At 39.5% G+C, this 57341-nt stretch overlaps 1 long non-coding RNA gene and 2 pseudogenes across 1 annotated transcript; all 3 read right to left on the reverse strand.

The window, feature by feature from the left end:
• Positions 11039-12688, reverse strand: TUBAP6 (tubulin alpha pseudogene 6; annotated as a pseudogene).
• Positions 37135-52644, reverse strand: LOC124905206 (uncharacterized). The gene is made up of 2 exons (XR_007068305.1): positions 52384-52644; positions 37135-42181 (listed from the first exon to the last, which is right to left on the reverse strand). It is a non-coding gene; the product is annotated as an uncharacterized LOC124905206 (long non-coding RNA).
• LOC105373314 (UDP-GlcNAc:betaGal beta-1,3-N-acetylglucosaminyltransferase-like protein 1) lies at positions 41721-42176 on the reverse strand (annotated as a pseudogene).
• Positions 52645-57341: the final 4697 nt, after the last annotated feature.

A 57341-nucleotide genomic window follows, 5' to 3' on the forward strand; every position in this document is an offset into this window, starting at 1 on the left:
GCTCAATATTTACCAACCTGAATCCTGATACTAACCCTTCTTCTTGTTGAATCTTAACTAGCAGTATTGGTAATATTCGCTTTTATTCTCTAGCAATTAATTATTAGAATTGGGTATATTTTGGGAGACAACATCCTTGCTGCCTGGGACTGAGGAGTTTCCTAGGATGTAGAATTTTGGTTTTTAAACTAGACTGTGCCAGAAAAACTGGGATGAATAGGCTACCCTAGATACATATGAGAAGAGGACATAAACCATACAGTTATTTGTGCAGTCACATTCTAAGGATTACAAATTGGGAGAATGTGCAACATGGAGGCAATGCTTTTTGCAGAAATCTACCACTTTCTATGGACAAGTGAAATCATTCAGTTTGATTTACTTGGCACAGTTCTACAAAGGAAAAGTTCGCAGTTACAATGGCTCATAAATAGCAAAAACAAACAAAACAGAACCACCAACGTTCCACATTCACTTCTTGACCTGGACTTGTGTAGCTTGGTTAGAGTTTGAGCTCCTGCCTAGTGATTATCGAGAGGCAATTGGGTAGTTTACATGATGAATGGTATCAGCACAGAAGTCCAATTGTGACCAAAAGCCCAAAAAGTATTCATCTTATTATGTGTATGTTGAATAGGATTTGAAAATGGATCTGCAACTCAACATCATATGGAAACATTTTTTTTTTCTAAATTGGAAAATGCCCACAAGTGGAAAACACATCATGTTGGAATGTACACATCGGATGTGCCTGACTCAAGTGTGTTTTCTTTTCCTTTTCCTTTCTTACTTTTTTTCTGAGACAGAGTCGCCCAGGCTGGAACGCAGTGGTGCAATGTCGGCTCACTGCAACCTCCACCTCCCAGGTTCAAGTGATTCTCCTGCCTCAGCCTCCCGAGTAGCTGGGATTACTGGCTCGTACCACACCACCGGGCTAATTTTTCTATTTTTTTTTTTTAAATAGAGACGGGGTTTTGCCATTTTGGACAGGCTGGTCTCAAACGCTTCACAAGTGGTCCGCCTGTCTCAGCCTCTCAAAGTCACTATGCCCAGCGTTTTTTTTTTTTTTGTTTTTGTTTTTTTAGACAGGGTCTTGCTCTGTTGCCTAGGCTGGAGTGCAGTGGCACCATCTCAGCTCACTGCAGCCTGAACCTCCCAGGCTCAAGCGATCCTCCCACCTCTCAGCCTCCAGAGTAGCTGGGCGGGATCCACTACACCCAGTTAATTTTTTTTCAGAGAAAGGGTTTCGCCCTATTCCCCAGACTGGTCTCAAACTCCTGGACTCGAGCGATCCACCTGCCTTGGCATCCCAAAGTGCTGGGATTACAGGTCTGAGCCACTGCACATGGCCTCAAGTCTGTTTTCAATAGGACAATGCTATTTTATTATCCTCAGGTGGAGAAGGTTAGAGTTGAGCAATGGGCCCTTGGTAACTTTAGATAGGAGGAATGCAGATTTTAGTATATTAACACATACATTTTATGTAAAATTAGTCACAAAAATATAAACATTTTGTGGTAGTCTGTGTATCTTTAATACAAACTGGCAATGTATATAGTGGTTAAAAAATTGGCTTTAGGGCCAGGCGGGGTGGCTCACATCTGTAATCCTAGCACTTTGGGAGACTGAGGTGGGTGGATCACTTGAGGCCAGGAGTTTGAGACCAGCCTGGGCAACATGGCGAAAACCCGCCTCTACTAAAAATACAAAAATTCGCCAGGCGTGGTGGCACGCGCCTACAGTCCCAGCTACTCAGAAGGCTGAGGCATAAGAATCACTTGAACTCAGGAGGCGGTAGTTGCAGTGAGCCAAGATCATGCCACTGCACTTCAGATTAGGTGACAGAGCCAGACTCCATCTGAAAATAAAAAATGGCTTTAGAATCAGACAGATGGGTTCAAAAGCTGGTTCCACTTCTTGGAACCTTGTGACGTGACCTTGGAAAAATTACTTAACCTTCCCAATTCTGTTTCATCATCTGTGTATTAAAGATAATTATACTTCCCTTGTGGACTTGTGAGAATTATATGAAAAAATAGATATAAAGCAGAGTTTCTCAACCTCAGCACTACTGACATGTGTGACCACATAATGCTTTGTTTCAGGGGCCTGTCCTGTGAGTTGTAGGATATGTAGCAGCATTTCTGGCCTTTACCCGCAACTACTCTCCAAGAAGTGACAACCAAAAATGTCTCCAGACAATGCCAAAAGACCCCTGGGGTCATGGGAGAATTGCCACTGGTTGAGAACCATTGGACATAAAGTGATTAGTGTGATACCTAGAAAATAGCAGGTACCCAATAAGTGGTAGCAATTATAATTATTAATACTATATCAAAATTAGAGCTCTTATTCCTGATGTGGTACCTTAAACATATGTAAGTATTTTAACTATAACTAAGAATAAACTCTCAGACTTATTCTTTTAGGCTGTGAAAGCCAGTCTTATTCTGCTGAGAGCAATATCAGAAAACATCACTTTTCTGCCTCGCGTCTCCTGCACCTACTAGTCCTGCAAATCTAAGATCTTTTAGGTATAGTGATGTTACTCAACCATTTTCAACATGAATATATGAACAGTGAATATAATTTAGCTATTTTTAAGTAGTTTATGAATGTTTAAAATGGTTGAATAACATCACTATACCTAAAAGATCTTAGATTTGTATTACCAGTAGGTGCAGGAGATGCGAGGCAGAAAAGTTTAAGGCATTTGAGACACAATCTTTTCTCCCATCTAACTCATTTCCCCTCTCCTGACATTCATGCCCTGCAGGAAACCTCAACTCCTACTTTACTATGGCAATCCAGTATGAGTTTTCTGTTATCAACAGCTGGTCCCCTTTCTGAACTCTCCTTCTCCTCTCATCCTTGTTTTTATTAAAGAAAGAAGGGTCTCTCCTCTATGAGTCTTCACTCCTATGCTGCTCTGTTTCCTGAAAGACCTTGCTCTAGCATTTATGCATTCCATATCCATGTCTTCACTATATTTCTTTCCATCAGCTCCTTTTCTCTCTATCATCAAATAAGATCAGTTTCCCCTACTTAGAAATGCTTTTTGCTACAGAAGTCTGAAATTGCAGTTTTCTTTACTGAACCACACACACAACTCCTTCTCAGTTTCTTTTGTTGGATCCTCTTTGTTGCCCAGCCCTTAAAGTATTGGTATTGCTCAGTGTTCTGTCCTCTGACAGCTCTGCTTCTCACTCAACACTACACGACCCTACTTCAACCCAGAGAAATCCACATTTTCTCTCATAGATTCAATTACCAACTATTTGCTGTTGCCTCCCAAATCTCTATTTTCTGGATTAAGTCTCTCTGAACTTGAGATACACATAGCCAAATGTCTACTATATACCTCCACTAGGATATCCAGCAGGTACCTCAAAATCAACATATGCTAAACTGAATTCATCAATTCTATTCTCAAAACGACTCCTCAACTGATGTTTCCTACATCAGCATACACTCGCTTATCCAAGCCAAACATTTTGATGTCATTCTTGGATGTTCTTTCTCCTAAAACTTCCCACTGCCAATTAATTAGCAATAACTGTCAATTCCACCTCCCACATATTTATCGAGTCCACCCACTCCTCTCTCTCTCTCTCTACTGACAACTTCATGTCTCTCCTAAACTACTATAACAGGCTCATAACTCATAACTGGCCTTGCCTTCCCCCTGCCCATGCACAGTTAGAGGGATCTTTCTAAAGTACAAACCTGATTAAAGCACTCTCCTGCTTAAGCCTTTCAGCAGCTTCCCAATGCCAGTTTGGATTGAATTCAAAGTCCTTGACACAGCCCTGTAAGTTTCTTTATTAGTTGACTCCTGCTTACCTCTTCAATGGTATCTCTACAAAATCACTCAGGCCACCATTTTTTTCAGTTGCTTAGTGTTCTTGTTTTCTTTTCTCTCTAGATCCCCACACAGGGTGTTTCCTGCTTGGATCACTCCCTTTTCCTCTCATCTAGCTAATCCCAGCTCATCGTGTAGGTCTCCGTTTAAACATCACTTTCTCTGAAAAGCCTTCCAGACCTCTCGAGTCTGGGATAGATGGCCCTCCTCATGTGCTATGTTAATACCCTGTGTCTCCCACACGTTGGTACTTATCAGATTGTCTTGCAGTTGACAGTTTTCTTGTTTTTCTTCTCTACTAGACTATAATCTACATGACAGTGTTTCCAGCACTCTAGTGCTAAGAACGTAGTAGGTGCACAGAAATAATTGTGGAACAGAACTGAATTAAATGTCTCCAAGATTCTTCATCAAATGCAAGGCTTTTATTCTCGTTATTTTTACTTTTTTTTTTAATTTTTTTGAGACAGGGTCTTGCTCTGTCGCCCAGGCTGGAGTGCAGTGGTGCAACCTCCACCTGCCGGGTTCAAGCCATTCTTGTGCCTCAGCCTCCCGAGTAGGTCGGATTACAGGCACATGCCACCACGCCCGGCTAATTTTTTATTTTTAGTAGAGATGGGGTTTCATCATGTTGGCCAGGCTAGTCTTGAACTCCTGACCTCAAGTGATCCGCCCTCCTCAGCCTCCCAAAATGCTGGAGTTACAGGTGTGAGCCACTGCGCTCAGCCTTATTCTGATTTTTAATCTTTCTGGATACTCAAATTGTTTGATCCTTCCCTGTCTTCTAAAATTATTCTCCTTTGTTTTAAGAGACAGCACAGTATGCAACTTGTCTTTCTACTTTTTTGAGAATTTCTAGTCCTTGTTTGCTGATTCCTTTCCTGTCCCTTAACTTTGGACTTTCCTCAAAGACTCTGTTCTTCACTGTACTTTATCTCCACACTCAGTGTCTAGAATATAATAAATATTCAAAAATTATTGTTTCCTTCCTTCTCCCATTCTCCAGAAGTTCATTTAATCTCATGACTCCAAATGTCTCCCAGATTCATGTTTCAGTCTGAGCAATGCAATGGAGTACCAGTCACCTGATACCTCAAATAAACTATAATTAAAAACCATGGCACTCAACCATACCCATTCAGTTTATTCCTACAACACAACTTCTGTATTTGCCAAAACTGTAACCAAGAGTCTCTTAATCACTGAGGATCCATACATCAGGCATCTCTAGCTCCACTAACTACTTTATACTCTGGGTGCAATTACCCAGCAAGTGTTACCTTTTCCCTAGAAATGATCCCATCTATTGATTTTTTTCTCTACTTTCCCCCTTTATTTTTTCTACCCTCTTCTTTTTACTCTTATATTACTGTAATGGATTTCTTCCTAGTTGACTTTCCTGATCTCAGTATCATCCACTTTCAGATCTATTTTGTATACTGCCACCAGACTCATCACCCATACACACTCCTTTCATGGCCAAGGGCTTTTCACACCGTACACTCAATAAATATGACAGAAAACCAACTCACTATCCCCTCAAGAACTTACAGTGGCTACAAATCATCTGCTAAGTCCAAACTCCCCTTTCCGACCTTTTTCCTTCCTTCTGGCCCTAACCAGCTTTTCAGCTTTATCACAACCCCATACTATTCTTCCATACATCCTACTTTCCTGACTTGCTGAACTTCTTGCCTTTTCCAAAACACATTCTACTTCATTCCATTGCCCCGTTGGTTCCTCTACCTTGAGCAAATCCACTCCCCTATCAGTATGAAAAGCCTAATATTTTTAATATTGAGTTAAAATGTCACTTCTTCTGTTACTCAGGTAGAGTCGATGCTCATTCTGTGCCTGTTCTGTACTTCGTACTTAATACATTCATTACTTTCTTCCTAGTATCATAGTAATGTGCACGTCTACACGATAAATTTCATGATGTCTGGAATTCTCACTTGTTCATTCTTATAATTCATGATGCATCCAAACCAGTTCCTGTAATGCACACAGTAGGCACTTGGCAATCAGTCCTCGACTTGGCCACATTGTCAAGCATTTATTGATGTCCCCACTATTGGTCTCCACCAAGTGAAGAGTCAGGAGGCAGCTCTCTTTGAATAAAATTCAGCTGGGCATACCCAACTCTGGTAAGACACTGTCAGCTTTGGCAGGAGCAGCTTCTGGGTATCTGCCTAACTTACAAGACTCACCATAATCCGCCTGTCCAATGTATACAGCCTTGCTTCTTATTTGTTCCTAAGCCTGTGTCCTCCACTTTACATTATTTTAAATCTTTCAACTCAGCCTTTGTTCACGCAGTTGTCCATGCCAGAAATACTCTTCCCTTATTCTGATAAATCCTCCCCAAACTTCAGACCCAGATTAAGTCTTACTTTATCCATGATGTCATCTTTAACTATTTGAGCCCGCGTTTATCTCTCCTATGTCTGAATTCCTTTGGCAGAGATAATGTAATATATTATGGTGTTCTCAAATTCTTTCCTGCGTATGTCTTGCTTTTCTCAGCAAGAGAATTGACTCTTTGGGGGCAAAGATCATGTCTTAGTCTCCTTTGGTAATCAGTGCTGCTGATCATTAGATTGATAAATCAATAGAGCTATTTTCTTCCGTATTACTAATTTCTCATAAATTGAGAAAAGATCCCCCATAGCCTACTTTTGTCTATTAAAGAACTATATATCAGGTCTGAGAGATAATCTAAGGATTAGCCAATATTATTTAAAATGAGAGATTTAAAAAAAATTTTTTTTGCAATTAAATCAGTTTCTTTGCAGTTAATCCAGCTTGTTGTCTTGCAATAGGTTAAGGCAGTTAGGAGAAAGAGTTAATTAAAGACGATGGATTTTGTGGCTATTTGTGAAACATGGTTGAACAAGATCCTGATAAATCAAATTCACTATCTTTTTTTTAATTATAGGAAAAATAATAAGGTCTATGTTCTGGTGATTAGATCATTTTGGTAGTGAAATCTTTGTGGATGATATTTGGACTTTCATCACAGATTTAATCCATTCGAACACTTAAAGGGTTGTTTACAAAGTTGAATAACCAAGCATGGTTTGACCCAGAGAGGTGTGCATAAGCTTCACATATGACACAAGGAAGAGCTGAAAGGCAGCGGTGAACAAACGGCACAGTGTGGCTTAGATTTTATAATGCACACTGGATTTTCAGGATATGCAGGGAGAAAAAAAACATAACAGCATTTCTCTGCTTATTTCTTTATATTTAGGTTCATTTCTTGTTCTAAGGAATCAGTTTCCTCTTAAGTGTTTTGATTTTTTTTTCACACAATGAACTGGTTAACAGCATTTTGATTTTGCAACCATTGCTTTAAACTCACTATAATAAGCTATGCTATTGACCACGTCAGAAGGCAGATGAGATCAGACCTTAGATGGAGGTCTGTTTTGCTTCTTACAGTCACTCATTTCTATATTTTTATATTAATGAGGGTAAAATGTTGCATTCTTTCTCTTTGGTCTCTGTTTTGTCTTTTCCAACTGCCACAGAATGCTAGCTATTCTATGATCAAAGCTCCCCTGAAAGCCTTTAACCCTCACAGGTCACTAGCCAGTACTTTAGTGGGTCACTCTAGTCATCATTTTCTTACAGCTCACCAACAGCTACTTACAAGAGCATTTGACTAGAAATGCTCCCTCAATTTAATAAGCCCTCTAGTTACACACACACACACACACACACACACACACACTTAGGAACAATGTCCACACAGAAACTTGAACACAAATGTGCATAAGAGCTTTCTCATAATAGTCAAAAAAGTGAAAACAACCCAAATGCCCATCAGCGGATGAAAGGATAAATAAAATGTGCCATATCCATACAATGGAGTATTATTTGTTACTGAAAAGGAATTAAGTACTGATACATCTATACAACATGGACGATACCTGAAAGCACTATGGTAAGTGAAAGAAGCCAGACACAAAAGGCTACATATTGTGTGATCTCATTTATAAGAAATATCCACAATAGGCAAATCTAAAGAGACAGAAAGCAGATTAACGTTTGCCAGGGCCTGAATGGGGGGTGTGGCATGGGGATGAAAAGTGATAGATAATGGGTATCGGTATTCTTTTTGAGATGATGAAAATATTCCAAATTAGATTGTGATGATGGTTGCATAACACTGTGAATATACTAAAAAATTTGAATTGTACATTTTAAATGGGTGAATTTGTATGGTATGTGAATTGTATCTCGATTTTTGAAAAAAAAAAAAAAAAAAAAAACACTTAAAAGTCTCCTTTTGAGGACACAGCTAGCTCCCAATTTTAAATACTGGTTCTGCATCAGAATCTTCAGAGGTAGCGACCTGGAATCTCTGCATTATAATAAATTCTTGACTGATTATTATGCACAACTAAAATTTAAGGATCACAGAATTAAAAGAAACAAACCTTGCACTGTCTCCATGAGATATAACTGCAAATGTCTCCATTCAGGGAGAAGTTGCAATTATTCTCAAGTGAATAATACTCACTTCTTTGTTGTTGTTGTAGGTCAGGTATTTAAGTTTTGGTTGATTGATCTTTGTGTATCTACTTTCAATTTTCAGATCAAGTTTCTTTTATACCTCTGAGAGAAAGGATGAAAACACAGAATCCACTAATACTCTGTTCACTGTGAATTAAAATTAGAAAATTGCTATCAGTCTCACTTCTGAAAGCATTTGTGGAAAACTAGTTCAGGGTTTTCCTCCTTCCACAGCTAAGGAAAGAAAAATAAGATTCTGTATTATACAGTAAGTTGGAAATGTGAGTGAAGTTAGAACTTATGATTCTCTTGTCCTGAGTGGCTTTTGCTCAGCTGTCATTGAGGTTTTAAATTGTACATCAGGCTGTGGTATTAATTCCCTAACAGGCATGGAATTGTAACCATCTACCTCATTCTAGCTCAGCAAAGGAAAATGTATTTTCCCTGCATCACTTTAGAAATTAAAGCTCTTGGCTGGGTGTGGTGGCTCACGCCTGTAATCCCAGCTCTTTGGGAGGCCGAGGTGGGCGGATCACTTGAAGCCAGAAGTTCAAGACTAGCCTGGGCAAAATGGTGAAACCCCATCTCTACTAAAAATACAAAAAATTGGCCAGGCGTGGTGGCAGGAACCTGTAATCCCGGCTACTTGGAGGCTGAGACACGAGAATGGTAATTCCAGCTGACCTTGGTGGTCTTACTATCAGAAATAACTGAAGAAAGTGGATTGACATTTGATAGGTGAATGGGATAATCTTGATAATAATATGGTACTAAGTTAGAGAAGTATTGGGTAATATAGTTTACAGATCCTGTGTAGGCTTCACATTGATGAAGTTACGGTGCTGCTAGCTATCTAATGATTAATATGGTAAAAATCTTAGGTTATCTCGCCCCTTCATCAATTTTTTTTCAAATAAAAAAGCATCTGCAGAGCATAGTTTAGTAACTTTTACTCATATATGAGAAAATTGCTTATTTTCTTGTTTCCTGAAAATCTAAACCAAACATGAAATTTAAGTGAAACAAAGAATAAGGTTTATTAAGTGTAACTACCTGAAATCTCATTTTTCACACGTCAACAATTAAAAGTAGCTAATGTTCATGTAGTCAATAAAATTCAATAAATATTTATTGGTCACCTCCTGTGGTGCCAGGAAGTACACTAGGCAAACATCGTGATATTGGATGAATAAAACGTGGCTCCTGGCCTTGAGGAGTTCAGTGGAGGAAGTAAAGCTTTACTTATTCATAAAGTATATCTGTGATAATAGACTATAGTTCTAGGTACTGAAAAAAATACCTGGAAATGAAATATTAGGTTAGGGATTTGAACTTGGCAAAATGAAAAGCTAAAAATCTTATCTTTTCATAAAAGTCACAATGATATATGGGCTATGATAATAGCTTACAGTTCTAAATGCTATGTGGTAAATAATGTTGATTCTTGGATAAACTATTTCCTCATCATTTTAGTAGGTTAGACATAAAGCTTGAGATATGTACTATTACTCTTAAAGAGTTTGGCAAATTTTATGCATTTTCATGGGTTTATAATCTTGGCACTTTGTTGTTACAATACCTTATGTTTAATTACAGAAGGCTGAAAAAAGAAAAAATAGGGAAAACACTAGCGAATGTTAAAAATGTTTATTATTAAACATCATTCACTAATTCAAAAAGTGTATGCTGAAAATAGGATTGTTTGAGATTTTTCATATCCTTGAGGCTATTATTGGTCTATTGGAAACGACTTTTGTAGATCATGCTACTCTTCACTTTGTGAATGGAATTTTGGCTATGGCAGATAGTACACAGCATCGTTCCCAGTATGTCTAGCAGGCAGCAGACTGAAGTATCTTTTACCAGCACTATTTCTTTCCCTCCCTGCATCACAGATATTTTTAGAACCTGATACTGGATTTAAGTGAATTTGTCATCGCTCTGCATACATTGTAAAACACAGCCTATTGAAAGCTCCTTTTCAGCTCTCCCTTGCTACTAGTAAAGGAGGAAAATTGCAAGCAGGGTCTCCTTAAACCTGCTTAGAAGTGGGGCAATCATACATGTTGAGAGTACCAAAAGTGCAATTTGAAATTGGTTGTAATTAAGGTGGTTAATGAAAATGACTTTAAAAAAAAAAACTACATGGAAAGAAAAGTTAATCAAAGAAAATGTGTCACATGACATATGTCATTTTGAAGCATAAGGTAAATATTTCAATATGTCTTCAGTTTTCTCCAAAATATTTTAGAATGAAGACAAACTAATTTTTGAAAACCAAAATTCTATTTCCAACTGCTTCATATCCTTTTTTTTTTAAAAGACAGGCAATACTTCATTTAAAACCCGTCACAGAAATGAACAGCTTGAGTCTGTAATACAGCATACATGTTTTAAAGCCTAAGTCAGTAATTGTATATGAGAGCATATACATACACTGCTGCATACAAATTAACTCATCAGACCACAATTTTTCAATGTTTAAAACAGAATAAGCTTCCCTGTGAAAGCAGCATCTGAGCTGGTTTCTTTTTTGTTTTTTGTTTTTTTTGAGACGGAATTTCGCTCTTGTTGCCCAGGCTGGAGTACAAGGGTGCAGTCTTGAATCACTGCAACCTCTGCCTCCCAGGTTCAAGCAATTCTCCTGCCTCTGCTGTTTTAACTTTAGTATTCTTCTTCTTCACCCTCTTTTTCAACAGACTCCACACCAACATCCTCATAATCCTTCTCAAGGGCAGCCATGTCCTCACGGACCTCAGAAAACTCTCCTTCCTCCATTTCCTTACCCACTTACCAATGAACAAAGACGTGCTTGGAATACATCAGGTCAAACTTGTGGTCCAGGTGAGCCCAGGTCTCAGCAATGGCTGTGTTGTTGCCCAACATGCACACAGCTCTCTGTATCTCAGTCAGGTCTCTGCCAGGCACCACAGTGGGAGGCTAGTAATTAATGCCATCTTGAAGCCAGTGGGGCACCAATCCACAGACTGGATGGTACGCTCGGTCTTGATGGTGGCAATGGCAGCACTGACATCTTTGGGAACCACATCTTTATGGTACAACAAGCAGCAAGCCATGTATTTACCATAGTAAGGGTCATGTTTCACCACCTGGCTGGCTTGCTCAAAGAAAGCATTGGTAATCTCTGCTACAGAAAGCTGTCTATGGTAGGCTTTCCCAGTAGAGATGATGAGGGTGTATTAGTTTGTTTTCATACTGCTGATAAAGACATACACAAGGCTGGGCAATTTACAAAAGCAAGAGGTTTATTGGACTTACAGCTCCACATGGCTGGGGAGGCCTCACAATCATGGTGGAAGACAAGGAGGAGCAAGTCACATCTTACATGGATGGCAGCAGGCAAAGAGAGAGCTTGTGCAGAGAAACTCCAGTTTCTAATAGCCAACAGGTCTTGTGAGAGTTATTCACTATCATGAAAACAGCACTGGAAAGACCCACCCCCATGATTTAATCATCTTCCACCAAGTCTCTCCCACAACACATGGGGATTATGGTAGCTACAAAATGAGATTTGGGTGGGGACACAGAGCCAAATCATATCAGAGGGCATAGTTGCCCAGAGAGAAGTGGATGCAGGGATAGGACTCCAGGTTGGTCTGGAGTTCTGTCAGATCAATATTTAGGGTTCCATCAAATCTCAGGGAAGCAGTGACAGAGGACACAATTTGACCTATGAACCTATTTAGGTTAGTGTAGGTTGGGGGCTTAATATCAAGGTTTCTATAACAGATGCCCTAAATGGCCTCACTGTCTATCATGAAAGCACAATCGGAGTGCTCCAGGGTGATGTGGGTGGTGAGAGTGGAATTGTAGGGCTCTAGTACAGGTATGGAAACCTGAGGAGCTGGGTAAATGGAGAACTCCAGCTCGGATTTCTTACCATAGTCAACAGAGAGACATTCCATGAGCAGGGAGGTGAACCCAGAACCAGTTCCCCTGCCAAAGCTGTGAAAACCAAGAAGCCCCGAAGACCTGTGCACAAGTTGGCCAGTTTATGAATTTGGCCCAACATGAAGTCAATTATCTCCTTGCCAATGGTGTAGTGCCCTCGGGCATAATTATTGGCAGCATCTTCCTTGCCCGTGATGATATGCTCAGGTTGGAAGAGCTCACGGTATGTGCCAGAGCAAACTTCGTCAATGACCATGGGTTCCAGGTCTACAAACACTGCTTGGGCAAGGGCTTGGTTTCTGTTTCACAGCTGCCTGGCAGATGACAGAGATGAAGAGGAGAGGTTGTTGCTTCTTACAGACCGACTCTTAAACAGTTGATGTAAGGGAACCTTCATCTCCTTTTTTTTTTTTTTAACAGGGGCTTATTTGTAGAGCAGTTTGAGATCCACAGGGAAAGTGAGCAGAAAGTACAAAGTTCCCATATACCTCCTGCCCACCACAACATGCACAGCCTCCCCCACTATCAACATCTGGCACCAGAGTGGTACATTCATTACAATCAATGAACCTACATCGAGGCATCATGGCCACCCAGAATCCCGTAGTGTACATTTGCGTTCACTCTTGGTACTGTGCATTCTATGGATTTTGGCAAATGTACAGTGACATGTACCTACCATTGTACTGTCATAAGTAGTTTTACTGTCCTAAATTCCTCTGAGCTCTGCCTATTCACTCCTCCTCACCTACTTTTAAAAAAGCCAAACTGCTCAATATCTATTATCTGCCTAACCTGGGATTTCTCAATCTCAGACTCTTGACATTTTGAACAGGAAAATTCTTTTGAAGCAGATGTCCAGTACATTCTAGGATATATAGCAGCATCCTGGCCTCTACCCAATCAATGCCAGAAACCCTGCCATTCTTAGTTGTGAGAATCAAAAATGTCTCCAGACATTGCTAAATGTCCCCTAGGAGCAGGTAGCAAAATCATTCCTGTTAAGAACCACTGGCCTAATCTAAGGCATACTCTACTTCCAAATGAATGTCTATATTATTCTATTATGACTTGTACAGTTAGTCATTAAATGCTATCAACAAATATTTATTAGGCTTACTATGTGCTGGATACTATAAATTTATTCCACACTAGCCAGTCAAGAGCTATTAAATTCTTAATATATTAATAAGTGACAGGGAGAGGCATGAGTTGTTGCAACAAACATTTTAAAAATCTACATGCAGTAGCTACATTGAATCTTGAGGCATGATTGATTAAATTGATATAGCGATCTTCACGATCTAGTTCACAGCAGAATGAACGCAGAGGGAAAATGCATTGATCATTAAGATTGCTTAACTGATTGGACCTGCTATGCAGTGATCTGCTTCAGCAGCCACATGCAAGAGATGGACACTGCCTCTACAGGGAAATAATTCTGAGTAATTAGCCAGGGAAGACTCTATACAAATCCCCACTCCCACCCTAACTCCACCACTGTTTTCCCATGATAGCAAGGGATATTTACCTGATTCCCTTGTGAAATTGCCATAAGTGCCTCAGTGCTCCTTTCATTTTGCCTCTGTAGATAGAGGCAGGACTGATGATAAGCTGGTTTGCTTTCTGGTTGGCCAGTACTTGTGTTGTTCAGATCACTAAATCAAATGTAACCAAGCAAGTTATAATTTGAGATTTTATTTCGAGATTCTCCTTGTAAAGATTTAGGCATTAAAGTAGTCACACAGAATCCAAGAGACAACTGTCAGAAATGGAAAGGGGAATTGGAGTGGTAGACAATGAGACATCTTGGCAAAACTAATTCTATTTGCATATGGCCTCAAATTATGGGTTTCCTCCTTCTCTTTCTCCTTTTCCTTTTTTGGACAGACTTATTACAGTCATTTTGATTTCTCCCTGCTTTTGATTCTTTTTAATGATGAGTCAAAAATAAATAAATTCAAAATTGACTCATTGAAGGCAGTTAACTACATTTAACTTCTATTTCCAAGGCACTTCTTGGAGGATGTGGGTCTACTTATTCCTTGTTTGTTAAAGTCAACTGATATGTATGTTCCCCTTTGTGGACCTCTAAATTGGTCTTCTCATCTATAACTTGTAAGATTCCTTCCAGCTCTAATTGTCTATGATCTGTTGGCTACTATAATAAATGTATACTAGACCATGATGCATGCTGGGACCTCAGCAGAAGGAAGAAGAGGAAAGGAGTAGGAAAGAATCTTGGAAAAGACTAGATTGAAATTTCATGGACTAACTTGGTTGCAGGAATGTACCTTCAAGATTGTGTTTGGGGCCAGGTGCAGTGGCTTACACCTGTAATCCCAGCACTTTGGGAGGCTAAGGCAGGAGGATTGTTTAAGGCCAGGAGTTCAAGACAAGCCAGTACAGTATAGCGAGATCCCACCTCTATAAAAAATTTAAAAATTGGCAGGGCGTTGTGCCACATGACTGTACTCCCAGATACTTGGGAGGCTGAGGTGGGAGGATTGCCTGAGCCCGGGAAGTTGAGGCTGCAGTGAGCTGAAATGACGCCACTGCACTCCAGCCTGGGTGACAGATCAAGACTCTGTCACAACATTTTTTTTAAAAAAATGATTGTGTTTGGCATGTCAAATCAAAGTTCAAAGGATGAGACAAATGGGTTTTATTCAAAGGATGATCAAGTCCTGGAGTTGGGTAAGGGAAAGCAGTAGAACCAAACATTTGCTGGCAAGAACTGATCCCAGATGGTCTATTTGGATTACAGCAAGATGCCAGCTAAAAGAGGAAGCTATGCAAAACAGGATCCAGCTCCCAGGGGCAACGGGAGTAGGAAGGATTTCTTAGAGAATCAGAGTCTTAGGCAATTAGGCTGGAACTGAGGATTAGTTCTAGCCTCAAAGTGGGAATTATAACCCTAATCAGAAAACTAAGGCAAAAAGTCAATCACAGAGGGTAATCCAACACTAGAGGGGGATGGGTGGTCAGAGAAGAGGTTGCAGTTCAGTGAACACACAACAGACATAAAGGTGCCTGGGGGATCATGTCTATTTTATCATGCCCACCGTCAGGAGGGAATGCCTAGTGTCCTGCTGGTTGTAGGCAGGATTTGGTTCACTCAATGTAGGAGGCAGAATAGTCCCAGCCTCTGCCAGAGCAGGGCTAGGAAAGGCTACCTCATATACTTTGTTTCACTTAATTCTTCTCTTTGTCAATTCTTAAATAGTCACAAAACATCATACTCATCAATTGCTATGGTTTTTATTTCTACCCTGAGTTGTATGCAACTTCTTAAAGAATTAAACATGATCAGGCCCTAAATATTGTGCTATGAAATTTCTGTACATCCACGGACTTTATACACTAAACCAAGTTCGGCAAACTTTTTCTGTACAGGTCTGGACAGTAAATATTTAAGGCTCTCCAGACCACAGGGTGTTGGTCACAAGTACTCACCTCTGCCATTGTAGCATGAAAGTAGCCATATTCAATATGAAAACAGATAAGCATGGCTGTGTTCCAATAAGTCTTTATTTACGGACCTTGAAATTTGAATTTCATAAAATTTTCACGTCACGAAATAGTATTCATTTTTATTTTTTTAGCAACTTAAATGTGTACAAATCATTCTTAGCTCATGGGTCATACAAAAACAAGCAGTAGGTCATAGTTTGCAACTCCTGTACTAAACTTAAACAAACGATAATTTATTTAGTGAACAATGATCTGCCTAATTCTGCCTAGCAGGCCTCCAACACTATAATCAGGGCCACGTAATCCTATTGGTAGGATTAGCCTTGCTCCAAGTTCTGGTAAAAATCAGGTCACAGACAGTGAGAACATAAGAAACTCTACCTATCATCCATTCTTTATAAAAGTCAACCTGTTTGATGGCCCTGCACTATTTCTGCACTTTGTTCTGTAATAGCTCTCTGATCTGGTTGCTATTAATGAATCCACTTGAATTGCACTCCAGTTCCCACAGATATTCTTTCTTTTATGTACGAATTTCTGCTTGACATTCAGTTTCTACAGAACTAGAGTCTCGCCATGACTCGTCCAAAATCAGAGTCCTAGAGATGGGAGTGTTGTATGTTAACCTTAATGCCTGTGGCTGAGTCCCTGTAATTTACTACCTCATCTTCCTGATGTTCCTTTCTACCTTCCTGAATCATCCTCCTGTGTTTGATCCAGTTCTAGGCCTTGTTGACCTGGCCAGTCTCACCGATTTCACCGAGTCTGACTGAGGCAGTATCATATGAACAAAGGAGCATGCAGAAAAGTAGATGGAAAATAATAAACATATAAAAACTGTTTGAATAGCTTTTATTATAACCAAAAACCAAGATAGCACAAACTCTTTGTTTTATTCCATCCTTGATGAAGCAAAAGTGTTCAGAACTGAAATTCTTCCTATCACAATGGCTGTTCAACACTGAAGTAAAAATTATACACAATAAAATTCTTAGTGACTGCATCAAGACACAATAGTAATTATTTAGTTTTGACCTTTACAAATCTCAACTTTTGAGTCTCTGAGTTCATTTTTTATAGTTTTGGTTCATTCTTGTCTAATCAAGGCTGTTCCAAATTTTTGTGGAAGTGATTCAGTCACATAAGTTTAGTATTTTTTTCTAATTCTCTTTCATACATACTGAACTCTAGCTTATAATAGGTAGCTGTCCCCAGTTACCAATGTATAAACTACTTCTTAAAGAGGAAACTATACACTATAATGTAGATAACACTATATTTCAACTTTTCATCAATACATCATACAATCTTGCAAAGACAATTAGAAAAAAAAAACTGAAGTGGTAGCTCCCCATCTTGAGTTCACGTATTTTCTGGGATAAAATCTAGGAATGTATATTTCTGATCTATATTGTACCTGATATTTTGTCAAGAGGAATATATTTTATCTGCTCTGCATCAAGATTTTCAAATGTGGTTAGTTATGAAAAATATGCCTGTGATTTAGTTATGCTTAAGGATGAAGATAGCATGACATAAGGATTTAGAGTGATCATTATTAAAGACCTAACTGGGATATAATTCTAAACTCAAATATCTAGACATAGACACACACTTTTGTTCCAAGTAAAAGACTAGGTTTGCAGTTATTAACATTTAATAACAGTAAATAACAGAATATACCTGTTATTCTCCACAATCAGGACATGCCTATATGCTGCTATCAAATTGGCAGTATTTGGTTACTTCAGTTATGTTTATTCAGCTATCTTATTTGGCACAGACTAAAATATTGACACTTTGGGAACCACTTCAGGTTTTTTGTTGTACAAATATTATCTCAGAGCAAAGCATATAAACTCCTCAGTGAATGTATCTGTCTTATGGGAAAATAGGTCTCATTACTTTATATTCCCATGAACCACACAATCCTTAATCACAGGCAAAGAAAATGTACCTTGAACCACAAAAGAAACATAGGAAAATACAGAGGAAACTAAGAATAGTGCAAATCTAACCAGCTCCACCTTCCAACATAGATGCTACTTTCACTGGCTTAAAACCATACTGGCCAGGTACGGTGGCTCACACCTGTAGTCCCAGCTCTGGAGGCTGAGGTAGGTGGATCTCTTGAGCCCAGGAGTTCAAGATTAGCCCAGGCTACATTGTGAAACTCCATCTCTACAAAAAAAGAAAGGAAAAGAAAAGAAAGAAAGAAAAAGAAAAATTAGCCAAGCATGGTGGCACATGCCTGTAGTCCCAGCTACTCAGGAGGCTGAGGTAGGAGGATTGCTTGAGTCTAGGAAGTAAAGGCTTCAGTGGGCCACAATTGCACCACTGGACTCCAGCCTGGGTGACAGAGCATGACTATATATATATATATATATACAGACACAGGGTTATATATATATGTATAACCATACCAGTGGTTCTTTTGTCACTGCTTGGAGCTTGGAACTATAATGAAGGAATAGGAAGTCTTTCCTTTCTTCAGTTCTTCAGTTTGGATAACAGGAACTTTATTTGCACATTCAGATTTAGTACTACAAGGTTTTTGCTTAACCTCATTTATCTTAGATTTATCTTATTTCTACACCATCTTTCTTTCATGCTGGACGTTGCAGTGATATGGAAGAGGCATTTGGGATCCTGTCAGCATTTGTTAAGATGAGAGAAACTAGAGTCTCTTTAAATGGCAATGGAAATGAGCCAGAAAACCAGGGAAAATGGAAGATTCAGGGAAGAGGGGATAATCAATAGTGTAAGGTTCCTAATAAAGTGGGAATAGGGATACTTCACTCATAATATCTCTAGGCAACAATTAGGATATATGTGCTGGAATCATGCAAAGTCTTTGTCATTTGGATGGCTCCCATCTCTGGATTCTGTGGGAATACAGGTTTCCCTTTATTTTGATCTTGTCATGGCCTTTTGTTCTCAGGAGGAGCATTGTATGTCGGTCCTCTGCTGTGCGTGGCAGTGACAGACCTCAGAATAGAACTGGCTTGGATTCCCAGGCAATGTTCTTTCCTCACACCATACTGTTGTTGAAAACAGTGTTGTTTCTAAAAATTACTTTCATTATTTTTTATTGCTGATTAACAATTTTCTCTGCTTTTCAGTACATTCCACGTAACTATTTGATTTGGAAATTTTTTTTGCATATGAAATTAATTCCAGGGCCAGGGTGTCTAAGAAAGCCAGCCCTCCTGCTCCCATTGCCTGCCATGTCCCTTTCAGCACCACAAACTCATCAGAAAATATAGAGAAAACCAAAAATAATCTTAACCTAACCAGATTTACCTCCCAATTTTGACATTGCTTTCATCAGGATCAATGGTTTAAAACCATGTCACTGGTTCCTGGTTCACTGCTTAAAACTGCGACTATAGAAAAGGCCGTCTTTTCCTTTATTATACAGACTTATATTTGTAGATTCCCCAGAAACAAACTCAATAATAAGCCCATAGGCAGTGTGTATAAATTCCTTGCTAAGGCAGTACCCTCCAGTACTCTTCCATTATCCTTTCACTACTTAATCTACCACATCTCTAAGATGTGAGTCACCTATTCAGGTGCCCACCATTTTTCATCACTTAAATTGTGATTTTTTTTTTTTTGGTTCTTTACGCTCATACTTTCACTCTATTTTAATAAGACCCTTGTAAACTCTCTTTATGTGCATTGGCTTGCTGTTTTTTGTTTTTTCTCTTTCATAACATTGGCTGAGAAGGCTCTTGTGTGACACTTAATGAGCTTTTGTTGCTACAGGGACTGGTGGGTGGGCTGGAAGCTAAACCCATTAACTATATCCCACTTTCTTAAACTTAAAGCACTAAAAGTCAAAAGTATACAATAATTCTGTATTGGTCATATCCAGCCTTCCCTTCTCTTGTGGCATCCTGCATTCTGACTAATTCCTGAGGGCCATGTCAAAGGTCCCCACTAGAAGGCCTAATGCTGTAAATGAAGACACACAATGAACTGGGAACTGGCACTAGTAAGTTCGAGATCAGTCCTATAATTTCTTATTGACACACTCCTCAAACATCCAGGTGGTCCTTTCATTTTATGATGTCTATATTTCTACGAATCAATTTTGTTTAGTATCATCTCCTGCAAACAAGAGCCAATAACTCTGCTGGCTCTTCTTTTACCTTTTCATCTCACATAGTGACACTTCTCAATTGGGTCATCATGTTGATAGTCTTATCTTCTGTTACATCAATTTTGGCTCCTGCTTCTTAAGCCTACTCTTCATATATTGTGAGACCATGCTGCCTTTCTTCTGATGCTCTGCCAATGTGATATTACACAACACCTGTGACCGGTGTGGTTGGCCATGGCCAGACCTGACCAGAATAGGCTTCAGTGAGGACCAAAATGGAAACTAGGTCCTGTAGTTCAGGCACAGAAAAACAGAGATTACTCTTGGGCTGACACAGCAAGAATTTCAAGGCCCCAGCACAGAACATGAGCCTTGGTGACATGACATCCTGAATAGGGAAATTATTGCCTTCTGTAGTAAAATGAGTTGTCTCTGGATGCTGAGTAAGTGGCCAGGGAGGTGGGTGTAAAATGCAGGAACCCAAAGTTCTTAACTCTCAAACCTGGTAGCGGTTTCCCTCTGTGTGGGATGCCAAGTCTACAGAACTTAGGGCATGACTCTGAGAGATACACGGGAGGCCGTCAGCAGTCAAGTCATCCCTAGTGTCTTTTTTTTTTTTTTTTTTTTGAGACGAAGTCTCGCTCTTGTCCCCCAGGCTGGAGGGCAATGGTGCGATCTCAGCTCACTGCAACCTCTGCCTCCTGGGTTCAAGCGACTCTCCTGCCTCAGCCTCCCGAGTAGCTGGGATTACAGGCACCTGCCACCACCCCAGCTAATTTTTGTGTTTTTAGTAGAGACGGGGTTTCACCATGTTGGCCAGACTGGTCTCAAACTCCTGACCTCAGGTGATCCACCCTCCTCGGCCTCCCAAAGTTCTGGGATTACAGGCATGAGCCACCACACCTGGCCATCCCTAGTGTCTTTACAAATTATTTACCTCCCAACTTTGACACTGCTTTCATTCAGGATCAGTGGTTCAGTCATCCCTAGTGTCTTTACAAATGCATCTCTAGTGCATTTGTATCCTTTCGGCTGCTGATCTGCTACTTTTACTTTGAGAGTAAACCAAAGGAGACATCACCTCAAAAGGTGGACCAGACTTCCTCAATCAGCCTCTTGTGACTGGAAATCAGCTGTTCCCTTTTTATATTTCCACTGATCTATAAACCTTATCAGGGGGTCTGCAGGCAACATATCAAGGAAGGAGCTCTGTGGTAGGCTTTGCCTCACCCCTTTTTTCACATTCATTTATTTTCCCCATCCCCTTTGTTCTAATTTTAAAACCATTGATCCTGGGCATGTGACAGCATTGAAATGGAATAAAATCATTTATTCTTTCAAGAAATATTTTTTGAGCACCACACTGTGCCAGGCACTGTTTTGAGCAGTGAGGATGCAGCAGTGGACATAAAGAGAAAAATCCTGCCCTTGTGGAGCTGACATTAGTATGTTAGACGAAGAAAAGTGATATGGAGGAAATAAGCAAGAAAGGGAAGTATGGTGTACTAGGTGTTCCCTTAAATAGGGTGGTCAGGGAAAACATCACTGAGATGGCGACATTTGAGGAAAGGCCTGAAGGAAGTGAGGGAGCGATTCATGTGTTATCTTAAGGAAGAGAGTTCCAGGTGGAGAGAATAAGAGGTGAACAAGTCCTGAGGTAGAAACAGGCTTAGGATGTGTTAGAGACAGCAAGGAGTGTCCTATAGGGCGCCTTGCTCCACACCTTTGCTTGTGGGCACTTTGCAGTATCCACAAGCAATTGCAGGATAACTTTTATATATCCACTGTTAGGGAAACAGGAGCCTAGGAAAGCCAGAGTGACATCATTTTAAAACCAACTCTGGCTGGGCACGGTGGCTCACGCCTGTAAATCCCAGCACTTTGGGAGGCCGAGGCAGGTGCATCACTTGAGGTCAGGAGTTCAAGACCAGCCTGGCCAACATGGTAAAACCCCATCTCTACTAAAAATACAAAAATTAGCCAAGCGTGTTGGCGGGTGCCTGTAATCCCAGTCACTCGGGAGGCTGAGGCAGGAGAATCGCTTGAACCCAGGAGGCAGAGGTTGCAGAGAGCCAAGATCGCGCTACTGTACTCCAACCTGGGTGACACAGTGAGACTCTGTCTCAAAATAAATAAATAAATAAATAAATAAATAAATAAATAAATAACCAAAAGACTCCATCTTGAGACTAACAAGGCACGTTCCTTGCTAGTCACCACCCATGGTCCTAAGATGTTTACAGCTAAATAAAAAAGCTTGGCAAGGCCTGCAAGGACAAACTCCTACAACAACAGATAGTTCAGGAGTCCCAATACCCACAACAATATGTTTTCAAGATGCTTTGATATACATACACAGTAAAATGTCAAGGATAGTTTTCTTTAAATCAACAGAATAATAAATTTTGTCATCCTGTCTGCTCACTCGCACATAGGCACAGCTTAATTTAGCCTTTGCATAGACAAGGACCCTATATAAGAAAAACTTAAAGATGGCGTATTCTGCTTGCTTTCTGAGGACACCCTACTCTGTAATGGAGTCACTTTCAATAAGCTATCTCTTCTCACTGTACTCTGTGACTTGCCTTGAATTCCTTCCTGCGTGAGATCCAAGAACCCTCCCTTGGGGTCTGAATTGAGGCCTCTTTTTTCCAGTAACACAACCATGGCTGGAAGAGAAAGTCATGATTTGCTGAAGATCAAACAGCTTTTTAAAATTCACCCATAATGAATATTCTTTCTCCTGCCTTCCATGAACGTTTTCTGTGATATCTCAAGCCCAAGTCCTGCTAGTTATCTTCTAGATGAGGCCCACCGCTAGTCTTGTCTGTATTGAGTATAAATTAGCTGTTAACTATATAAAATCCAAATTCAGTAATGCCAGTGGTATCCAGTTACTAACATCTCTCACCTCCCTTTTAAAAGCATTGTTGTTACACCCAATAATAGTAATAATAATAAGAGGTATCATATACTGAGTGCCTGCCATGTGCTGCAAGCTTTATAGATGCTACATAACTTAATCCCTCAACAACTCTGTGGGGTAAATATTATTATATACATTTTGCAAATGAGGTTGCTGAGGCTCAGGAAGAATGAATGCAATGCCTAAGGTAATATAGCTAGTAAATGGTAGAGCCAGGATTTAAAACTGTGCCTGAGCCAGAAGCTTACTATATACTGTGCTGCTGGTCTCCCTAGATAGGTTGCTTCCTCAAAAATGTGGTGGCTTAGACCTAAGCCTTGGGACCATCTTTTGAAGGTGTGTCTCTTGAAAACTTGGGAGTTTTGGCCTCCATAGTAGGTCCAATCACTATCTTAGACAGCAGCAAGGCTTCATTTTCCCTGATCTTTTCTGTGGTCTTAATTTAAATTTCCCTCTGTTCTAATAAGACTTTACTTACCCTTCCTATATCTAGGACAAATGTTCTATCTTTTGAGAAATTGATCTTAGCTACTATCTGACCAGGATCAGAAAAGTCTGTCTCTTCTCATTTGATTACACAGCACCCTTTGCTCTAGTGCTTACTTCCTAGCAATCCTGCTGACTTAACTTTTTTGTCACTTTTTTTTCCAGAGGTCTTTGTTAAATGACCTTCATTTTAGTGTTCTTCTAGGCCAATTCTAATTTGGCATATTTTTGCTGCCTTCAGATGGTCATCTTTTTTCCTTAATGCAGTTGGCATCAACTCCCACAATCACTATTTGGCCAAATAACCTTTAATATCTTTTCCCATTCGTGTTCCCATATTGCTTTATGAGTCATATTCAATTTTGAGCTTTCCTCTCTCCAATCCATATCCAAGAGCAAATATATCACGAATAATTTTTTCTTTCTTTTTTTTTTTTTTGAGACGGAGTCTCGCTCTGTCCCCCAGGCTGGAGTGCAGTGGCGCAATCTCGTCTCACTGCAAGCTCCGCCTCCCAGGTTCACGCCATTCTCCGGCCTCAGCCTCCAGAGTAGCTGGGACTACAGGCGCCCGCCACCACGCCCGGCTAATTTTTTGTGTTTTTAGTAGAGACGGGGTTTCACCATGTTAGCCAGGATGGTCTCGATCTCCTAACCTCGTGATCCGCCCGCCTCGGCCTCCCAAAGTGCTGGGATTACAGGCGTGAACATTCAACCATTTTCATTCTTCTTAAATCATTTTGCCTTAGGACACCCTCCATTACCACTGCCAGTAAATTAGTGAGTTTCAGTGCTTCAAGGAATGGTTAACACGATATAGAAAACAAGTAGTCCTAACTGGGATTTTATTATCAAATTAGATGTTTAATTCCCTGAGGACTTCTCAGGAAAACAGCAGTCTTGGAGTCAGAGACTTCTAAATTCCTTTTGTGTAGCAAGAGCCAAGCCTGTCACACCCACCAGGATGGCTATAATCAAAAAGAAACAGTGTTAATAAGAATGAGCAGAAATTGGAATCCTCATACTCTGTTGGTAGAAATGTAAAATGATGTAGCCACTATGAAAAGCAGTTCGGCAGTTCCTCAAAAAGTTAAACATAGAATTACCATATGACCCTGCAATTCCATTCCTAGGTATACACCCAAAAGGATTAAAAACAGGTATCCAAACAAAAACTTTTACATGAGTGTTCAAAGCAACACTGCTCACAATAGCCAAAAGATGGAAGCAACGAAACATTCATCAGCAAATGAATGGATAAACAAAATGTGGTAGAGTCATATGATGAAATATTATTCAGTGTTAAAAAGGAATGAAATACTGATACACTGCTATAATGTAGATGAACCTCAAAAACAGTATGCTAAGTAAAATCAGCCAGATACAAAGCAACATATATTGTATGACTCCATATATTGTATGAAACGTCCACAATAGGCAAATACATAGAGACAGAAAGTAGATGAGTGGTTGCCTGGGTCTGGAGGTAGGAAAGTGGATTCACTGTACATGGGCATGAATGATCTTATTGGGATAATGAAAATGTTTAAAAACCGAAAAGTACGGTGATAGTTATACAACTCTAAATTTACTAAAAAGCCATTGAATTGTACATTTAAAACGGATGAATTTTATGGTATGTAAGTTTCACTGCAGTGAAGCTGTAGGAGAGAGAGAGAAAGACAGAGAAAGAGAAAGAGAGAAATTGAAGGCAAGCCTGGAGCCTGGCCAATTGGCATTCTAGAGCTTTACTAGTTCGGGAGATCAAGAGATGATGTAAGTGAAGGGTACACTATCCAGAAACAAAACTGTAGCATTCTGAGAAGTGAGAGACAGAGAGAAAAAAGAAAGGGTAAGAGGCCACAAAGGAAGCAGAAGAACCCATAGATAAATGTGCCACTCTACCCTGCCCCACCACACACCCCATTATCATAAGCGTGGAATCTGGGGACATTTTCCAACAGGTTTAGGGGAAAAATAAAAAACAAAGTGGAATTATTCCAAATTTGGTCTTTGGAACTCTGGGACACCACTGTTGTGGTTTAAATGTTTGTCTGCTCCCAAACTCATGTTGACTTTTAATTGATGTGGTGCCTTTAAGAGATGATTAGGTGATGACAGAACCATCATGAATGGATTCATGCCCTTATTGCAGAAGTGGGTTAGTTATCACAAGACTGAATTTGTAATGAAAGTGAATTTTGCCTGATTTCTTCTCTCTGTCTCATGTTTGCTTCAGCCTTCTGTCCTTCTGCCATGGGATGACCCTCATCAGATGTTGGTGCCATGCTCTTGGACTTCTCAGCCTCCAGAATTGTGAGAAATAGATGTCTTTTCTTTATAAATCACTCTGAGTAACAGAAAATAGACTAAAACAAGCACCTTTCTGAGTGCCCCCTCACTAACAAGGGATAATCATAACAGAAGAAAAATGGATGCAAGGCAGATCTAGGCAGAGAGAGGGCCAAGTCTCCCTCAGCTTTTACCTGGCATAAATGTATCCAGATATTTTCACATGCTCCCAGTGGAGGATATAGAAAATAGCTGGATGTTTACAGCCGGCAGGTCTCCCATGGGGCCACTGCCATGAGGAGCAAGTTGACGCTACTGCAAGGGCCGCAGGTGGACAATCTAACTCTGGGGCTGGATGGAGGATGTGGTTGAGATTCAGAGGGCCTGAAAGGCAGACAAGGGAAGAGGTGAGTCTAAGTCAGCAGAATGGTGGATAACTCTGGGCCTAGATGAGCTGAGAGAATAGACCTTGTATTTCACAAGTCCTGGACTTCATCGTCGAATGCCCGAATAGTTCCCAATGATTGAGGGGGACATTGCTGAGGAAATTACTGCAGAGGCCAATAAGGACCCACACAAAGATGTCCATGTCAACTCATTGCCTCTTCTCTGTCTTAGAGAGGAAGGAGGTAGGTGTGGCGAGTTGAAATTCTAAAACACTGAGAAGTATCCAAAGGAACTCAGTTAACCCAGAAAAGACTTTTTAATGGAAAGAGACTGGTTTTCCATTATGATTTAGCATAGTAATAAGACACGTTGACTTAGTTCTCAATTGAGCACAATGGACCAAGGCCTGTACTTAACTGCTCACTCACAGTGCCCTGAAGAGTCTAGGGGACTATACTGGGCTCTTCAGAGCTCCATGTGAGCCACAGACGTTTATAACATTGGGGATTTAATCAAGATTTCCATAGTGAAGTTGAAAGCCAGGAAGATCTGAGACTGGATTACATAGTTCTTAAAAACAAACAAACAAACAAACAAACAAACACCTTTTTTCTACTAATCACTGGAACAGATTTAGTACCCAAGTAAAAATGCCACATGCTTGAATCCACTTAATAAATAAACATTTAGTTACCTCTAATCCAGTAGTTCCAAATCTTGCATCCATGGATGAACTTTGGGTGGCACATGAGTGCTTAGAAGGTTGAGTGCCAAACTGAGACTATAAATGCGTATGTGTGTGTTTGTGGATAGAGCTTTTGTAACTTTCATGAGTTTCCCAAAGAGGGAAAAAAAAATGGTTAACTACTCATAGAGAGGGCAGTGGAAGCCTGGGAAATGGGTAAGCCCAAAGAATGTGGGGACAGAGGAAGGTCTCATGCAGAACACTAGGAAATCAACCAACTGTAAGATAAGTCAGGTATTTTCACAAAATGATTCTCAAATCAGTGTCGCATAAATTGCAAATGGTTTGATTGAATTTCGTGATGGGAGGTCATTGTTGTAGACTACTGACCTGGAGCTTATGGATGCACTTTATGAGACATGTATACTCTCTGAAATGGGATGTGAAATTTCCTATGTATGTGCATATGAGCATATTTCTGGGTAGATGAGCTATAGATTTCACAGAATCTTAAAGAAGGTCCTTGACCTCTAAGAGGTTATAAACCATTCAGTTTAACTTCTGGCAGTGAAGGTTTCTTCCTATACACAACTCTTATTTTTCTATCTTTATGTAATCTCCTTCTTTCACCTCCTCTTCCTTTCCTCCCCACCCTGTTTCTTTCTTTCTCCACCCACCCCCAACTTTCTCTCTTTTCCTTACAAAGCAATGCAGAAGACTAATGCAGTCCAATCTGAATATGAAAGATGAGAGGAGTGAGCTCAAAGGGGTGATTCCAAGGAGATTAACAAACCTTTTGAAGTGAGGTCTAGCAGGTCGGCTCAGCAAGCAATTGAGTCCTTAACTGGCCCTCAGGAAGAAGACAGCTTGGGGAAGAAGCCATGGAAAGGAAAGCTTAGACTGACTACATAATTAGTATCAAATTAATATACAAGATGAGGTGTCAGCTTTTTGAATGTGTAAGACACTATAAATGAGGAAAGCCATTGCCACCAGAAGGAACACTTAATGGGCTATTTATCATTGTAAAGAAGGCAGGAGGAACTTACTGACTTAGAAGGTTAACCAGAATCCTCATCAAGGGCCTCCTTAAATGAGAATTCAGTTAACAAGGTTTAGACAGCACCTGTCTTCATTAGCAATATAAATATTTCTTTATTACATTTTGGAATTAAATAAAGAATAAGATCAAGTTTCTTCACTGGCTGAATAAGTAGAGATTGATTCTTACCTAGTTGTGTGGATGGCCCTTAGTCTTCATCATTCCCAAGAACAATTCATGAAGCAAGAGCTACCATATGATAATTTTCACTTTTCCAGGACTTCTATCTTTCATAAAAGAAGCTGTCCTTGGCATCAGTGAGAAGTCTCCAGGAACAGACTGACTCACTGACAGAATCGCCTCACAATAATCTGGTATCCAAATGATGCATATTTAACACTATGCTAATTACTTTTCATTGATTTGATTGTCACAAAGCATCTATGATGTAAGTATTATTACCGTCTCTAATTTACTAGATAATGAAACAGTCCCAGTGATGACACATACATACAGATGGTCATACATTTGTTTAAGAGGTAAAATTAATAATTGAAGTCAGGTCTGCCTGATACAAATTACATGTTCTTCCTCCCAATCCATACAATCATTATGACAAAATAATGTGACTAAATTTATGTATAAACATAACAATCTTTCAAAGGAGTCATCTTGTCTGACTCTATTGTACTCATATTGCTTCAAAAATTTTTAGAACTTCAAGAATGTCTTCGTGGTCTAAGAATAATTGTTTTGAATCTTCTCAATGGCGATAAATTTTATTTTTGGGGGAGATTAAAAATATCTTTATTGAGACATAATTCACATACCATACAACGAATTTATTTAAAGTATACAATTCACCAGTTTCTTTACTATTATTTTTTTTAAAATATGGCAAAACATGTATAACAAAATTTGTCATTTAACCATTAAGGTGTACGATTCAGTGGCATTAACTAGATGACTGTATCATTTTATTTTTTTACTGTTATAAGAAATGCTGCAAATATACATCCTTATATATACTTTGTGCAAATGATTCCATAAGATATAAAACTGTCATCTGTGATGGGCCAATGATAAAGAGTGATAAAAACGGGTTGGTCTTTTCCTACGATCACTACATTACCATTAAACATGATTGTTTTTATTTCAATAGGTTTTTGGGGAACAAGTGGTTTTGGTTACATGAATAATTTCTTTGGTGGTGATTTCTGAGATTTTGGTGCACCCATCACCAGAGCAGTGTACACTGTACGCAATGTGTAGTCCTTTATCCCTCACACCCCTCCCACCTTTTCCCACGAATCCCCAAAGTCCATTGTATTATTCTTATGTCTTTGTGTGATGGTGGTAAATTTTAATTCTTTGAGGGAGGAATGCTTTTTGGAAACCAGCAAAGAGTCATTCTATTGATTTAAATGTGATTAAACTGGATAATAAAGTTTGGGCAGAAATAAGTTGTGTTTATAATGTAACATATTTATTTTCTTGCATAGTTCTTATATCAGCTCAGCAGCTAAAGAGTTCATGAATTAATGAGTAGATGGGTATCTTGCTCTGTTTGGGCTTTTATAGGTGAATACCATAGACAGGGCGGCTTAAAACAACCAAAATTTATTTCTTACAGTTCTAGATGATAAGTCCAAGATCAAGATCAAGGGACCAGCAGATTCAGTGTCTGATGAAGTCCTGCTTCCTAGTTCAGAGAGGGTGCCTTATTGTGTCTTCACATGGTGGGAGAGGCAAATGAGCTCTCTGGAGTCTCTTTTATAAGGGCATTAATCCCATTCATGAAAGCTCTGCCCTCATGACCCAATCACCTACCAAAGACCACACTTCCTAATATCATCCCATTGGGGGTTAGGATCTCAACATATGAATTTTGGGGATCACCAACATTCAGTCTCTAGCAATGGTAAACAAATCTCCCAAAAGGATTACAGTTTGACTTTGAAGGTGGATACTCATTAGAAAATATGGGTTCAGATATATCTGCTTTGTTCAATTTTTTTTAGTTATTTAGTGACACCATGTATCTCCTAGCAAGAACATCAGTTGGATTGACTCAAAAGTAACACAGGTGGTCCTCTCTTTAGTAGGTTTCATTTTTATATCTTATAACTCAGCCTCAGACTGGCATCCTCCCTAGAGATAAAACTTGCAAACACAGACTAACCATCAACCAGAAAGATTCATGACAGCAATGTGCAGAGTGAATACTCAAGAATAAATACAATTTAGGAGGAGTTCTTCATCTTATCTGAAGAAAAGAAACTCTGAATCTTTGCCCATTTTTATAACCTAATCTCTTTTTATAAAGTAAAACTTTTGGATGCATCTGTTGAGCAATAAATTTATTTTATCACTTTTCAACCAAATGCTTGGCCCATAGATGTATAACTTCTTGCTAATTTTAAAATCATCTCATTTTTACAGGCATGAAGAATCTGTAATTAGGCAATACATGATTTTTATACAACATTATGTACAGAATGAGACAAAATAAACTATGATAAAATCAACACTTATAGGTTTATTGAAATAATCCAACTAAATCATACATTTGATTACAGCTAAAGGCTTGGTTCTAGTCACAGCATGTACTTTTTCTCAATGTACAGTCTCCATATATTGTCCACCACTAACTCCCTAACTCCAAGCCAACATTTCCCACGTATACTCCTTTCCAAATACCAGACTCATATCCAACTATCTTTTGGACATTTCCACCTGGATGTCCACAGTGAAGACTGTTGTTTACAGCTGTGCAGGCGGTGTACTATATACCTCCCAGAGGAAGGGGAGCCATTTACATAGAACACCATATAAATACTGCCTCCAGGAGTTGTATAACACAACTACCTTGTGTGCGGACAAAACACATCCAAAATTAAACTTTAAAAAGTCCTTCAACCAAAATGACCTTATCTTGCTGAGTTCATTTTTGTTGAACTGATAGTGTTGCCCTTTCTCTGTCACCCAGCATTGAAGTTTAGAAGTGTTTTTGAAAGTTCATCTTGGGCTCTACCTTCAATCACTGACTGAGCCAAGTAGATTCTTACCTTCAAGATGCTTACCAGATCCATCTTCTGTTTTCCTTTCCCAGTGGAAAAACTCCTGACTGTTCCCTCTTAGTTTGGAGTTATAGAATTGTAGATTTGAAAGCAATCATGGATTTTACGGACTCAGGCCAAACCACTCATTTTACAAATGAGGTAACCGAAGTCAAGAAAAGTTAAATGGGCCAGGTGCAGTGGCTGAGACCGGTAATCCCTGCACTTTGGGAGGCTGAGGCAGGCAGATCACTTGAGGTTAGGAGTTCGAGACCAGCCTGGGCAACATGGTGAAACCCCATCTCTACTAAAAATACAAAAATTAACTGGGCATGGTGGTGGGTGCCTGTAATCCCAGCTACTCAGGAGGCTGAGACAGGAGAATCTCTTGAACCTGGGAGGCGGAGGTTGCTGTGCCCTGAGATGGCACCACTGCACTCCAGCCTGGGCAATAAAGTGAGACTCTGTCTCAAAAACAAACAAACAAAAAAAGTTAAATGACCTGATGAAGGTGGCATATATAACAAGTTTAGTGATAGAAATGAGATCAGAATAAGAATCTCCTAATCCTCCTGACCCTCATTCTTCCACTATAAAGTGATTGTGTCTTTGCTCACCTGGCCCCATCATCTATCTCCTCTCTTTTCCTACTTCAGTTCATTCTAAAACCTATGGCCAGATCCATCTATATAAAATATTACTTTCCTCATAAATCTTTTATCTCTCCACATTGATTGTAAAGTAAGCACGAATTCCCTATTCAATGACTCAGTATGGATGCAACCTACCTTTCTAGTCCAGTTTAAAAACAAAAAATGTATCAATATAATTTATTCACATTAATAAAGGAGGAAATTATATGTTTCTTTCAAGACTATCAAAAAATTTGCTGATTTTCAATATTATGTATAATCAAAAAGAAACTCAGTGCCAAGCATGGTGGCTCACACATGTAATCCCAATGACTCAAGAGGCTGAGGCAGCAGGACTGCTTGAGCCCAGGAGTTGGAGGCTGCAATGAGCTGTGGTCGCACCGCTGCACTCCAGCCTGCGTGACAGTGCAAGACCCAAATACAAGAAAAAGAAAAGAAAAGAAAAGAAAGAGAAAGAGAAAGGAAGAAACCCAATTCACCTCAGTTAATTTCCCAAAGAAATGAAAGCTTATCTTCACACAAAAACTTGTGCACTAATTTTTATAGCAGTTTTGTTCATAACAGCTCAAAACTAGAAACAATCCAGATGGCCTTTATCAGGTGAATGATTAAAATCTGGTACATCCATATCATGGGAGACACTCAACAATAAAAAGGAATGAATAATTAACTTGTAGAGCAGCCTGGATGAATCTTCACGGAATTATTCTAAATGAAAAAAGTCAATCCAGAAGATCACATACAGTACGATTCCATTTAAATAACACTGAGACAACAAAATTAGAAATGGAGAACAGATTAGTGGTTGCTAGGGTTTAGAGATGGAGTAGAGGAGTGGATGTGACTATGAAGGAGTCCCATGAGGGGGACCCTAGAAACAGTTTTGTATCTAAACTGGTAGTCTGAATCTACACATGTGATAAAACTGCATAGGCCTACACACACATGCATACGTGTGTGTGTCCATGAGAACACAGAAAACTGGTTAAATTAAAATAATCTCTGTAGATTGCACCAAAATCAGTTTCCTAGTTTGATAGTATCATTATACGGGATGTTACCATGAGGGAAACTGGGTGAAGAGTATGCAGGACCTCCCGGTACATTTTTTCCAACTTTCTATCAATATAAAATTATTCCAAAATAAAAAGTTTTAAATATATTAAAATATAAAGAGATTTTAAGCAAAGAAATAAAAAATCCTGACTTCTTAATTTCCTTTGGTTTTAACCATGAAACATTATTTGATCCTGCCCAGTGTGAGAAAATTTAAAAGGGGATGTGATTTAATGCCATCTCTCCAGTCAATGTGCAGGTAGGTAGAGTTTTTTCAATGATGAGAAGACCAGAGGTTGAAAGGGGAGCTCAGTGTGCAGGTGAAACAAAGCTGGTTAAATGAACCAGAAGTCCATGGTGACCCCTGACAGGATGCTGCAGCAAATTTAAGGATACTCAGCATCAGTAGAAAGAAGCCAATGAAGACCTAAAGAGGTAACTGCAAATATTTAAGGCTTTATACAAAAGGTACTTAATAACACTTCGATGCTTGCATTTCATTAAGATTCTGCCTTTGAAGTCAGCCTGACCAAGGTCTGAGTACCAGCTTCCCATCATTCTTTGGGTAATGTTTAAAATTTAACCCCTTTGAGGCTCTGTTCCCTCATGAGTAAAATAGGATTAGTAGTAGTATTCACTTGTTTGGGGTGGCTCTGAGAATAAAAAGGAATAATGCTGTAAAATGTACAACATAGTTCCTAGAGCATAAGTGGACAATAAAGGACAGATATTAATTTTTCTGTATTCCCTAAAAAGGAAGGAAGGAAGGAGGAAACTTTTTAGCAAACGAGAAACAGAAAGATAATTCTTTAACTTGTTAAAGGTTACATTTTTAAAAAACTATAATAAGTATTAAAACAATGAAGAAACTTTAGATTTATTCTCTTTGAGATCAGAAACAAGACCATAGTTCCCATCTATCACTGCTAACTTTTAACCTATTGCTGTCAGCCATGGCCAATGATATAAAGAAAAAAATAATTAATAAAAAATGAAAGGGCCTGGTGCAGTGGCTTACACCTGTAAAACCAGCACTTTGAGAGGCTGAGGTGGAGGATTGGTTGAGGCCAGGAGTTCCACACTAGCAACTCTGGGCAACATAGCAAGACCCTGTCTCTACACACACAAAGAATTTTAACTAGCTGTGTGTGGTGGCACATGCCTATAGTCCCAGCTACTCAGAAGGCTGAGGTGGAAGGATCCCTGGAGCCCAGGAGTTTGAAAATACAGTGAGCTGTGATTGCGCCACTGCACTCCAGCCTGGACGACAGAGTGAGAAACTATCTCAAAAAAAAAAAAAAACAAGCAAAAACAAAAAACGAACAAAAAAAACCCCTGCAATTACTTGCAATAAAAATATGATAATCTACCTAAAAACCATCAGCAACAGATTCAGCAGACAAACTGCAGAATTATAATTAATATGAGAGTTCAAAGTGGTTGCCAGATAAAATATCAATCTCCAAAAATAACTTCCATTTCTTCACACCAGTAATAACATGCTAGAAGAGACATGCAAATGTGAAACTGTCACAATAGCAAAAAGAAATTACAAATAATATAAAGACAAAAGTAACAAATGCCTTTATGGAGAAAAAATTCCAATAAAAGAATAAAATATTATTTAAATAAATGGAGAAATGGTCCATACTCTTGGATAGGACAACTTATTGTAAATATTCTCACCAATTTAACCTATTTAATGCAATACCAATCTAAATTCCAGTTGAATTGTTTGAGGAACTTGATAAATTTTATTTAAAATATATATATATATACACATATTATATATATGTATAATATGTATATATATATTTTTTTGAGATGGAGTTTCAATCTTGTTGCCCAGGCTGGAGTGCAGTGGCACGACCTCGGCTCACTGCAACCTCCACCTCCCAGGTTCAAGCTATTCTCCTGCCTTAGCCTCCCAAGTAGCTGGGATTACAGGCATGTGCCACCACGCCCAGCTAACTTTTTGTATTTAGCAGAGATGGGGTTTCACCATGTTGGTCAGGCTGGTCTCGGATTCCTGACCCCAGGTGATCCACCTGTCTCAGCCTCCCAAAGTGCTAGGGTTACAGGTATGAGCCACCGTGGCTGGCCTAAAATTTATATCGATGAATAAAGGTCTATGAATAGCTAAGTTAACCCTATAAAGGCAATGATGGAGTTACCTCAAGAATAATAGACTAGCCCTGCATAGTGGCATGTGTCTGTAGTCCCAGATACTTGAGAGGCTGAGGTGGGAGGACTGTTTGACCCAGGAGTTCAAATCCAGTTTGGGCAAAATAGAGAGACCTTGTCTCTAAATAATAATAATAAATAGAACAAATGGAACATAATAGCAAAACAAATCAAAGGAAGAAAAAGATTGATAAACCAGCTCACTGTATGGAGAAAAATGTAATCAGGACCTTAACTAACTGCACAAATGCAAAAGAAAACATTGATTATGTTGGTAACTTCAAAATATCAAAGTTCTGTTAAACTAAGGACATCTCTGACAAAATTATTACATGATAGAATTATGGAAGCTGATAAGAATTTTGAAATTTCAAAAAACAAAAAACAAACAAGGAGTTAATATCTAGAATATACAAGGGTATTTTGCAAATCAGAAAGATAAAACTAGCACACCCAATAGAAAAATGGATAGAGAATATGAACAAGCGATTTAGAGAATAAACTCAAAAAGGTAGCAGAAATATGATAAGGTGTTCAAAATCACTGAAAATCAGATATATGAAAATTAAAACAGTGTGCATATCATTTTACACTTATTAGACTGGCAAAATTCTAAAAGCTATAAAACGACAAATGTAGGCATGTGGTAATAGAACAAAGGTTCTGTTCTGTTGGCAGGAGTGTAGACTGTTGCAGCCATTACAGACAGCAACTGATCTGTACACAGTCAAATTACCAATATGGCCAACAGTTTCACTAAGGATAGAAACCAAAGATTCTCACAAAGGCCAATAAGAAGACACAGACAAAACATTCACGTCAGAATTGTTTATGGCATCAGGAAGATGAAGGTAACCAGAAAGTTCCTCATTAGAAAAGTGGACAGGTAAAATATGGTACACACAAATGTTTCATGAAGTTCTAATGCAGCAGTTAGAAGCAATGCATTAGAATCACTTACCACACCTTAAATAGATCTTTAAAACATACTGCTGAGTAGAAAAGTAGGGCACAGAATGAGATACAATGTGTAACAGAATACCATTTTCCTAAATTAAAACCCATGTGTATAAAAATCTCCACATATTTGGCAGTAACACAAACAAGAATACATATCAAACACATATTCAATGTTAAATAAAATGTCATTTAAATAATTATTTATAGGTTGAAGACAAAAATGGGAGTAGGTTGTGAAGATTAAAATTAATTAATTAATTATTAAACCAAGCTGATTAAGAAGAAACAAAAAACCTAAATAAACTGGTAATCATTAAACTGAGTATGTGAACAAGTCTTCTCCCTTACCATACTCAAAACAGATACCAGGGCCTTGCAGATATACATGCAAGTTTTACTAAAACCATCAGGCAGAGATAGTTACTATTCATAGAACCTAATTTAGAAACTAGAAAGAGAGGGGGTACCCAGCTCATGCCCTGAGGCCTATATACGACTTGGATACCGAATCCAGATGATTTTGGTATAAGAAATATATACAGTATAAGACCAAATTCTCATATGCACATGAGTGCAAAGTATCCTAAACAGAACACAAGAATATCAGCCAGGTGTGGTGGCTCACACCTGTAATCCTAGCAATGTGGGAGACTGAGGTGGGCGGATTACTTGAGCCTAGGAGTTCAAGACAAGCCTGAGCAACACAGTGAAACCCTATCCCCACAAAAAAATATGAAAATTAGCCAGGCATGGTGACACACACCTGTAGTCCGAGCTACTCAGGAGGCTGAGGTGGGAGAATCACCTGAGCCCTGGAAGTCGAGGCTGCAGTGAGCCTTGTTTGAGCCACTGCACTCCAGCCTGGGAGACAGAGTGAGTTTCTGTCTCAAAAAAAAAAAAAAAAAAAGAATACAAGAATATGAAGTTGAACAGTGTATAAAAACCTGATATAATTCAACATGGTAGCATTTTCCACAAGAATGAAAGAATGGGTCAAAATTGGGAAATCTAATTATATAAATTACGATATTAACAGATTAAAGGAAAACTACGTATCATTATTTACACAAGCTTCTATGGATCGGATATGGTTTGTTTGTCCTCACCAAAATTCATACTGAAATTTTATCCCGAATGTGGCAGTGTTGGTAGATGGGGCTTAGTGGGAGGCATTTGGTTCGTGGGGGCAGAGCCATTATGAATGGCTTGGTGCCCTTCTAGAGGTAATGGATGAGTTATTGCTCTCACAAGACTAGATTAATTATCCAGGAATGGATTAATTCCAAGGAGAGTGGGTTGTTATAAAGCCAGGATGCCTGTTGGTTTTGTCTCTTTGCATGTGTCCACTTCCCCTTGACCTTCTCTGCTATGTTATGATGCAACATGTAGCCTTGGCCAGAAGCCAAGGTCGTGTCCTCGAATTTCCTGGCATGCAGAACAACAAGCTAAATAAAATTCTTTTCTTTATAAATTACCTAGTCTCAGACCCAGCAGTCCCATGAGAAATGAAAACATATGCCTCACAAAAACTTATATGCAAAATTTCATAGCAACTTTATTCATAATCTAAAATACCCCTTCAACTGGTAAATTAACAAATACATGGTAGTACATCCATACAATGGAATTCCACTCAGCAACAAAGAACAATCTATTGAAATACATAACAACATGGAGGAATCGTAAACACATTATGCTAAGTGAAAGAAACCAGATACCCAAAATCTACATGCTGTGTAATCCATTTATATGACATTTTGGATAAGACAAAACCATTGGGATGGAGAAGAAATCAGCAGTTTCCAGGGATTGTGCATAAAGAAAGGAGTTGACTACAAAGGGATATTATTTCATATATCTTGTCTGTGGTGATAATTACACAACTCTATGCATTGGTCAAATACTCATAGCATGTACCAAAAATAGTGAATTTTACTCTATATAAATTTTAAAAATAAATAATTTTCATAGGGATAATGAGCAATTCACAAAAGAAGAAATCCAAATGGCCAATAAACCCCTTTCATGGCGTTATTCTAATAAACCCCTTTAACATCACTAATATCAGGAAATGCAAATTTAAAACTACAAAATAACATTTCCCACTCAGAAGACTGGAAAACTTAAGAAGTTGGTTAAAGATTTTGAGAAAAGGGAATTCTCATAAACTGCTGGTGGGAATGGAAATTGACACATTCAGAGAGCAATTTGGTAATATTTTGTAAGGTTGAAGATACATATAATGTATATCTACAATTCTGCTTCTTTGTACCTGGAAGAAATCTAGCACATGTGCACAAGAAGACATGCAACAGAATGCTAAGTGCAGCATTATTTATAATATCAAACATTGGAAGTAATATATATGTCAGTCAAAAGGAGAATGTATAAATAAACTAGTGACATTTTGATGCAATGAAATGATGTTCAGCATTTGAAATGCATGAACAGAGGCCAAGTGTATCAAATAAATAAATATCGATAACTAAATGTTGAGTGAATGAAACAAGCTGCAGAATAACACATGTGGTATGATATTTACATAAAGTTTGAAGACAAGTAAAACAATACTACATATTGTATATTGATAAATACGTACTTAGTAGTCATTTAAAAACTTGAAGTGGAATGATAAACACTAAATTTAGGATAATGATTACCTCTGAGGAGGATTGGAAAGGAATGAGATCTCGGAGAGCCACAAAGAGGTCTCTAACTCTATATGTAATGTTTATTTTCTTCAAAATAAAAATACAAAGAAAATTCGGCAAAATGCTGAGAATTTATTTGTTTTCTTATTTTCTGAATGTTTTGCAAAAAAAAGAAGAAATAATAGAAAATTATTCATGTAAACATGTCCATTGAAAATTATCTCATAGCTGCAGTGGTTCACGTGCTGCTCTTTGGGAAACAATACTTGTATTAGTCTGTTTTCACACGGATATAAAGAACTTCCCTGAGACTGGGTAATTTATAAAGAAAAGAGGTTTAATTGACTCAGTTCTGCATGGCTGGGGAGGCCTCAGGAAACTTACAATCAAGGTGGAAGGGGAAGCAGGCATGTTTTATTTGTCGGCAGGTGAGATAGAGAGAGAGAGAGAGCCAGTGCACGAAGGAAGAAGAGCCTCACACTTATCAAACAACCAGATCTCTTGAGAATTCACTCACTATCATGAGAACAACATGCGAGAAACCACCCCCACAATCCAATCACCTCCCTTTCTTGACAAGTGGGGATTACAATTTGAGATGAGATTTGGGTGGGGATACAGAGCCAAACCATATGCTCTAGTGGCTTAGAACATAGACTACAGAAGTCAGGTTCAAATCTTGCCTCTACCATGTACTGGCTGTGTGGCCTTAAGAAAGTTACTTAATCTCTTTAAACAGCAGTTTCCTCTTTGGGAAGTTGGGGTAGTATCTGCTTCCTAATGTAGTTGTGATAATTAAATACTGATTTAGGGATAGTCAGGAAGGATAATAACTTCAAAACAGTACATTTTCTGGCCCATGGAAATTGCTAAAAAAATGAGAGTTGTTATTGAATAAATTATTACCAGTGGGTTAAAGTCAAGAAAGACATTCTGGAAGAAGTGACACTGGTTTGCTTCTCAAAGGACTTTGAAAAATTAACCAGCTGTGCAAGGGAATCATTGGGTGTTTTATACAAAAGGAACAGACTGCATATGGTCAGAAGCATGAAAGTACATGATCAAACTTGGGGAGTATCCATGAACAAAGCCAAACATCTAATTTTTGTACTCCTAGTCTCTGACACATATTTCACCTCCAACCTTGGGTGTATCCTTTACAAAGCACAGCATAAGTCAAAACACACTTTGGAGATGATGATGAATAGTTTTGACATGAGTGGAAGGAATGATGACCTGTGGGAAGCAATAATTTATCTGGACTTGAACAAATTGTGTAGTCATATGATAAAAACAGAACTGGAAGGAAACATGGTGAACACATCTAATGATCATCCTTCTTTTCCCTACTTTTATTTTCGTTTTCTATAGTATCTTCATTTTCCAGATGCCCTATGGAAAATGAGTCTGCTGAAATAATGCTACTCAAGTTATAAATCTTTAGACAAGATTGATATAACTGATGAAATTAGCTTTTTGTTGGGGTTCAGTGGCTGAACAATGGACTGGATCACTGCCTGACTGGTTGAATTACATTAATAACCAGACTCAGAACTTGTAGGTCTGGCTATTACGTTGTCCTAAGGAACAAGACAATCCAGAATGATTCTAATTCAGTAAAGCTTGCATTTTATGACAGTCAAAATTTTAAATTGAATAGAAAATGATAATTGTGGTGGTGCCACATAGTTATAACCTAACCGTAACATTCTTTTTCTTAGAAATACAAAAAATAGACGTGAATGGGGAAAATAACAAAATGGCCAAAGGGCCTGTAGAATAAATCAGAATTCTGTTACCACACCACTGTAACATTATACCCAAGTCTTGCTAATCATATTGTATTAGCAACTATATACAAGATAGGTATGATCAGGTAGCTTGAGCCAAATCTCTTCTTAATACCAATGTCCTCAGGGAGAAACGGAGAACCAAAACTCTAGTAGCAATGGCATATTTAGTGTTATGAAAGGAATTGATATTGGAGCCAAGGCAACAATTTTCCTCTTTGTCCAAACATCTGAAAATGATAATTTTTCAAAGATGTCTAAAATCAACGTGGAGCAAGAAGGAAAATGGTCACGCAAAAGCCAATGCAGTCAAGAGCTTAGAACAGTTGTGCAGCTTAGTTTGGCAACTCAAGCACACAAGCCTCCCAAATAACACAGGGTGCAATTTCATAGCTTGGGCTGCCCTGTTTCTCGAATTCTGCCATAAATTAGTCTACTAAGTATATTTGTTTGACAACCCATAAAAATATTCATAAAGGTGTTCTTTCAGAAAACAAAAAATGAAGATTGCTGATTTTCAATGGGTGAAAAGTTTCCCAAAAACACATTTTTTAAAAAGGTTAGGGCCGGTGAGATGGCTCAAGCCTGTAATCCTAGCAATTGGGGAGACTGAGGCAGAAGGATTGCTTGAAGCCAGGAGTTCGAGACCAGACTGAGCAACAAAGGGAGAGTTTGTATCTAAAAAAGAATAAAACAACTTAGCCGGAGGTGGTGGTACATGCCTGTTGACACTGCTACTCAGGAGGCTAAGGTAGAAGGATTCCTTGAGCCCAGGAGTTTGAGGTCTGCAGTGAGCCATGATCCCATCACTCCAGCCTGGGTGATACGGTGAGACCTAGTCTCAAGAAAAAAAAAAAAAAAGCTAGGAAGTAAATTTTTATCAAAATACATTATGGATTTTTAGTTTTTTAACTTTGCAGATTAACTTCTATTTCATTCAAGCCTTAAAACATGCCTCCCTCAGCCAGGTGTGGTGGCTCACACCTGTAATCCCAGCACTTTGGGAGGCCGAGGCTGGCAGATCATGAGGTCAGGAGTTCGAGACCAGACCAGCCTGGCCAATATAGTGAAACCCCATCTCTACTAAAAATACAAAATTAGCCAGGCGTGGTGGCGCATGCCTGTAATCTCAGCTACTCGGGAGGTTGAAGCGGGAGAATCGCTTGAACCCAGGAGGTGGAGGTTGCGGTGAGCCGAGATTGTGCCATTGCACTCCAGCCTGGGCAACAAGAGCAAAATTCCATCTCAAAACAACAAAACAAACAAACAAGCAAAAACCCTCCTTCTTGCTTCCCATTTTAGATGAAAAAGACTAGCACAGAGTCCCCTTGACTGGCCAAAGTCACATACAAGGAGGTCCTGAGCCCATAGCCAAGGCCTGGGGTCCAAAAGGACCAGGCAGCCTGTGTCCAGGGACAGTTTTGGTCCACAGTGAGACCCTGATGGCTATTGCCACACTGGTGGGACAGGCTCCTCTCCTGCGGGACTACACATACAAGATAGCTACTGTCATATCCTCCAGGTCCAAGGGGCTGAACTGAGCACTTAACACAAAAGGTGAATGTTGTAAAGGGACAAATCATGCCTGGAAGGTCTCAAAAGCCCGGAGATGCAGCAGCAGACAACAGCTGCAAGTTGTCACGACTGTTGCCTGACAGTGGCTGCTGCAGGTTTCTCAGAGGAAGGGAAGGAAGTCCCAGTCCTCCTGCAGGTTCAGGAGGCCTCGGGTTATCCTCAAACTCACCCTTCTGGTCGACCTTCTGGCCCCCTGCATATGTGAAGCCCAGCTTCACACAGATGATGAAGGGCAGTGGGTAGATTGGAACCCTGGGCTTTTCCTGAGATTCCCCTAGCAGTAGAGGCCCGTGAGCTTGTTCTCATCAATGTCACAAAACAGACCAACCTTACGCTGCAATCCAGCCTGCACCCCTGCTTGCCCCCAGTTCCCGATGGTGAAGATCACCCAGTGCGTGAGGACGAGAAAGTGGGAGCAGCAAGGCCAGATGGTGGCCTCCAAGACAGAGTGTGTGGTCGTGTGCTGGTGGTAGCAGTAGAGGAGGAGGCTCTGCTCCACGTCGACAACCCCACCGACTTTTCCGAAGTGGTCAAAGAAAAACAGCAGGTCTTCTGGCAGCCCTGCAAGAGGGAAAGAGAAGCATCCACCGTTGCTGGTGGTTTTGCTCTAAGTTGTTCATTTTTCATTCCTGTGATTGAATCTAAAGGCAAACAATTTCAGTGTTAACTAGAACCCCAGGCCCCTCAGATGATTTCCAAGAGAATAGGTACATATGTAATATGTACTTCCTTGCCCATATCTTTAATGACTCCCCCAGCACTTTGCAAATATATTTCTTAATTTTCATGCCTGATTCCGAGGTGGCCAGAGAAGAAAACAGAAACTGAAATGGGTAATAGACTTCCACTCACACATTGTTGGCTAGCATAAGAGGGAAAGTGGAGAGCCTCTTTTAGATTTCTCTGGGAGGTTAGAAGCAGATGGAGAAATCCTTGAGGCATAGACATTGGGAAGTAGAATGTGGGAAAGAATTTGAGAAGGACAAATCTTCATACTTTAAACAAACGATAAAAATCAGAAGAGCAAATGCAGCTGCCAAAAAGAGAATGTGCAGTCTTGGGAGTAGAGGCTGCTCGTTTTTACGTTGTTGCCTTACCAAAATGCAAAAAAAAAAAAAAAAAAAAAAAAAAAAAAAAAAAAAAGCTGATTTGACAGAAATTCTTTTTTTGTTTTATTTTGTTTTGTTTTGAGATGGTGTCTCACGCTGTCGCCTGGGCTGGAGTGCAATGGTGTGATCTTAGCTCACTGCAACCTCTGCCTCCCGGGTTAAAGCGATTCTCCTGCCTCAGCCTCCCGAGTAGCAGAGATTACAGGTGTGCACCACCACGCCCTGCTAATTTTTTGTATTTTTAGTAGAGACAAGGTTTCACTATGTTGGCCAGGCTCGTCTCAAACTCCTGACCTCGTGATCCACCTGCCTCGGCCTCCCAAAGAGCTGGGATTACAGGCGTGAGCCACCGTGCCCAGCCAACAGAGATTCTAAAAGTTCAGTGTCTATAGTGGAAATATGTTTTTTTTCCAGAGCCATCCCAGCAGTAGCTTTCATTCATAAAATGCTGTCTTGTATTCTTCAGCAGTTCAGGCATACTTAAATCACAGGAGTAGAAAATCGTTCATTTTGGGACAATGGTCCCGTTCCCACTGGTGATAAGTCTAGTCCATGCCATGCACGTTCAGACTGCTGTTGTTTCTAAGGGGGTAATCATTGGCCTTCTGGTTGCAGAAAGAGAACAGGGACATGTGCACTGTGCTCCAAAATGTCATCTATCACTGTTAATATCTCTCAGGAAAGAAGGCAAGCCTGTGAAAGGCTGTAAACAGCTTGCAGAACTGCAATAGGAGCTTTTTTGGCAATCAAGAAAAATACTCATGTGACCTCCAAGACCACCAAGTAAAAGGACCTGATTATTGCTTCCTACAAACTTGTCTTTGGTGTTCAAGCTGGAGTTGTCTTTTTCAATGCAATCCATCTTTTGATCTGCTACCGACCTTTCCTACTCTGCTAGGGTCTGTGATCCCTTTTCTCACTGATATTTATGTCCCATATGAAAGCAATTATTCAACAGCACATTTCTGAAGTTGAGGAAGGCAACATCTCATACTTCACTATATCTTGCAAAGGTTCCACTCTACCCAAAATGAGCAAAAAATCACTGTCTCAAAAACAGAAGTCCGGAGCCTTAAAGACCGTGACCCTTTATTGGACTAACCTGAATTTTTGTTTACTTTGGTATATTTAGATTTAAATTTTTAGAAGCCACCGGCTGAGAGCGGTGGCTCACACCTGTAATCCAAGCACTTTGGGAGGCTGAGGCAGGAGGATCGCTTGAGCCCAGGAGTTTGAGATCAGCCAGGGCAACATAAAGAGTCCCCCATCTCTACAAAAAAAATGAAAAATTAGCTGGACATGGTGGCGCGCACCCATAGTCTCAGCTACTTGGGAGCCTGAGGTGGGAGGACCGCTTGAGCCCAGGAGGTTGTGACTGCAGTGAGCCGTGATTGCGCCACTACACTTCAGCCTGGGCAACAGAGTAAGACTTTGTCTCAAAAAAACAAAACAAAACAAAAAACAAAAATGAAAACAAAAATAGCAATATATTCTTGTCATAAAAAGAATTTAAATAATAACGAACGTATCATTAAAAAAAAATCAGGTATGCTTCCCTCAACACTGCTCCTCCAAGAAAACTTAACAGATTGATGCGTAGTCTTACAAATTCCTTTCAATTCTTATAAGGATATCTATGCCTTGTCCAAATCTCTCTACATTTTAAGAGAATAAATGGGATCAGAGTTGTTTGAAATTTGCTTTTTTTAGCATCATATAAGTAGAATGCTTACTACATTAGTACATAAAGTATTTCATTTTTAAACTTATGTGTGTACATTTTTGTTTAAAATTGCTGTTTCTCAGATTATAAAAATAGTATATATTCACTCTAGAAAATTCGAGGAATACAGACAATTATAAATAAGAAGATTAAAAACAATACCACTAAAATATAAACACTGGTAATGTTTTGGCATATAGTCACTTAGTCTTTTATCTGGGCAAGAGAATAGAGGTATGGCTGCTTGTGTTATGCTTCTTTTTGTTACTACATTGAGATACACCAGTCTAATGTGCATTTTACCCTTCTTCTTTACTAAAGGAATTCAATTCTCTGCAGTATAGCAATAGTTCCAGCAAAAACCAATGTTTCCAGTTAGTTAAAGATTCTGGATGAATGAGATGGAAGGGAAAGTTTATTGGAGATTTCAGGCAACATCTTGCTTTCCTTATTATTTCCTGGGAGCATGCATGTGAGGCTGGATGTGGAACAGCCACCTTGTAACCATGAGATGACAAGCATGAGGACAAAATCACGGGCTAAGAGTGGTAGAATGGAAAGATAGAAGGAGCCTGGGACATGGATGATGACGGGAAAACATTGGAGAAGCTCAGGATGTTCTACCTTCATATTTTTGGTAATATGAGGAAAATAAAATCCTATTTGAAAAACCTATTATAGTCAAAGTTCTAGTATATGAAAATAAACATGATCTCTGATATTCTCTAGATGCAAACTTTTAAAATCCTACTTTGTTCGTTTGACATTACATTGTGAGCACTTCCTGATGACATTAAATATTTCTTAAAAGGATAACTTTTAATTGCTGCATAATATGTATTCTGTTGTGATCCAAACAACTGCTCTGTAGTTAGTATTAATGATAATTAGAAAATAGGAGGTTGGCCAGGTGCGGTAGCTCACGCCTATAATCCTAGCACTTTGGGAGGCCAAGGCTGGTAGATGCCCTGAGGTCAGGAGTTTGAGACTAGCCTGACCAACATGGCAAAACCCCATCTCTATGAAAAATACAAAAATTAGTCAGTATGGTGGCGGATGCCTGAAATCCCAGCTACTCAGGAGGCTGAGGCAGGAGAATCACTTGAACCCAGGAGGTGAAGGTTTCAGTGAGCCGAGATCACGCCACTGCACTCAAGCCTGGGCAACAGAGCCAGACCATCAGGCAAGCAAGCAAGCAAGCAAGCAAGAAAGAAAGAAAGAAAGAAAGAAAGAAAGAAAGAAAGAAAGAAAGAAAGAAAAAGGAAGGAAGGAAGGAAGGAAGGAAGGAAGGAAGGAAGGAAGGAAGGAAGGAAGGAAATAGGAGGTTAAGTTCAGCCTGGGCAACACAGCAAGACCTTGTCTCTACAAAATAATGATAAAATTAGTTTTTTTTTTTTTAGATGGAGTTTTTTTGCTCTTGTTGCCCAGGCTGGAGTGCGCAATTGCGGCTTGCTGCAACCTCCGCCTCCCGGGTTCAAGTACCTGCCACCACACCCGGCTAATTTTTTGTATTTTTAGTAGAGACAGGGTTTTGCCATGTTGGCCAGGCTGGTCTCGAACTCCTGACCTCAGGTGATCCACCTGCCTCGGCATCCTAAATTGCTGGGATTACAGGCATGAGCCACCATGCCTGGCAAAATTAGTATTCTTTTAAAAAGATAGAAAAGTCGAAACTTTCACAAGAGCAGCCCTTTCTTCAGCACCGTGGACCCACTTCTCATTCTAGAGTTTTTAAGGACTGGGTTTTATAGGCTTATACTGATTTTTGTGATAGTCACCATAGCACTATGATTTCTGTACTCTAAATCAAAGTTCATCAAGCACTGAGAAAACTCCACAGATGAGCAGTTAGCTGGTTCTGCTGAATAAGGTGATAAGCTAATATTTTAAGGTTTTAACTATTTTTTTCTTCATATATTCTGCCCTTTTCTTTCCTTCCATCTGAGTAGGTAGCTGGCTCTGTTCTCACTGTCTTGGGGAAAAGAGATAAAAGGTGACACAGCAAAAACCGTAAGTGTCTTGCAAGTTCAGGGATTCAAGAGGTCTAATCCCACAAAGGAAGAAATTCCACAAGCACTGAGGACGTTTAAAATATAGAAAGGGAGAAGGCTTTTCCTCAAACTAGAAATGGATTATTCCAAGCTGGGCGAGAGGAGTGCAGAGAATCAAGTAACTTTCATTTATCGGCTGTTCTAGCAGGGAAGCATCAAGATCCTAGAAAGCAACGGCTGTTAGGTGCTTCTTGACAGGCAAGTCTGTATGAAGAGTTGGCAAAGATTCCTCAGCCCCAAGAGCACTAGGAAAGCAGCCAAGGACCTCTGACTTGAAGGGACCCAAGGACCAGGAGACTGGACATCTCAGCAGTTATCTATTTACACCTCTGATTAACAACTATATGCCTGTCTCTTCATTACTGTGATTCACCCCATATCCCCCAGCACCTTGGTATCACACAAGAACTCAAATGCATGACATTGCTATGTTAAGGAGCCCACCATTGGGGCTCAAACTCTGAAATATAGATGTTAGAGAAATAGTTATATTTTTGCATAACAATGATTGAAGCCTCAGAATCATACATGCTGCAACAATGTTAAGGATGAGCTCGATGAGCTCTTCTAACCCCAGTTTTTATCATGCAATGATTCACTATGATGTTTTCTGCTCTGGCCAAGAAAAAAAAAGCCATTCTGATAACAGGAAATTTATCTCACACTTATAAAAAGCACACACTTGAATAGCTTTATCTTAAGATTTTGGCATTAGCTTCTACCCTAATTCATATCCACATTTAGGGTTACACAGAACTACACCCCAACAAAAGTCAATTTCCAGATGTTTAACTTATCAGCCAGCTCTACCACAGTTTAAAATTATGATGCCAGGAAGTCTGATTATTTCAAATTTGAAAAGAATATTACCAAGCCACACCTTTCAAAAAATTTTATTAGCATCTGACTCTTTGCTGAACAAGGAAGATGGGAAATGTAGTTGCATTCACAAAGAATGTGTGGAGACTGCCAAGAAAGCAAATCATTTTTGGAAGCCACCCTTATTTGGAAATATTCTAGTTATAGAACTATGGTTTTTTTAAACAAAAGCATTCACCATATCCCCTTTTGAAAACACATCTTTCCGAAATATAGGAAAAGAATCAAATACTATGCTATTCACTTTCTTCTACGATTTACTTGAAAACAACTAAGGTAAAAAGAAAAAAAAAAAGGACAATGCTTGCCAAGAACTGCAAGTAGCTTCCTGTAGGCATTGTGATGTAGTGGAAAAAGCAAAGTCTCTGCAGTCAGACAGACCTGTTTTTGAAGCCTGACTGCACTCAACTAGTTGGGTGACCTTGGGCAAGTAACTTTATCTTCTCTATGATTCATCTGTAAAAATAATTAAATTATATTAAATGAGAAAACATATGTGAAAGTGCTTATTGAAAGATATTCTCTCTGTAAGCCTTAAGGAAAAGCATAATAGTTATACATGGTTACTCTGATATATGGTAAAAAAACAAGTGCATGTCTTAGTAAATGCCCAAAACTATTTAGACAAGTTCTAAAAGGAATTAAGCAGCAAAATGACGTAAAGTGTTACTTGGCCATATGCAAAATTAGAAACTGGAGTGAGATACATTGAAATAACTCCTACTTATTGTACTTCAAATGGCTCCTATAAAGATCCTTTTTAAAGTCACTAGCTGCCTTATGAAATTTGCTATAAGCAAGACTTCTAGAAATTCTAATGTTCTAGAATTCTAATGCCAGATCTTGCTATTTCTAAGGGAATTATGAGAAGAAGATCAATGAAAAATGAATATCAGCAGTGTCTCCTCTTTTAGCCGGAGTAAAATATTAGCTCAAGTCCAAAGGCAGCAGATGAGGTGACTTTCAGTAAAGTGAAGACTCTAGGGTTGATGGCAAGATTATAAAGTAGCTACCCCATCTCAAGTCATTCTCTCAGTTGTCCAATAATTTCATGATGGGCTGGGCACACCTATAAGCCCAGCACTTTGGGAGGCCGAGACAGGAGGATCACTTGAGGCCAGGAGTTCCAGACCAGCCTGGATAACATAGTGAGACCCCATCTCTACAAAAGAAAAATTAGCTGGGTGTGGTGGTATACCTCACACTCCAGAGGCACCTCAGCCTCCAGAGTAGCTGGTAGTTCCAGCTTGAGTCCAGGAGCTCAAGGTTACAGTAAGTCCAGATGGCACCATTGCACTCCAGCCTGGGTGACAGAGTGAGACCCTGTCTCAAAAATAATAGTAATAATTTCATTATGTCCTTTGGCTGTGTTGAAATTATTCGGTTAAGAAACCTCTACTCTAAGTATTATAATCAAGAAGTCAGTAAACTATGGTGCATGAGCCAAACTCAGCCTGCTGTGCTTTTGTAAATAAAGTTTTATTTGAATACAGTCATGCCCATTCAGCTATGTAGTGTTATGCATGCTTTTGCACCACAACAGCAGAGTTGAGAAGCTGTGACAGACTGTGTAATCCACAAAGACTAAAATATTTAATGTTTGGACCTTTAAAAAAAAAAATGTGCCAACGCCTGCTCTAACCCCTAAAAATCCACTTGCTACCTAAAATCAAAGACAATATATTTAACCTATCTATGAAATATTTTCATTTTAAAACATAACCATGTTAACACTATCTGTAGGTTGCCTCCTTCAGCAGAGTGAGAGTCCTCTTTGTGCACCTTGCCCATGCTTATTCCTTTTCCAGAATAATAGAAGTCAGCAGTGTGGCACCCTGCATTAGAAAATTTGCCAAATTTTGATTTGGAGTCACTGTAAACTTTGCATTAAAAAAAAAAAAAGCATGTGGAAGCTAATCTGCAGTTAGCTGCCTTTATTTCATTATCTTAGTTAAACAAACCCAAGTATAGCCAAAGTCAGCTTTGGAGGAGGTCTACCAATCTCTTAGGAGATTTGCTCTGAAGTAATATGCCTGAAACATATTAACTGTCCAACATTCTTTCTAAAGATTTGAAAACTTTGAGAATCATAGCAATGATATCTCTTGGAATACTGAGCAATGAGCCACAGCACTGTTGCGTTTCAGAAACCTTCCTCCCAAATCAAAATTGACAATCAGTCTGATTCAGCCCATAACTCATCCTCCCAAATAATGTGGTTTGAAAGATAAGGAGTCTGAATGAAGTAAAATAATGGCTGAAATAACTTGAAAAACAGATAGAAGACTGGAATCAGGGCAAAATCTCCATTCTAAGTATGCAAAGCCTTCAGGATGGATCCAAGCTACCATAAGTAATTCAAAAGCTATAACTTACTTGTGTCCAAGGGTCTTTGATATAAGAAGCTGGAGTGGAGAAAGTCAAAAAGAAGATTAGTCTGCCTTCCTTTGTTCTTCGTGGACATGTTCCAAGGTAAAGTTCAAACTAATGTTAGTCTTGGTTATTTAGTTTTATTATGCATACAACAAAAATAAAGCAATCTCCATATTTTTCCCAATAAGTTGCAGGTTTTAAAATATATTTTAAAATAAAACTGATGGGGGTGGGGGGAGCTTCTTTTTGAAAACTGAATCTAAATAAAGGCCAGTAAAGTTTATAGTCTGGGTACTGAGGAAGGTGATTTTTTTTTTTTTTTTTGAGACTGAGTTTTGCTCTTGTTGCCCAGCAATGGCGCAATCTCGGCTCACTGCAACCTCCACCTCCCAGGTTCAAGTGAGTCTCCTGCCTCAGCCTCCCAAGTAGCTAGTATTACAGGAATGCACCACCACGCCTGGCTAATTTTTGTATTTTTAGTAGAGACGGGGTTTCTCCATGTTGGTCAGGCTGGTCTCGAACTCCCGACCTCAGATGATCCGCCCGCCTCAGCCTCCCAAAGTGCTGGGATCACAGGCGTGAGCCACCGCGCCTGGCAGAAGGTGAAATTTTAAATGGCAAATTAGTATATCTTTAGCAACAAAACAACATATAATGACATAGTTTCCTACAGTTCACAGATAGTTTTTACTGGATTCTAAATCTGGTTCTGCCATTTGGTTGCTAAAGAACTTTACTTCTCAGTTTTTGCCTGGGAGAGAAAAAAAAAAAAAAACAGAATGAAAGCTATTCCTAGAATAATGTGGTGACTTGAGGACTGTAAGTTCTAAGTTGTTTAGAGGTATATACTGATCCTTTTGGAGGAAAAGGAAAGGAGACTTTTACTGGAGTTCCTGGAGCTATTTGCAAATATGCTTTGAAACAGGAGTGCCAGAGCAAGGCACTAAAGCAAGTCTCATGACAACAGGAGCCCCACTATCGGGCCAATAATTATTTCAGAGAACCCAAGTAATGAAATACTACCAGGTTAACAGAAATGTAGTGACATATCTATTCCACCCACAGGCTTAGGGACAGGGAGAAATGGCTGAATAGTTACAGAATGTGCATGTGTCTGTAAAGCTGAGTAGATTACTTTCAGCCAGACACCGATGAGGGGCCTTGGACCATGTCCACCGGAAAGGGGAAAATGAAAACTGAAACACTAAAGGCAGAGAACTGGAGTACTACTGAGCTCCCCCAGGGTCTGCAATTATGGTAAATTTCTTTTTGCCCAAAGTAAAAAGAAAGAGGTCTTTTTAGGGGGCTCTGTCAAATAGTCATCAGGAATTGGCCAATTTTAACCTATACACAGTGGCAAGGGCAAGCAGAGGACTTTTAAATTGTAAACCAGACCACATTACTCTCTTGTCTAATCACTTTTCTAATTAAGTCTAAAATCCTAATCGTGAGCCAGTATGGCCCTACATGTTTTTTATTCAATCCACCTCCACCTCTCTGACCTCATGTTCCACTGCTTTGTATACCCTGTTCTAGCCTTACTCTTCTCCTTGCCGTTTCTAGAATATGGTAAACTCATTCATACCTCAGAACCTTCAGATACGCTGCCGCCTTGTCCTGGAAAGATCTTCCCCGGAAACTGTATATGGTTTATTCCCTCACTACATTAATGTATCTACTCAAACATCACCACCTAAGAGTGGCTGTACCTGACTACCTTGTATAAAATAACCCCTCCCATTCACTCTCTATCTCTTTATCCTGCTTTAATTTTCCAATGAGTAATGATCAGCATGTGATGATACAGTATATATGTATTGATTAATTTATTATGTAACCCGGCCGGGCACGGTGGCTCACGCCTGTAATCCCAGCACTTTGGGAGGCCGAGGTGGGCGGATCATGAGGTCAAGAGATCGAGACCATCCTGGCTAACATGGTGAAACCCCATCTCTACTAAAAATATAAAAAAATTAGCCGGGCGTGGTGGCGGGCGCCGGTAGTCCCAGCTACTCGGGAGGCTGAGGCAGGAGAATGGCGTGAACCCAGGAGGCTGAGCTTGCAGCGAACCGAGATCGCGCCACTGCACTCCAGCCTGGGCGACAGAGCGAGACTCTGTCTCAAAAACAAACAAACAAAAAATTTATTATGTATCCCTCACAAGATTGCAAGCTCCATGAGGGCAGGGACTTGGTTTTGTTCACTTCTTATCCCTGAGGTTTAGAATAGGGTCTGACATGTAGTGAGTACTCAACCAATAATTGTTGAATAAATAAATGATTTGAAATAGATGCTGGAGTGAAATCAGCTTTTGTAGAAATTTCGCTCCCAGACTGTACTAGACATAAAATATCTCAAACAGTTAAACATATAAAAATCAATTTTTAAAATGATTTCTGGAAAAGTTACTTGCCTGAATGACCTTGGCCATTCCACATTTTAACTCACATTTCAACTTCATCCTACATGATGCCATTTAAACATGGTCCCTCTTTAGTAGCAAGACATAGGGTTGGTATAATGCTTATTGTTGGTCTAAGAATATCCAAACCCTCTTATTTTGGCAAGGCCGGAGAGAGATGAAATATCTTTTGTTCAGAACAACCTTAGAAATAAAGACATACTCACTTTTTTGGGAAATTACTTTGGGATGTTGAGACAGAAGATTACTTGAGCCCAGGAGTTCGAGACAAGGCTGGACAATATAGAGAGACACTGTAGCTGGGACCACAGGCACACACCACCACGCCTGGCTAAATGGTGGTGTGTGCCTGTGGTCCCAGCTACTCAAGAGGCTGAGATGGGAGGATTGCTTGAGACTGGGAAGTCAAGGCTGCAATGAGCTGTGATCATGCTGCTGCATTCCAACTTGGGTGACAGAGTGAGACCCTGTCAAAAAAACAAACAAACAAAAAAACCCTAATCACCACTTTGGAAAATTAGACCCACAGAGATTGTTGGTTTATTTAAACAGACTTGAGCATCAGCATTTTAGCCTCACATAGTACTATATAATTGTACACCCTTGCACCTGAAGAGGCTTTTGCCACTCAGTGAGTTAAGACACCTTTATATTGTTTATAGAGTAGGTGTGACAGACGGAACTCATTTTTGCACTTGCTCTGAAGCACCTTGTAGAGAAAGTTAGCAGGTTCTGGAAGCTATCTGGGGCCACAGAGCAAAGATTTTATCTATACCAATGAAACTCAACAGCTCAGCCAAGTATTGACAGTGACACCATTATTAAGCTCCACTGTGTACCCAAGTGAACAAATGTTTCCTGCATTATGTTATGTTAATCCCCCAGCATCTCATATTCCACTCTGCTCAAACTGGGCTATGCCCTTTTACTGATGATATCCTGTATTTTTCTACCTTAATACTTTTGCTGCTGCTGTTCCCTAATTTGTGCTATAGTTTTTTTTCCCGTGTATCTAACACATCTCTTTTATTTAACTGTGAGCCTATTCATTCATTCATTTAAGTATAATCTTATAACAAAGGGGAAAAGAAAAAAATAAGTAAGCTAAACTAAAGATCTAATCAGGAGACCTCATTGTTAAAACATATAGCAGAAATATGGTATTAGGGATGCTTGATGCCAGATGAAGCTGCTGAGAGTCATGGACTCATGTTCATGGTCCACAAGGGTCTATCTCGAGTATTAGAAATCAAGGTGACTTAGTTTTATTGCAACCTGGGCTAGCCAAAAACATAGTTCAACAAATAGTTTTGGCCAGGCACAGTGGCTCACGACTCTAACGAACTTTGGGAGACCAAGGCAGGAGGATCCCTTGAGGCCAGGAGTTTGAGACAAGTCCAAGCAAGATGGTAAGACCCTGTCATTAAAAAAAAGAAAATTTGTAATTAGCTGGACATGGGGGCATGTACCTGTAGTCCCAGCGACTCAAGAGGCTGAGGTGGGAGGATGGCTTGAGCCCTGAAGATCTAGGCTGCAGTGAGCCGTGGATGCACCACTGCACTCCAGCCTGGGCAACAGAGTGAGACCCTGTCTCAAAACAAAAACAAAAACAAAAACAAAAAAACAGGTTTTTTTTTTAAATAGTTTTAAAACTTATACACAAAGTCAAATAAGGCATGTTCCCTGCCTGAAGGGGTGAAAAAACATGGACCAACAAATATAATAATTGGAATACATGATAAAATATGCACATGGTTAGGAACATATCATCTTATTCCTCTTTACCTCCCCCTGACTGCCTAACAATGTCTTATACACAATAATTTATTTTTTCTAGTTTTTCCATTTTGCATTTTTAAAAAATGAGACAGTGTTTCACTCTGTCACCCAGACTGGAGTGCAGTGGCACAATCACAGTTCTTGCAGCCTCAACCTCCCAAGCTCAAGCGATCTTCCCACCTCAGCCTCTCAAGTACCTGAGACTACAGGTACACACCACTATGCCTGGCTAATTTTTTAATTTTTTTGTAGAGACAGAGTTTTCCTATACTGTCCAGGCTGGTCTTGAACTCCTGGGTTTAAGCAATCCACCCACCTTGACCTCCCAAAGTTCTGGGATTACAGGCATGAACCACAACACCTGGCCAGTAATCAATATATATTTATAAAATTGAATGGAATTCAATTTTCCAAACTAGAAGGCACAGATTCAGATCCTACCTTGGTATAAATATTCTCTGTTCAATACAGACTTGCTATAAGCTATGTGGAACATGGGAAGGTAGAAAACATTAATTTCAAGTGCCAGGTTAAAATTATGTTGAAAAGTAAAATTAGTTGCCCTATGGTTCAACATGCAAATTGCAGCACCAAAACAGAAACTGAAAAATAGAGTAGGCTGGGTGCAGTGTCTCACATCTATAATCCCAGCACTCTGGGAGGCTGAGGTGGGAAGATCACTTGGGCCTAGGAGTTCAAGACAAGCCTGGGCAACATAGTAAGACCTTGTCTCTACAAAAAATAAAATTAGCTGGGTGCAGTGGCATGCACCTGTAGTCCTAGCTACTCTGGAGGCTGAGGTGGGAGGATCACTTGGGACTGGGAGGTTGAGGCTGCAGTGAGCTGTGACGGTACTACTGCATTCCAGCCTGGGCAACAGAGTGCGACCTTGATTCGGTTAATTAATTAATTAATTAATTTGTACTTAAGATATAAAGTTTCAAATAAGATATACCCTATGTTAAGATATTATATCACCAAAACTATGCTTTGATATACCCTATGTTAAGATATTATATCACCAAAACTATGCTTTTTCAACTCCAACATTTTCAAAAACCTTTAAAAAGTTTTCCAAGGTTAAAGGCAAGTAAGAAATATTTCACATTTCAGAGCCAGTTATCCTTGAAAATTATGGAAATTGTTTCTTTTTCAGTTGATCATAGAATGGGCTGATTGCCATAAGTTACCATGTGACACAGGAAGGAAAAAGGATGTTGGCAGTGAAATGCTCTATTTGTAACTCTTTATTTAATTTTCAATGTGAGATGAGGGATGATAGAGCTATATCATGAGTCTCCTCAAAATTATATATTCATTTTTGACCTGTAAATGCCTGAGTTACAGGGCTGGATTAAGCCCTATAAAGGCACTAAGCCATGAAAAGATTGCAGTGCCTCCACTTTATATGTGATTTAGAATTTAAAAGATATGCTATAATTCATAGGACAGTGCACGAAAAAGTTCATTTTACTGTATGATAATTTTAAAAATAAAATAATGATATACTATATACTAAGTAAATAGAAATCTAAGCTATATTTAGGTTTTTCCCATAATGACTGTCTCAATGCTTTGCATAAAATAATAAACTCCAAATTCTCCCGCCCCCCAAAAGAGTTCATGCCCCAGGTTTGTGATCACGTGCTCTGTCTATTGGGTAAAACCAGCACTGTATGAGAGGAGTTACCCACAGCCTTCTCTTAGCTTTACAATTTTTTTTTAAGAGATGAGGTCTTGCAGCCCTGGCTGGAGTACAATGGCACGATCATAGCTCACTGCGGCCTCAAACTCTGGGCTCAAGCAATCCTCCCATCTCAGACTCCGAATAGCTGGGACTGCAGACCCATCACCATGCTTGGCTGGCTTTAGAATCTTTAGAGCAATTCAGAGCTGAATAACATCCAAGAATAAGTTTCCTTGAGTAGAAATGCAAAGGATATAGCTCTTATAATGGCTACCAGTATAGGCCTTCTGTAAACCCAGAGAAGCCAGGTGCTAGCATAGTATGATTTCAGGAGCACACTGGGGGCAATTTGGTCCTCCTGACTTGTATTTCTTACCATGTAGTCAATCCTAATGGCTTTTGTTCAGAAGAAATGAAGAGCTAAACTGGGTTGAGGCATTCTGTTTTGTCAGAGGGATAACATCTGTATGGATGAGGAATTGGTTTATATAACTAAAAGATATTCCTTTGCCACCAAGCCAAAAGCTGGACATAAGAATGGCCAACTAGAGCAGGGATGGGAATGAGAGGAGGGGAAAGCTGGGATATGATTCATATCAAATTTTATTTAAATGTGTTTTTTAAAGTTGTGTTTAGGTGTAGCAAAGTTTTATAATACCAAGCTATTTTTAGAGGATAGTCTAGGTAATGAACAAAAATACTCTTGCATGTGTCAAATCGCTCAGAGGACCAGGTGCATGGCTGGCAAATACCAGGTGGAATAAAAGCAGGGAAGCAGCAGCAAAGATTGAAAGGCAATCTATTTAGGAAAGAACTGGTCAACAGGGTGGAGGAGGAAGCGAAGGAGCAGTTCAAGCTGTGTGGCCTGATTAATTTTTCTGTTGTGGAAGCTGAATGCATGAGACAGATTCTTCCATAAGCTTTCAAATAGGAAGAGACTGAGCAATTCAGGGGCAGCACAGCCAAGTGCCGCAAGATACATGAAGCAGTAAGATTCTTTTTCAAGGACAGTTAAGTTCATAATGTAAACTGGGGGCAGAGGAGGAGTTTCAGGAGTTTTGAGCCTTGATTGGATTGTTAGAAGTCTAACTCAATAGCCAAAAAATAGAAACAGCCCAAATACCCATCAACAGACAAATGAATGAACAAACTATTGTATATACATGCAATTGAATATGATCCAACTGTACAAAAAGAATGAAGTACTGCTACATGCTACAACATGGATGAATCTGGAAAATATTATGCTATGTGAAAAAAGTTAGTTGCAAAAGACCACATATTGTATGATTCTATTTATATGAAATGTCCAGAATAGGCAAATTTGTACAAAAACTCTATCAGTGGTTGCCAGGAGCTGGGGCAATGGAATTGGCAAGCAACTACTTAATAGGTATGGGGTTTCCTTTCCAGGTGATGAAAACCATTTGGAACTAGTTAGTGGCAGTGGGTGTACAATATTGCAAACCACTGAATTTTTCCTTTTAAAATGGTTAATTTTATGTGAATTTCAACTAAATGAAAAAAAATTTGGCCAGGCACAGTGGCTCACACCTGTAAATCCCAGCACTTTGGAAGGCCAAGGCAGACGGATCACCTGAGGTCAGGAGTTCGAGACCAGCCTGACCAACATGGAGAAATCCCATCTCTACTAAAAATACAAAATTAGCCAGGCATGGTGGCACATGCCTGTAATCC

This window comes from Homo sapiens, chromosome X (genome assembly GCF_000001405.40).
Source record: "Homo sapiens chromosome X, GRCh38.p14 Primary Assembly".
In the NCBI taxonomy this organism is placed as follows: Eukaryota; Metazoa; Chordata; class Mammalia; order Primates; family Hominidae; genus Homo; species Homo sapiens.